Source organism: Netta rufina (assembly GCF_964035555.1).
Source record: "Netta rufina genome assembly, chromosome: 11".
Lineage (NCBI taxonomy): Eukaryota > Metazoa > Chordata > Aves > Anseriformes > Anatidae > Netta > Netta rufina.
The window spans coordinates 14,172,766-14,244,854 of NC_140134.1; the positions used below are offsets into that span (position 1 = coordinate 14,172,766).

Consider the following 72,089-nt stretch of genomic DNA (forward strand, 5'->3'; position numbering starts at 1 on the left):
CTGACTGCACCAAAACATGGGAGTAAAATGGTCTTCCCTAATCACAATCCAGATGATATATATTGTATAAATTACAAACAACAAACCTACAAAATGACAAAACAATCCTTTAGGACCAGGCTAAGCCACAAAATGCACCTCCCACAGATGTTTTGTTCCAACACACACAGCACAGGTTTTCTCTTCCTAGCCAGGGCGAGGTGCTTGGATGGAACTCGCAGCAATTCCCAGCTTCCCCAGCCCTGGATTCACAGCACGGGCGGTCTGGGCTTCTAAAATCCCCCTGTCTGCTAAAGGATCCTGGCTGCAGGGCAAAGGCAACTGCTGGCCAGACAGCAGGCGGTGGTGCCTGATATGAAGAACATGCCGCATGCTTCCAGGTTGCTCGGGTCTGGCCAGACAAGCTGTTTCCAGCCTGAAAGCTCAATTAGCAAAGCACTGAATGAGCTAAAACACCCTCCAGCCATCAGACAGGAAGATTTCCATGACAGGACTCTTCGTTGCCTGCTACACAGATGTATCAGATGAAATGAATGAATGGACCTCAAGACATTAATTTTAGAAGCAGCTGAATTTACCTTTTCTTTCCTGTCTTTAATGTTTCTCTATTACAATGGCAAGGCAAATAGCCTGTCTTACCATTTCTAACTCAATATCCAGACGCTTGCAAGCACCAAACACTGGAGGTTTATCTGTGGGCAGAAAGAAGAGTGGTTTATGAGCGGGAAGCAGACAGGGCAATGAAAGCATCATGCAGAAAAAAATGAAGCAGCTGATGCTGCCTGGCATGCAGACATAAGATGGATTTAGCTCTGGGCTTTCCTTTGCTCTCTGCCCTCACCCAGCCTGGGCATCCCAGACACTTGCTGCCTACTACTGGATGATGTGGGGGAAAAATAAAAGTTAAATAAGGAGTAAGAAGCCACATTTAAAGCCTGTCATGGACTCACCATTGTCGGGTTTCATTTGTCCCACAGGTCTCCGTATGGGTGTCCCAGACACCACGACAGAAGATGCCCGGCCATGATAACCCACGGGTAAGTGCAGCCTTGTGAAAGAACATCACAGAGCATGGGTTAGTTTGGGGAGCATCACCACCCTGAGCAGCTTCTCGGGGCAGAGGCATCTCGGGGTGTGAAGTTTGAGGCCTGAGCTCTGGTGGATGGGCACAAACATTTGCACCTTCCCTGCTCTGAGATAAAGATGGGAACAAAATACAGTCCTGCAGCCATGTAGCTGTGCTTCTCTTGTGCCACTGCTCCCCTAAGTTTCTTGGAGCTCAAACCCCAGTTTCTTGACATGTGGCAAAACCATTTCTTAGGTGAATCTGCCCTTGAACCAGAGGTGTGCATTGTTATTGGTGCACCAGCACAGGCTGGGGAAACAGGGCTTTTGGTTCTTGGGAAACGGGGCTTTTGGTTCTCTTCTTGAGTTCTTGACACACTCACAAAGTTCACAGTTTCTTGTCCACTGTGAAATCAGTATTTTGCTAAAATACCCAGACCTTTAAAAATGTACATATACTGACAGAAGATTGTGTAAAACAAGGTGCCCCAGGGAACCACCTGTATGACCCACCAGTTGGGCATCAGCGCGTTCTCCTTGCCCCGGAACATGATCCCAACGTTGGTGGCATGCTGTCGTGAAGAGTAGAAGTCAGTGTAATCTCCTGAATGGAAAAACAAACAAACAAACAAACAAACACAAATGTGGATCCCTGCAAATGATGGGCTTTCCCATCATTTGCAGGGGCTAAAGCGCACGATACGTGACGCGAAGAGCAGGAGGGGATGCAGAGAGTGAAGCGGAGCCATTCAGCATTTCACATGATTACTACGGGGCTGTGAGGAATAGCGTAAGGGTGGTGATTAATGTGGTTCGCCTGGAAAACGATGACAAAACCGGCTGTTTTTTTGGTTTCCAGCCCCCGGCGGCGAAGACAACCCAGGGGCTGGCGCGGGGCGGGCGGCTGCTGCCCTCTGCTGCCGCCGCTGCGAGCAGCTCGGCGGCCTGGCGCTCGTTTGCAGCCTCGCTGTGTTAATTTGCAGCCTCGTTGCATTATTTTGCAGCCTCGGTGTGTTATCTCGCAGCCCCAGCAGGGGATACAGGCAGTGCTCGCTCTCGGTACAAGCAGGACTGGAGCACAAGGACATAAACGCTGCGGGAAGCTAAATAACGCGCAGCTGCAAGGTGCTGGCAGGGGGATATTGCCAGGGTCGTGCTCTCACTAGCAGCATGCACGGGGTCTGCAATCCTTCACGGAGCTGTCTGCTGGGGAAGCATGGGCCTATTCATCCCCACACTTTTTGTAGAAGGTGTCACGGTTCCTGCAGGAGAGGGCAGGCTGTCCCATAGCCCTGCTGTGCCCCGCGGGAGCCAAAAGGCTAGTGAAGCAGTGCTTGGTAGGGGAATGGGCAAGTTCACGCAATCCTGGGCTGGTCACATCCCTCCAGTGATTTTGGTTGAGCTGGTTTTGATTCATATATAAATTTCTGTCAAAACCATGAAGATGCTTCTCACTCCAAAACAGTCCGCGGCCTGATGTGGGCTGGGATGCAGGGTAACGGCCTGGCGGCGGGGACTCACGCTTGTTTATGAGGCTGTGCCTGAGTAAAATTTTGTAAGATCTGGATTGTTTTCTGACGACAAATGGGGACAATGTTTGAAGTTGAACTTGTGTTTCCTGCCTGGCTCTAATCACAAAGGTCTTTGGTGATGCAAATCTGATGACAAGAGTTTGTGGCACCAGACAACCCTGATTTAGTGAAAATCCAGGAATTTTCTGGCTGCTGTTGAGCTTCCCTGGGCTTTTCTATTCCTGTGCTGCAGACAGCACCTACCATTCATTGCATACAATAATGTACTTCTGGCTCCTACAAAGCCCACTCCCTGTTGCAGCTAGGATCTGTCTGAGCAATCTGGACATAAAGCAGCTCCTCTGGGCAAGAGCAAAGGGCAGCACCGAGCAGCCGGCGGCTCCGGGAGGCTTACCGATGTGTGCTGGCAGGTGCATGGTAGCAGAAGCCTGAGGTACAAATGCTCTGAAATAAAAGACAAAGACTTCAGCTCTCGGCAAAGTTGAGGCTCTCACCCTGAAGTGGTTTACAAGCATGTAAGGGACTGAGCGTTTCTCTCGAGCAGCTCAATCTCTAATTTGCTTTGCCAAACCTTGCAGTGATTCCTTTCTAGTTCAGGGTATGCAGGAAAATTTAGACTTAGACTGCACAGGCTGCTGCTGCTGAGAGGGTTATGACCAGAAGCAGCACCCCTCACGGTGGGCAAAGGAGCTGAGAAATGGATGCAGGAGCAGGCTGTTTTGCAGAAACGTGCTCTGTCCTCTGCCCTCCTTGGTGAGGAAGGGGCGAGGCTGTGTTTTGTGGCTCTGGGGGTGTGCAGGGAAGGTCCCTGTGGCAAGCAGAGCTTCAGCAGCTTCCTGGCATGTGTGCCACCCAGCAGGACAGGGAGGAGTCCCCTGCCCTGCCCTCCCCTCCCGCACCAACGCACCACCACGTATCTTGAGCCACTTTGCCCCAACTGGCTGGGTTTTGGCAAAGTGAGATGGCTTCAGGGGGGCAGCTGGAGGGCAGAAGAGCCACAGCCTGGGCAGACAGAGCTCTGCTGGGCAGGTGGGAGGCACAGACCAGAGGCTTCGAGGCTACCTCCCGCGTGGAGGCCATGGTTGCCACGCTGTGTGTGGAGCCCCAGGTGTCCCCAGAGCTCAGCTCGTCCCTCTGTAGGGATGCAGCAGATCTGGGCACACCCCAGGGTGTAATCTCCATGTTCCCAAGCAGGGGTTGACGCCCCGGATCTGCGGGCGGTGAGAGGATTAACCAGCAACATAACGAGGAGTGGGCAGCTCTCGGCAGGCCCCAACGCTGGGTTAAATACCCCTCAGATGGCGTGTGGCCACCTCGGGCCCGGTGCTCGCTCACCGTTTCCTCAGACCCGCGTTGTCCCGCAGCGTTGGCTCGGTGGCCGACAGCAGCGTCTGCAGCAGGGCCCGGGCTTCCCTCCAGGCTGCGGGGCCCAGCCCCATGAAGGCGTTGAGGGTGGGCTGTGGGGTGACAGAGAGGAGGGGGAGGCAGATAGCAGACTGTGCCTCGCTTCATAAAAACACCCTTCAGGTCCCAAATCCCCTGCTGCCCTGGCTGCCTCCACAGCGATGGGTTCTCCCTCCGAGCAGAGCACAACTGATGGCACAAGCCCATGTTCCCTGTAAGGGAAAAGTTGCCCCAAATTTGGGCTCTGCCGCAGAGGCATGCCCCCCAGCACCAAACCCTGGGAAATCTGGATTCCCGTTTCTGCTTTAGACTCAAATCCAAAGTTTCAAACTGAAAGCTGCTAGTGCCGCTCTGTGCTGTGCTAACCAACCCGATGGAAAAGGCCTTAAGGTGGTCTGAAATATTTTGCTAATTTTGGATGTTTCTCTTTCACCCCTCCATGTCACCCAAAACTTGGGTGGCATTGCTTCATCGTGCTGCTCTTTGACAGTTACACCAAGCTAAAACTGGCCCAACAGAGCTTCAGTGCTGAGTAAAAGCCACCATGTCCAGTTCACAGCCTACATCTCATCGCTCATTGCTAACAACTCTCATTAATATATCTAAAACACATGCAAAAAGTCAAACAAGAGACTCTGATAAATACCTGCTCAAAGACATGCTGGTGTTTGGCAAGAGCTGGTCCATTGAACAGATGCTTAATGACACTGAGATCCAAAATCTGGTCTCCAATCGCTACCCCAATCCTGTGCCGAGGCTGCAAAACGGTGAGAGCAGGGGGAAGAGAAGAAGAATTTATGCTTGCACCCAAAAATCCTCCAAAGAGGGCATGGGGGAACGCAGCGGTCACAGGGAGCTGGATCCATCAGGGCCAGGAGCTCAATGTCACAGCCGTTTACTACTGACAGCTAGCAGAAAAGGCTGGCTGATTAAAAACATTAAGGCTTGGAGGCAGAGCATCCTCACAGACTCCTCCCAGACTTGCAGGGATGGAAGAGCACATTCCCCTCATCCCGGCCTTTTGGGGGAAGGAGAGGAAAATGAAGAGGTTTCTTTCCCTGCTCCAGAAGTATTTGCCCATTCCCCATTAATGACAAACATTTCAGAATGAGTTCACATATTTGAAATAGGTTGTGAGGTGGGAAGATGCTATTTCTCCTTCAGATGGGGACCTGCAGCATAGATGCACAATGGGCACAAAGGATTGATCTCATCCCTGTGTGTGTATTATTAGAAAGAAATTGGTGTTTCTACACTCCAGCTCCTCCTGAGCTGAGGAAAGGTGCTCTGTGCTCCACTGCTGTGCATCTTGCTCGGCCACGTTATCCCTGCATAAGGTCGAAGGAGGTTACTCTGCCTGGAGCAACCTCATAGCACGCCAGCAGTCCACCACCTGAAGGCAAACCCTGGTGTAGATCCTGGTGTAGGAAGAGCTTCCCGTGCATATGGGAGATTGCTGTGGATGCATTTGCCTGCCAGATGCACGCAGACAAACAAAGACCGCGTTCATTTGCTGCAGTCCTCGAAGGGCCCGCGCCAGGCGCGTGCTGAGCCTGCGGTGCCGGAGCAGTGCAGACATTCCCAATGCAGCTCTGCCACAGCTGGGTGGAAATTATAGAAACGCTGCTGCGCTCAAAGACAAAATTTCAATTTTTCATGCCTTTAAGCAAGTAGAGACTAACTGGTCACAGTCATTATGAAAAGTAGATTAACAAAATGGGAAAATCATCAATGAAAATCCATGCTATTAAACCCATTTTTTAGCCTTTAATTTCTAAGCAAGTTTCCAAGTGTGATAATAAGTATTTATTCAGCAAACATTCCTGCAGAAAACTCTAAAGGTCACATCAGGTTAATTTGTAACTGGGATAGACAGGAATTACATCGACTGCTTTAACTTGAAATCACTGGAACATTGTGCCACTTTTAAAACGTTATTTTCCCAAATAATTTCTGCCTTTTAATAAGATCTTGGCAAAGATGTTTTCTTCAGCAAACGGTCACTGGAGAGGGTGGAAAAATAATCCAAACTTGTTAGATAACAACACACGCATCTAGGAAGAGATTAAATGAACCATCTCATTTTATCTTGGGAAAATACCAGATCAGAAAACACAATCTTTGGGCTTAAATTCTTTTTTGAACCTGTATTGATAAGTGGAGACAGCAGCAAGCAGGAGATAATAACAAAGTTTCAGTTCACAATCCTCTAGTTTTTCCTTCCCAGAAATCACTCTCTTCTCCAGGACACATTTCAGTGGCTCTGGCAGGTTGGGTGTCTGCAGGTCTGAGGTCAGCAGTCAGCCTAACTGGGCTCAGCACGTAGGAACTGGGAGCTACCTTCTTTGGAAAAGGCTGAGCCACGTTTTCTTACGTGATGGATAAAATACAAGACCTGAAGCTGGCTCAAGATGTAGCCTTTGGGCATAGCAGTTAGGACTTTTGCACATTTAACACATTGCTGCAATGCTTATGCCCAATAAACCACAACTGGTCAGCTGCAGAGATGGAAATGACACAGTCTGTGCCCTGCTTAATGCTTCTGCACCCAGCTCTACCAAACTGATGAAGAGCAGGCTCTTAAAAGAAAACAGAACAAGGCACTCACTTGAAAATACAGCTATTTCAGGACAGAATTCATTTTCCCCCTATGCTAGTTCATATTGTGCAAACGGGACTGGATGCTACAGAGTTAATGGCAGACGAAATAGGTATTCAATGTGGCTTCTTGAGGGTGAAGGTGTAATTATACCCAGTCACAAAGAGAATGAGGAATTGAGTTCAAAAAAAAGTCAGTGCAAACAGTGATGTGAAAGGATCAGATTTAATGATTTTACAAAATCAAACAAAACACCGACAGTCAAAACCACATAAAAACTCTGGGATGTATTAGATAAAACACTCGTCGGGAATACTAACACTTTCCCTTTCTTTTCCATAGTTTCAAGGAAGCTGTCATAAAAATAACCACATTAAGCAAAAAGACAACGTGCCAGCTACTGCTCTCAAACCAGGAAGCCTGCACCGATGTCCCAGCCCGTGAAGTTTTTCCTTATCCCACGCTGCTGGGAATTTCTCCTCTTATTCATAGGCTCCGAACAATTACAACAGCCCCAGTGCAACGCATGTTGTTACTCACCTCCTCCTTCGTGGAGAAAACACCATAGGGGAGATTTTGGAGAGGAAAATCTGAGTCCTTGTCTACCTGGATGAAAGACATGCTGAGTGCCAGCAGTCCCTGCTTACGAACCTGCCAGGCTGCTGTGCTTCTACCTGGAAGGAAGAACCGCTCCAGATGTCGCAAAGGGGAGCACAGAAGCACCAAATCCCACCCTCTGTCCTCGGCCCCAAACCAATCGCAGCCCCGTCTCCATCCCACCCCTCTGCCTGCTCCTGCTGGCAGCCGCCGCAGTTAATTAGTGCCAGAGGTTTGCGTGAGTCAGCAGCTGGTAACTGTTCCTGGCGAGAAACAGGCTCTTCCTGCTTGATAAACCCTTCCGTGAAACCAGGGCCGCCTTTTACTGGCTGCATCCTTGCGGGTGGCCGAATCCCAGCAGACGGCTCCGGCCGGTGCGGTCGGAGCAGGGCCACACTGCTGGTTCACCTCCCGTGGGTTGCGTACCTGCCAGGGCGATGGCGAGATGATGATGCCCACGTCAGATGGAGCAGGTCTTCTCCCAGGAGCACTGCAACCCTGAGAAAATTGCACAACTTGCACCTGAAACTGCACTTCACGTGCGTAGCAGTTTTGCAATGCAGGACCCAAGCCCTATTTTCCCCAGATAGCCCCAATTGCTTAAAAACACGTACAAACAACAAAAAAAGAACAGGGAGATTTTGCCTTTTTCTGCTCCCAGCCCCAGCTTTTTCCTACCCACGGGACATCCATATTCAGGAAAAGTAGAAACCAATGAGGGAATATCTGTAGAATTAAAACTAAATAGCAAAGACCACCCCTTTTCAATAAAAAAGTTAGATGGCTTGCGACTGCCAAGCCAAAGAACTGAGTCGCTGCTCAACTTTTTAATTTTATTTTATTTTTTTTGGCAGAGAAGACTCATTAGAAGAAACGCAGCAAGCTGTAGAGCCAGATATTCAGTGTAAGATGACACAACACCACTGACAACCACCCATCTGTGACAGCTCTTCCCTCGTGGAGAAGAAAGCTCACATGGTGCTGTCTGGCATGGGGTCTTGTTTAAAACAATACAATTCCTAACACTGACTCCTGTAAAATTTCCTGTAAGCAAATTCAGTATCTTAGGTGCCACTCCATTCCAATGATTGTTTAAAATGTTTAACACAATGAAGAGGTTTTGTGCCAAGCTTATAGGAACTGTGCATATGGCCTTACTCCAAACAAGACCTTGGAAGTATGTATCAAACACTGCGTGCATCTTGAAAAAACAGATTTATTCAAGTGTTTTGTGGTGCTGTGAATACGCTGGTATTAATTAAAGTGTTCATCTGCTAACCTCAAGCTGATGACAAAATATAAAGCATTACTGGTTATCCAGATTGAGAGGCAGATCAACCACCATGATAACGTGGAGCTAATGCCAAAGCAAACAAAGATGACACAACTCTTATTGTTAGGGAAAGAAGGATTTCCAGTCCAAATGCAAGCTTATTGAAAGATATGGTCTTGATATATATATTCTTAACTCCTATCTGCATAAACCAGGCCACAAAGGTTTTTAGGTTGCTTTGAGAATGATGTGTAGAAACAGAATTGCCTAATACTGACCCAGGCCGAGTACTGCCACCACACTGCAAGTCAAGTTTCCTCTTGGCACAGTCACATTTCCTACCATACAATCAAGGGCCAGAAGAGTTGTTGCTTCACAGCAGGCAGTGGTAAAGAGATTATGTGAATTCCAAGGGCAGCCGCTTTCCTACCCTTCCTTCTTCCAGTCTCTCAGATAGCAGAACTTACAAAGCTCAATTCTTTTTCCTCCACTGTTAAACCTACAGCATCTTCTCTGCTTAGCCCAGAAGTGTCACTGTCAGATGAAAGGCAGACTAAGAGGGACACGTATGAAAAAGACACTTTTAGGAAGAGAGACCAGAAACAGTGAATAGAGAAGAAATCAAACTGAGAAGGAAAGCAGAGACAGCCATGAAAGAAGATGCTGCTGCTCTTCCCTTGTCTGTGCTAGGTCAGAGAAAATTTAGCAAATGCTGTGAGGAACTGTAAGATCTTTGACCCAAAGGAGCAGACCATTACTGAAACTTGCTGGAGTTATTTATACCCTCCTTTACTATTAAAAAAACCCACACACGTGTTCCATAAATTGTGATTAAACCATTTTTGCAAGCTCAAGATAGTTCATTATTATTGGGTCTTGCAAATCACTTTCCATAGCTATCTGATAGAGAAAGCTCCTTCTGCTGCGTAGTGTTTATATGCTGAATGTAGTGCTTTATCTACTAATTGCCAGCCATAGCTTTTAAAGAGCATTCAGAATTTTAAAGGATGCAGTCAGCTTTGATTAAAAATTTAACATTTTAAATAAAGCCATGCAATCTCATTTATTTCACAAATGCTCAAAAGCAGCAGGCAAGTCACCAAAGTGAAGTTTCAACTTGGGATCAGTACCATCTGGAGAGGAATTGGTTTTACTTTAGCGTACTGTTATGTTCTGTGATAAGCAACCCTGGCTGAATTTACTGTGCTACTACACAAACCACTCAGCCTTTGTCATATGGATGACCGGGATGGATGAATAGCTGAGGCACTGACTCTGATCTGAGAAAACAGGCAGACGTAACTAAAAGGAAATTAATGAATACCCCTGACAAGATCATAAAAAAATACCCTCTACTCCCACAGGAGGATTACTTACAAGCCTGTAGATCCACTAAGGAGTGTAGGGACGGTGATTGTGCAGTGTTCAGTGTTGAAACCTACAGATTTCAAACCTCAAAAGAACAGCTCACCAGAGAAACTGTCTCAGGAACCATTCATTCTCTCACCCATCTTCATCTTCAAGGAAGTTTGGACAGTGCTCCGTCAGACAGTGGATCACAAACCCCACAGCAATATCATTTAGGACCATAGTCACACATGCATGGATCCACAGCCTAATCACTGACTTAAAGCTGGAGACATTTGCTCTTGTAGGCACATCCCCAGCTAAAGTGCATTGTCAGACATGAGTGACACTGCACAGGAAGCGCAGAGAACTCCCTGTGCAGTATGGATCAATATACAAGGTAGAAGCAACTGCGTACATCTGAATAGCAGTGCATACCAAAGTATACAAGATAGAAAGCTTCTGGAAATCAGAGTCTTACCTGTAGTTATAAGTGAATAGGTAAAAAGTTCTCTCTCTATATATAAACCAGAACTTAGCTGGCATTGGATTAGGTACAGCCTACGGATCAATGCATTGTAAGTAAAGGAAACACCAGTGGAAGGTCCCATGAAAATAAACCAGGAAAAATCCAGATGACAGATGCTAGTGACAGCCACAGGGGCTCAATTTTTTTTTTTTTTTTAATTTTATTTAATCAAAGTTAAGACGTGGATAAACATAAATACAGCACAGGTACTTCAGATCATTCTTCATATTTGTGTACAGACAGACTGATGGATGTAATCCCAATGAAACCTGCAGTCAGTGATGTGCATACAGCCTTCCCCCCATACACACAAAAACAAAAACCAATTTAAAAAAAAACACACAGACAATCTCAGCACACGCTCTCATTACAAATGATTCATACATAAATAGGTAGAGGGTGCAAACAAGCTAATATGCGAACATGTATAACCTCTCGTTAATGGGGAAAAAAACAGAAGCAGCCATAATGATTAAAATACATTCAGTTACTGATAACTAGTTGTGCCATACAAGGCATTATCAAAAAAAGGAAATTGTGCTGCAGAGAAAAGCTATATACAACAAGAAAATAAACTGCAAAGTTAACGCATGCATGTTTTAACCTGGAAAAGCACAGCCCTCCAATATTTTCTCCATGTTTGTTATAAAAGCCCTCTGCACTCAACTAAAATTAAAATGATCTTAAAGGATAATACTTGTAAAGTTTTACTTAAGTCTTTAGCCACAGAAAACTGCAATGAAAATAAATGTTCAGTCATTTTCAAAAAAAAAAAAAAAAACAGAAACAAAAACAAAATCTATTCATCTGATGACATGCATGATTAAAAGGTCTAGGCAAGATACACTGCTCTACATTCCTGATGACTAAGGAAAAAAGCTCAAGTCAATTTAATCTGCAGATGGTCAAAGGATTTTGTATTCCAGCAGAAGCAGCAGTTCAGATCTTCTGGATCTTTTCCCCAACAACTACAGGATTCTCTTTTCTGATTTTCTCAGCAGCATCAGCTTTATAATTGTAAGAGCAACTGTGTACATCTGAATAGCGGTGCATACCACAGTAAACGTTTCCACACCGACACTCGAACCCTGTGGACACAAATATTAGTTTAGCCATTTCAACATTCTTAATTAGACTGGCTTGTTTTAAATCCTGAATGTGTTCACTCACTATCAATAAATCTCAGTCACCAGTGTCAATCAGCCAAAGAGCCTCTGCTGCAGAAAGCATAAGAATCACAAACAATATATTTAAGCAATTACAGTAAGATTTGACTTGACCATCCCCTCCTATCATGATATACTAGTACAAAACACTCTTGGAGACCTCCTGCTCATTTAATTTGCTAATCTTCACCCCAAAGAACTCAAGCTCCTCAGGCCCTTTCACTGAACCACTGCAAAAGGTGGTTAGCGAAGGGCAGCAAACATCAGCCAATTCCTCAGCTATGCAGACTTCAAAAGGGCAATATTTGGAATTATAAATTTCACTAGGAAAAAAAAAAGGAAGCTGAAAAACAAAATGCATACATGAAAGACTAAACCTAGTACAAGCCAGCTGAAAACACCTTTGCCCAATTTTTATTTCAAATTTACAGCATCAAGAGATGTCCAAGCCCCATTTCTGCCCTAAGAGAAGACCCTTTCAAAGGTCCAAAGCCTACATCTCCTTTTCAGAAAGAGAAGTAAAATTGGTATTTCTTACCAGTAAGTCCAACCTTCTTCCTGCACATGAAACAGCGATTCTTTTTCTGTTTTGGTTTGTCAAGTGACTTGTCTTGTTCTTCAGGTGTAGGCTCTGCGTTCTCTGACACTGAAGCTAATATTAAAAAGTTGATGAGAACAGTGGAAAAGCATCTCTCTGTCTCTCTCCCTACCCCCTCTTTAAGTCATATGATAAAACTAAATCCCACATTGTAAATTTAGGCTCTGGGGTTAGCAATTTTGCTGCAACTTTCATGTCTGAAGTATAACGTACTCACAGCTCTGGTACTAGAACTCCTTCCCTCCGAACCTTCAGCCTAATTCATGGAGAGAATTCACTGAACACTCATACAAAACCCACAGTACAACAATACCATAAAGGAAAAAAATTGATGTCCATCCCTTTATACATCAGAATAAATAAAAATTAGGTTTGAGATTCAGTGTTACCAAATTCTGGAAGAAAATGAACATCCAACACCAAGTGTTTCCTATGTGTGTTACTGGTCTGTTTCTTAAGATCTGCTTATAAAAAGTATAAGCAGCTTTGCATATTATTAGGATTGGTTCAGAAAAACATTCCCTTCCAAATGCTGAAGCAACGTTATTTTTTGCTGAAGGCTGCAATACTGAAGCCATACAACGTGCAGTGTTTCAGAACAGTCTCTACTACTGTGATGCTGCTGCTCATATACACCTGGAGAAAGCCCACACAGGGGCTCGCCACTAATTAGAGATAAGATACTAATAGCCAAAGATGCACAGAAATATAAGGGGAAGTACACTACCCTGAAACTCAGGAGGTAGGTAAACGCCTATCTCATTTTAAAGAGACTTGCTGGGACAACCTTCAGACTACCTTTATATTTTCCCATGTCTGAAAGGGACAGGTTACATGGAAGATTATAAACAAGTAATTGTAGTATTTGCCTTACCTAGGTAAAAATAGATATTGGCTGGTTTTCCTCAAGTATTTGCACATTCCTTACATTACAAAACAGAAATAGAAACCAGGAAAAAAAACAACACTTAATTCCAAGAAGCGCTAAGATCCGAGCTCTGCCAAGCAGCTATTGCTGTATGACAGCAGGACAAGTTTCTAGTAAGGTACACACAAGCTAGGAGTATTTGCAGCAAAAGAGGGAAAGAACAAAAGCAAGCTCCAGCTCAGAGGAGCATCAGTGGGAGCAGAACTAGAACCAGTGTGGTAAAGAATAAAATACAGCACCAAGCCCAGACATTTATCAGGAAATAGCTGCAGGCATCTCTGTGCAGCTGGACTTTTGTTAGGCACAGGCTGTCAGATGTATCAAGGACCTTGCTAGTTCTGTGCCAGTTGACAGTGACTCTGCTCCATAATCCAGGTGGTTTTTGCTCTCCCCTCTCCTCGTGCTACTATTCATTTTTTTTTGTGGGGTAGAGGGTGGTTAAGGAAGTAGCACTTTGTCTTTTTGTATTGTATCAAAACATGGTAGAGACAACAACAGCTAGAAAAATATCTGAACAGCAGAGACTTTGCAGAAGTGGGTAGTATATTTCAAATGTTAAGATGGCAAGGACAGGCTATTAAACCATTTTAAAATCACCATCTATGTCGCAAGCAGCAGCTTTTTCTTTTCCTGAAATTTATAAAATAATAGTTTGCAAGTGACTTTACATGGCTGTTAAAGGGCAAATATGTGAGTGGACAGACAACATTAAAAGGTTTGCAATATAAGTATAAATGCTTTAAGGATCAAAAGATGTGAGGTAAGTATCAGAAGTAAGAGTTACTGAAATGAACTCTTGCCATATTATATGGAACAGACATTCCTATGTTCATTAATTTGTTAAGAAAGCTTTATGCCATAAATTGGCATTTAGGAGCTAAAACTCTCAGGCTTGCATTTCCTCTTGCAGCAAGATCCAGTTATTTCAATATAAGTTTTACAGAAAGCCTTTAACTGTTAGCCAGATTTAGGAAAAACTGGCACTGTTCCCTGCATAACAAGGCTCTAATACATACATAGATCTTCTTTGTGCATATGAATCTCACACTAAAAAAGGTTTAAAAATATTTAAGGGCTGCTGCTTTCTGTGGAACCGAGTGGGAAGATTTTTCTACTGCTGCCACGAGTCATTTTGTACCTACTGTAGTAACCATAAATTTTAGATCCGTTTGCTTTTCCATGGAAGCCAGAGATTTAACTCAAAATCCTCTTTGATAATTATAGATGTCCTGACTACTAAACCACCTTTAGATAATAAGGCACCAGTGCTTAGTGCTCCGTCTATAAACTAAACACGATAAACACAATAGAAAAAAAAGCCAGGTAAAGTGCAATACCACCCTGCTTGGAGCTCGCAGGAAATATGTTGCAACCACTCCCAGCTGCTGTACTTTGTCTGGATTCCAGGATGCTGCTGCCTGTGTTGCTTGAACCGGTTCCCTCCCTTCCCCCAGCCCCAGCTCTGCCTTTAGCTAGAGAACAGAAGCACTGGCAGTACCAGTACAAGCTGCCAACTAACCGAAAAAGAATAAAGCATGAAGAAACACTCATTTTTCTGCAGGTGACAAGTTGGCCTGCCTGCTAGACGCTCCTTGTTTTACAGAACATGTTCCTAGCTGATCAAAACAACCAGAGCCTGGATTTCCTCCTAGAGGCAGAAGCTTTTGCTACTGCTTTGCTTGTGCCAAGCTTGCTTGAACTTCAACATACTCTGACTGACCATGAAAACAGCACCTAGGAGATGAAGCACGCTTCAGTCCTTGTATCCCTGCAGGCTCAACACAGAACCGAGCACGTTTGTTGCAAAGCTCCTGACATCTCTTCTGTTCTCTTCTCTCCCCCTGCTCTGGATGCTTTATGTTTGTTGCCTCTCTATTACCAGGCAGAGTTTCTGAAAGAAAAAGGTCATTCCCACAGGAAGGGGACTAACAGCTATATTTACCTTTTAAGTGCATTTCATCAAACCTAGTAAGAAGAACACAGTCTCCTCCAAATGAATGCAATACTTAAGGTTAACCCTAACCAGAAGATCACTACTAACATTTTGACAACAAACTGAAGTAATCAACCTAAAATACGCTGCACCTACAAAAAGGTAACAGTAGGATATTGGTGCATTCCAGTTTTGTGGTGGGTTTTTTGTTTGCATTTTTCCACCCACGTGAGCTAAACAGTGCAGAGGGATTGTTTCAGTCTCAGATTAAAGACAGGACAAAAGGAGAAATCAACTTTCTTACATCACTTGCACTTCACACTAAGTTTCTATGCAGTTTAGAAAGGCTTGCTTCCTAAATTTTATCCACTTGGATCAGACCAACATTTCACTAGCACAGACAAAATACTTCTTTGAAAGCTGTGTAAAAAATGCAAGCACATTCCCCTAGTTTTCCTCAGAAACCTTTCACCTACACTCTTTTGAACTACTTCACTCCCCCTTAAAATTTCCATTATTGCAGTTAAACTAAAACTAGCAGCTGAAAAAAGCATCCAGCATCCTCTAACTTCTCAAACTGTTACCAAACAACCTGTTATAATGTAGGGAAAAGAGTTTCCCCTCCTCATCCCATACTTTTCATCTTGAGCCTACAAGCGAAGACGAGAAAGATAAAGTCCAGCAGATACTATGGAAATGAAAAAAGACTGGATTAAAATTCAGTTCTTTCAGCCAAGGACTGATGGTAGCTCCAGCTTTTCCTTGAGGTGAGACTCTTCAGATGTCAAAGCATCTGAGAAACTATCAGAGAACCCAAGCTTCCTTTATCTGATTCCCAACTGCCTCTGAACTGCTGCAGATCTTACGCAAACTGGGAAAGCAAGCCTTACTTCCAAAACTGAAAGCTACATTTATATTCCATCATAAGGCTGGGGTTTCCCCTGATTATTTTTTTTTTTTTGATTTTTTTTAATGGAATAAAACTGTGTGTAAAATTTTATATTTAAAAGATGTGGGGTACACCAAGTTTTCACTGATACTCTACAGGAGAAACTCTCTAATAATAATAGAAAGTGAGGCTAAAAGTGATAAATGTTTTGTGACAAGAGGTAAAACACGAAAGATCAGTTACTCCCATAGAAACCTGGAGAGGAAGATAAAAATGAAAGACTGGTAAGAACAAAACTAGTATATGAAAAGAAAAAATATGCAAAGGAAAAAAATGTATTAAAGCTACAGTATTTATTTGCATTTTTTTTTTTTTTAATAAATCATTTACTAAAATCATGGACTACAAACATGAGCTATTTCTTACAAATGTGAACTAGAAAGCAAAGTTCGCCAGAAAAAAACACATCACTGAGCTACATGAGTAGCCTTAGCAGAAGAGCAGAAGTTAAAAAAATATATATATTTTACTATGTACATAAGAGAGCTTGTATGCAGTTTTAGTACGGAAGCACTAAGTAAAAGTTTACTTAAGATAACAGAACATTTAAATAAAAGCACACTTACCCACAGAACTTAGTTTAAACCTCTATCATAAACATTTCATCTCTCCCTGGATCATTCAGCTGGTATCCCAGGCTATCCTACATAATTTTCTGCATCAAAATTATACTCTACATCTAAATCCCTGGTACTGTCACAAAAACCTGAAGTATCCATCAATTCCTTTCCAGCACTGTTTACTTAAACAGCCCTGATAAGGCCCACTGCAGTAGATGCCGTTAGTTCACTAGAATTCACATTAAGTCCAAGTTATCTCTACATAAAATTCTGCAGCTACTCATTGGTTTTAATATTAAGCTTTTTTATTTAGTCAGCAATGATAATTACTACAATGTTTTAACTCTCAAAAACCTAGAGCAATGCCAAGCCAGGTGATTTCATTGAGAAGAACAAACATGCACCTTTTAGCTAGTTATTCAAGTTGGTTAAGCTTGATTTTTCAAAATACTAATAGTGCCACATTACATTATTGATTGAGTTTTGCAGTGCTAATATATGGACCTTCCTAATTCACAACGTGCTCAAAAAACAAATTGTTTCTCTTGGTATTCTGTAGTTTTCAGTCTCAGAGGCTGAGAGCTCACCCATTAATATAGCTTGTACTTCGATCCCAATGCTCTTGAGCTGCAAGATCTCCACTAAGTACATGTTAGAATAATCCTACTTCCCAGGACAAGTTTCATTTACCTTTAAAAGCATCCCTGAAATATAGAGTACACATCCTAACCTGGATGGTCTTAAGACTGTTAATCCTAGAGCAGTGAAATGCCTCTTTATTCGCTTGCAGGCTTGCCAGGAGGCAGCCCCATTAACCCACTGGCTAACAAATAAGGAATCCTGACCGGCTAATTATAACAGTGCTGTAATGAGTGAGAGGTACAGCATCTATGAGACATTTCTTCAACTGAACTCAAGAAATGCTCCAAATAGAAGAAAGCTGCTAGAGAAGCTCGATTGAACCTACTATAATGTGTTTCATTTTAGGTCACCTTTAATGATATGTTCATAAGAACATTACATTCAAAATAAAAATATCTATTAGCCACTATTTAGCACCTGGGCTTTTTGTGGTGTTCAGTACCTACGAGCATTATGGCAATCACTAAATGTAAAGACCAAATTTATTAATGTATTCTGTAATTTTCCTTTATTTCTTTTGAAACACAAATTCAACGAAGAGAAAAATCTCAACTGCTCTTTGGGATTTTAGCTTTGTGGTTTTAGTTTCTCTGCAAACAGCAAGGACTGTGTGCACACAGCTCAAGTCCATTTATGTCTGCTTTAAAATGATCTAGGAAACCAAGCATTCAGCTAATCTTTCATTGATTTTATATACTACTAAGTTCTAATAAATGTTAAGTAATGGGACTTCAACCAAACAACTGCAGTAGACTAACTTATTATAGCAGTACAAAACAATTTGCTTCAGACAAGTATTCTAATGAAGCAATATTTTTCAGAATAATAAATGCTGAACAAGTGATTGAATCAGACAATTTTATTTTTTGTTCCTCCCCCGCACCAACATGAGTAGAATTATAAGGTCTTCTGTCTGAGACCAATTCCCACAATACTGAGACTTTTTTTTTTTAAATATTACATAGCTAGACAATGCTAAATAATTGGTTCACACATTTCTGTTACATTCTTGTCAACAGCCTAAAATTCAAATTCTGAACGATGTGAGAAAAAAAAAAAAAGAGTCTTTAGGATGCAGAATTGTGACAATTCAATTAAGTCCACTTAGCATCCATTATAAGTTGCTTTCTTTCCAAACTTACACTTTTTAAAGTAGAATATTAAAACTGGAAACACTACATTTCCTATGATTTTCAGTTAAGGGACAGCACAGAAGCACTCTTCAGAAAATGGGGCTGACCCTGCCACCATGAGTTATAAATAGAGATTGTAATTTAGAACTGCAATTACGTGCTGATGTTCTTAGTTTAGAAATCATTAAGGTACAAAGAAAAGGACACAGCTGAAGTACTCTAAACACCAGACATTGGTTGACCCTTGAAATGCATACTGTAAAATAGGAATATACCCTTGAAATCAGAACTTCTAGCTATGAAACCATCTTCTCCTAAGGAGAATTAGAAGGAGCAAACATTTATCCAAATGGCTAAGAAGAGAGACATTCTTCTGGAAATTTGTTGGGGAAAGTCTTTTCACTGGCCCAAGTCACCACACAGTACCAGAACCAAAGATTATATTTTAAAATAAAGTACTCTTCCTTCTGCCTCCAAGTGAAAAAGCAGTACATGCTACTAACTCGGAGTTCTGATTTACAGCTAAGCCAAGCAAGCAAGATACATATGTAAACAGAGACATTAATTCAGGCACTGGATGGAAAACGAAGATCATGAGACTAACAGGTTGTGGAAACTTTTGAAGTAGTGAGGGAGAAAAAAACATGACGGTCAAAGGAAAAACAGCTTACAAAAATTGACATTATATTGCCTGATACATGTTATGTCAATACCAGAATAAACCTGTAGTAGCAAATTTGTGTATCTGCAGTGCTTGTTCTACTTCTGAGGTCCCCTGCAAGGGATATACCTGCATAGGAGCTAGGTTACAGTTGATACGCAGCGCATCCCAGTTTCTCTATAGTGCTAAGCTGAAAGTAAAACTATTTTTATTACTAAGCGGTGTATCAGCTGAAAGCACACCTTGCAAATCTACCTCCACTGGGCAAATATATATGACTTGAGAAGCATAAGCCTTTTCAGCCCTTGCTCTTCTGTCAAACCAGGTAGGGTCAGATGTCATTGATCTATGTATTAAGAGCATGCCTTGTGTGCATTGTGAAAGCTGAGGCAACAAAAGCTTTCAGCTCCAGAAAACAAAGTAACAACTATTAGAACATACATCCAGAATACATCTTCAAGACTAAACAAGCATTTGTTCAATAACTGACTTCTCAAAGGCTAGTACAAAATGGCATTAGCATTACAACCTTTTTTCTGAGTTTCACAGCTACTGTTTGTGTGACCAATGATGTGGCCTTTACTCAGCACCGAGGAGGTAACAGTCACAAACAATGACTTTACTATTTTGCTTTATAAAAAGGGAGAATTCATGTTCAGTATAATATCTGCAATACTGGAAGTTCAACAAAAATCATATTTATCAGCTTTAAGTGTAATTGTATGTTCTATTTATGGGAAAACCCAAACAACTATTTAAAGACAAGTCCATAGAAACAGAGCTCTACTCACTGAAGCTTTAGCTGTGTCAGCAAAAGAAAAAGCAGAATACTTACTGACTTACCTTAAAATAACTTTTTTAACGTCTGTAGATTACAGGCCTGAGCAGACTTGGTATACTGTTATTTTTGCATTTTGCTAATAAATGCTATCAAACACTATAGTTTTAAGCTCTGCAAGCCTGTACATAAGAATCAATGAGGAAAAAAACACTTTACATTGTAAGAACAATAAGGATTTTAGGCCTATATAGTTGAAGTGATCCACTCAGTTATTTTCCTTCAAGCAACCAGAGTGCATAGTTCTGTAATTTTATCTTTGGTAACATTAATTTCAGTGGTTTAAAATATTACACCAGAGCCAATAAAATTCTTAGGTGAAAGGCTCTTTTGTAGGCATTTCATGTTTATACTAGAGAATAACACTGTTCTTAGCTATGACATAGCACCCTCTTTAACAAATATGCTTAAACTTCTGTGATATTTGCCCTACTTGAAAATGACTATTTTGGGAAGTAATATATAGTCAGAGCTCTATCTGCATGCAGCAGCTGTGGCATAAAGACCTAACAATAGCTTTATTTATGATGTGCATTTCCAACCCCAATTAATAAACCTGCTGCAACAGATACTGAAATCCACAATTCAAGTTAGAAATTTCCAGTTTAAGGCTCATATATTAAAAAATGCTTATTTTGCCATCTGATTTCACAGAACATTTGGTTTTGAGAATGAGCCATCATTCCAACAGGAGTGTATTATGAACACAGATTTAAAAACATTATTCATAAGATCCATCTCTGAAAACTAGGCACCAACCTTGCAAGTCTTCTGTCTCAGGTACTGTTTTGTCCACAGCCGTACTATCCGGTTGGGATGATGCTACAGATTCTGTTAAAAGTGACTGACTTGACACAGGGCTAGAAGGGAAAAAAAAGTTATTTTTAAAGAAGACACATCCATACCCTAAGAGCATTCATTAAAGAAATACTTTAAAGTCTTGACAAGAGAGCATGCCAAAACTTTTCACTCTGAAGTTGCTTTAGTAACCACTAAAAAAAAAAGTGTTACGCTAAGAATACCAGACAAGCTGAGCTGATGAAAAATTGAACATTTTTGCATTCACTGCATTCATAGTGAATATAGTAAGTCAGTTCAACTACCAAAAAACGTTTGCCTCTTCTCCCCCCCCCCCCCTTTTTGTAGTTTGGCATGCTATCCTTCCACACAGAAGCAACAATGCAACATTCGCAAAGATTTCTAACATACGCCATCGAGATAATTGTAGAGGAGCTACTTCTGGTATTCCAGTGATTCCAGTGAACAAGAAAATTGCAGCATGTCAATGTTTCCAGCAATAAAGAATCCGCAGTTGTATGAAGAACCCCTTACATTTTTGCAGTGAAAAGCAGTGATGGCCAGATTTCTCAACCCTGTCAGCTAAAATCAGTGTGTCTGAAAACTCAGAGGTGAATACCCTGGACAGTTACGGGAGACAGATTTAATTCTAGCAGTTGCAGACAAACTGCTCAGCAGCACTTGTGCTGTGGGACAAGGCCCAAGTGAGGGGTAAAACGATCCACTTGTCCAATTTATTTCTCACCTTCCTCTCAGGGATTCACTCTGAATCCAAGAAATCAGATTACCCAGCGGTCTATGAACCAACAAAGCCCTACTAGTAGTCCATGACGCAACCAGGGCACCAGAGCTGTAATTTTAATTGCCAAGTGTTACATAGAGGTCTTGAACTGCAGACTAGGTCACCTACGAAAGTCCATTTTCAATTTAGCAGACATTTTCTCAGTGTATCATAACTCTGAAGCATGACCAGAGCCCCTACTTTTACTTTGGAAAAAAGAACAAGCAATACTGATTTTTTAAAATGCCAGTCTCAGAGCCGCCATCCATATTTTCTTCTGTAGCTGAGCTAGTGATCAAAAAAATACTTTTTAAAAAAAGTGAATACTGTAAAGGTTAGGTGGGAAAACAAACCCAAGGCACTGTAATTGGTTCACCTCTGTGCGTTGACCTAGATGATTTTATATATGTATATATACAATTATCTATGTATAAATATATATATAACAGGTGTTTCTTTTTAAATACAGATTAAGTGTTATAGCAGGGTAAGATATATACTTTCTACCTCAATTAGAAATCCCAGAATAGAAAGATCGAATATAGCATCAAGCATGGCACCTAGCACTCAGTTCATATGCAGGACCCAAGCATGAGATAACACCTCCTATAAAAAGCTAAGGAGCAGAAAACAGTCTGAACAGAATCAGTCAACAATAACAGATGAAATCAGATCCTGCTTACCCTTGGCCTGTCCCTTATTACATACTTTCATTTAGCTTCCATAGTGTAACTAATGTTTTTCACTGCAAAAATTTCCAAAGCACTTTAAAAAAAAGTTCCTGTTGGTTATGTCTTCCTAAACTGAAATGCAGCTACCAAATAAATATTTAGCTTTCACAAATGGAAAGCACTTTAAGTCTGAGGGATTTACAACAGGCTGTTACCTCTCCTTGAGTAATCAGGTTGGAAATTAGTTGTTTAATAAGACATCAGTTCAGCGGTACCACTTGTACTAAGAGTCAGACATCTTTTCCTCTGTATGTTCCACTTTTTGTGAAACAACTATTCCTTAACACATTATCATACGTTTATTTACGAGAGTACTAGTCAATAGCTTTCTGCCATTTTACAAAACCCTCAAATTTCTGGGATGGAAAGAGCTCTCCTTTGGTAAATATACAACCAACTGCACATTGCAGAGCCGGAAGACTAGCCAGACAAGTCTTTGTAGAACAGCATGAAGCTGGCAATACTCCTATTTGAGGCTAAATTCTAAAGGCAAATTTGCATTTGAATGCAAGATGTAGCTAACAGATCGGCCACTATTTACTGAGATCCCATGCTTTAAATTTCTCAGTCAAATCTTGCATGTTTTCCTAATTCAGGTCTTGGCATTTAATTATGCAGAGTCAGAGCATAGTTAATTTCATCATGCTGATTAAAACATTTTTATGTACAAAAAAATAACAGAAACCACTTACCTTGGCTGCATAGATGGAGTTGATGTAGAATCTAAAGTTGACTGAGTTTCTTGGGCACTGCCTTCTGTGCATTGAACTGGTAAGGACTCAGTTATACTACTGACAGAAGTTGCTGGAAGGAAGACACTAATGTAAAAATGTGGTACACTACTTCCTGGGATTACATAAATTACACAGTGCAATTATTCTTCGACCTCTGTGACATGAGCCAGGAAAGTAACTGAATCTCAGTCAATACCATAATGAAAAATAATTTTACAAGAAGTAATTTTGCTTGGCCATGTTTTGAACATGTTCCAAGCCCCAAGCCCCCACAAGTTCCACAACACAAAACCGTAGAGCTGGAGCTTTAAAATAGTTACTATTTTCTGCTACCTCAAGTGTCTACAAACAGCCTTCTCAGGATTAACTCAATTTTTCTGACATAAGTTTTATTAAATAAAACAAGATGGATCTGTGAGAAACAGTATTACTGAACCCTAACATCACCTTAGGATCCATTCTAAAGTTGTAGAACCTAGAACCCCAGATTTCAAGCAATGAAATATATTGCTTAAATATTAGAAGTTAATATTAAAAGTTAAGGAAGTCTTGAGGAACAGAACATGAGATTCTTGGTGTCAGTATCCAGCTGAGCCAGAAGAGACATGTCAGGTTCCAAAGGGAAGCACTTCCTCTCTCTTCTTCCTCAAGCAGAAACATCATAGTGAAGGTAAAATAGAGACAGGGTTCCTCTTTCTGAGAGAACTGCCATGAATTTTAAGGGGAAAAGAGATCTCCTAGCTTACTCCTGGGGAGCAGTATAGGAAGAGTTCCCCAACCCACAGAAATAAACACAATCTGCTTTGTACCAAAGTATATTGGGCCAAACAAGGATAACAAACTATGACATTAGGAGAAACTTTTCAAAAGAAGGGGAAGTTAATCTTTTAGCATCAGGCTACAAACCTAGATGCCTGTATTTTAAATGTTTTTCACAAACATTCCCCAAGCTAGATGTTCTCTCTATTGTCAGTAATTTCAGGAAATGTGTTGATGTACTGCTTTCCTGCATTTTTATCATGACATTGGAAACAACATAACATACATGTATTAAAACAAAGTATATTAGCAACTTCTAAGCAGATTAATCACAGCACAACTGCACTGTGAACATTTCACCCAAGTTTAATCTAGCAGGTAAAAAACTTGAATAGGATAGAGTGGTTTGCTCTAATTCTTTCAAGCATATTTAGTATCTGGACATGGTCAAGAATCAAGCTACAGCCTAACTTTCCATTTCAAATTTCAAACAGCACTACAATAGCATTACTTACCAGGAGGACTAATTCTACCATTACTGTTCTGCCTTTGAAGATGTTCTTTGTAGCACACTGAACACATGCCATTTGTACGAGGGTTCCCATAAAATCCGCAACCAGTGGAACAAAGCATAGGCACTTGGCTACGGTTGGTTTCTTGAGCCATTTTCCCTTCTTCTACACACCTGAAATTGAGAAATTTCATTTAGAGGCCTCAGGAAAAACTTTTACAGTTCGTGTTTGGAAATCTGGATTTCCCTAAGGTTCATCAAGATCTTCTAGAAGAGACATTTATGGATAACCTTAAACCTTCTTAACAGAATTACCACAAACACCCCTCTTCAATGGTATTTGAACCTCCTATTCTCTAATGGTCCAACTTGTAGATGAGTTATTGACATCTGTCACTCGCTGAGATTTATTTATTTTTTACCAGTTGTGAAAGAAAAAAGTTTCTCACTAAGGAACTAAGTATCTCAACATATTAATTATTCCATTCAAGATCAATTTAGGTCTACCATTTAACACTCCCAATTAAAAATTAGATTGAAGCATAGACGACTTTAATCCTTGCAAGTCAAAACAAAGATAAATTATCAGTATCACTGCTAATCAATGCTTCAAGTAATATCAGTATATATATATCAAAAGCAGAGATAAGAAAATCCAGAGGGAAAGAGGTTTCAAGATATTTGCATATTTTACCAGTTGCCAAGTTATAAAACTAAATTAAACCACAGTCAGAAGTACACCAGGGTAAAAACATTTCCTTTTACATAAGATGCATTTGAAGCCAAATGCTAACAAGTTTCCCATTATTTTGTTTTTAGACAAATATCCTCAGCTCCTCTCACACCCACAACCGTTGCATTTTGTTGTTATTTCCCAAAAGCATAGGAAATTGATACCTCAGAAGTAAATCTCTGGGTTGCAAAGCTAGGAGCAACACAGAACCTGGCCAGTAAGGTGCTCTGCTCTGAGAACCATAAACTACATATAAGACAACGGAGATGTACAGGCAGGAAGACAAAAAAATCTCGGTATTTTATTAACCTTAATTGCAGGTTGAAGCTTATTTCATCTGTTTGACTGCACTCTCCCACCCCAATATAAAAGCATTTGATTTTTGACACACAAAGCCCCCATTGACCTCAAATTGCAGCTAAATTTGATTTTGCTGAAGTATACTTGTGGCTAAAAGAGCACTTTCATGCCTGCCTTTCTCCAGATAACCCTTTTGAACAAAGCTGCAAGTAACGCATGTGGGAATTCAATTCTTATGCTGGCTGAGCCCAACATTACACTTCACTCAAATGGCTTAGCTGAAATTAACACGGGTTTTCTCTGCTTTGGTAACTCAAACCACTTTAAAGGTGAAACCTTACACAAGTCACTCCTGGCATAGTACATTTAAGACTGAACGACTAATTAAAAAACATTTTGGACAGAGTATTTCAACGGCTAATAGAGATTCGGTGTCACAAGGCAAGTATTACACCTTTTAATTTTAGACAGCAGCAGATTAAAAAACTCTACTATACTGACTTTCAAAATTTACCATGGTTCCTGCTCAACAGTTAGCTTCAAGCAGTGTGCAGGAACTCAGTAACAGCACCAGTTACTGCTTATTTTCTTATTCCCCAACACAACTCTTGCTGAAGGGACCAGGTGCTAAAGCAATCACACAATAACAATTTCTAACATGGACTTAGAGCCTGCCCCAATTCAATAAACAAATTGTGAAAGGTGCACAAGGATGCCCAGAAGAAGAACAAGAAAAGCTGGACTGAGTTCCAGCTCAGCCAGCTCCCGAGTTCATTAAGCAGTGGATCCAGCCACCAGGCAAAGCACAAACCAATGGCAGGAAGCTCCAGAACACTCAGATCTCCAAGGGAAGTGCCAGGGATTCTTCTGAAGAGTTCTAAGGAAAGCCACAGGAAACGGAAGATCCTGTATTGGTTGCTAATATTTTGGGGATAAAAATGGAGAAAAGAGTATTGAACTGATGCAATGTTAGGAAGTCGAATGAGAACGGGGTTGAACCTCTCCAATAGCTTGTGGCATTCAGAAGGGGGCCATCACATACACTGCCCCCACCAGCTCTGCTGCTCACCAGGACCTGCACTGACCCACCAACTAGATCCCCAAGCCAGGAAGAGAAGGAAAGCCATCACAAGTCTTCTGGCAGGGCAGTGAGCCCAATCAGTCCATGCACACAAACCAACATAAACAAGCACCACGCTCAGGGGAAACATTTGGGAAGGGATGTGAAGGATGGCATGCAAACAGGCGGGATGCCACACGGGGGACCACCCCTTTTAGCAGCCTGTGAGCTCCGGGGTGAGATGCTTGATCTGATCTACCTAAACCCTAAAGCCACAGAATGCCAAACCAGCACAATAAGCTCTTGTTGCTGAGCTTCTCACTCCCTCTCCCATGCTGTTCCCTCCCTTTCAGTGCAAACAGGCACTGAAACGGATCAAATTTATCAACCTTAGCAAACCAGCCACTTAAACGAGTTGTATCTGTTACGCTTGCTGGGCACAAGAGAAGGGTTAGGGTGGGAGACAGCAGCTGAAGGCACACGGGGAACCACTTGTTCCAGCAACTGAGCGGGCTGAAAGCCTTAGGAAAACCATCGGCCAAAAGCAGGCATTCAGAATACAAGGCAGTTGAGATCCAAGTGCCATGCCTCGGTGGTATTCCTGCCCCACAACTCGGGCAGGAGTCAGACAGCAGCAAGCACTGCAGGGTAGGCCTGCTGCCCTGCCTCTGGGAGCAGCCGCTGAACTGATCCCTGAACAGATGTTTGGGGGGAGCAAAGACCTCCCCCCTCCAGCTCCAGGCTCAACTTCAGAAGATGTGCTTCAAAATAACCCCAAGCAGAGCTACAGACTGGGAGAGGAATGGTTGGAGAGCTGCCAGGCAGAGAAGGACCTGGGAGTGATGGTGGATAGTCGGCTGAATATGAGCCAGCAGTGTGCTCAGGTGGCCAAGAAGGCCAACGGCATCCTGGCTTGTATCAGGAACAGCGTGACCAGCAGGGCGAGGGAGGTGATCATCCCCCTGTACTCAGCTCTGGTGAGGCCGCACCTCGAGTACTGTGTTCAGTTTTGGGCCCCTCGCTACAAGAAGGACATCGAGGTGCTTGAGCGGGTGCAGAGAAGGGCGACGAAGCTGGTGAGGGGCCTGGGGAACAAGTCCTACGAGGAGCGGCTGAGGGAGCTGGGCTTGTTCAGCCTGGAGAAGAGGAGGCTCAGGGGTGACCTTATCGCTCTTTTTAGGTACCTCAAGGGAGGCTGTAGCGAGGTGGGGGTTGGCCTGTTCTCCCATGTGCCTGGTGACAGGACGAGGGGGAATGGGCTTAAGTTGAGCCAGGGGAGTTTTAGGTTAGATGTTAGGAAGAACTTCTTCACTGAAAGGGTTGTGAGGCACTGGAACAGGCTGCCCAGGGAAGTGGTGGAGTCACCATCCCTGGAAGTCTTCAAAAGACGTTTAGATGTAGAGCTTAGGGATATGGTTTAGTGGAGGGCTGTTAGCGTTAGGTTGGAGGTTGGACTCGATGACCTTGAGGTCTCTTCCAACCTAGAAATTCTGTGATTCTGTGATTCTGTGATTCTGTGATTCTGTGATTCTGTGAAAACTGTCTCTAATTCCTCATGCAGGAAGACCCACGACGTCGCCGAGCCCAACCATCACGTGTAATGGGGGGCTGTCAGGGAAATTGCACCTTAGCAGGGCTGTGAAAGGGGTAATCCTGCCTGCACAACCCCGGCCCCCGCTGTGCCTTCCCACCCCTTCCTCTGCACTGGAGCCGGCAATCACGAGGTGAGTCAGAGCAGCTCGTTCATCCGATGGAAAAACAGCAATATTTATGCTGCTGGACTGGATAGCCTGCAGATCTGACAGATGACCAACTCGAGAACCAACACAGGGCACAAAGGAAGTGACAAGGTTAAAAACAGGACGGCCCCTTCGAGTGGCAGCAGGCCATTACTGGGGATTAAGCTGCTGTACAACACATGCCAAGCACATACCCTAGCTGTACTTTCAAGTCTGGTCTCCCAGCTTGGCTTGAGTACAAAACTGGAAGAAACTCCATAGCTGCAGTGACAGTAAGGTCTTGGGACCAATGTGGCTGCGTATATGTCCCCCTCGGAGGTGTCACAGAACAAGCGTGGAGCTTTTAACACTGCTGGAGGGGTTTCCAGGCTCTGCCTGTTCCCTGCAAGCTGTGCTAGCACAATGCTCATAGGGTCACCCTGATACTCTGAATGTAGAATTGATTCATCTTTAATAAAACAACACTTTTTACAATATTTTAAGCATGTTACCTGCTGTGCTTTATGGTATAGCTGTATAACCAGTCATACGAGCACTAATGCGAGGGAAGTGTACTAGAGGGAAGGCCAAGAGCCTTACACAATCTTCCCCCAACACAACCCCAGAACATCCACTTTGCTGAAGATTATGGAGGAGACGGCCTCTTTTTGCATTAGCTAGAAATTGCTAAACTTAAGCTGAGATTACCTCTGGTAATTTTTATTACTGCTCAATTCAAAAATACTCTTTGTTGCCAGTATAAGTCTGCAGCGCTGTGTGCTACCATGCTAAATCCCTCTTTTCCTACCAATTCAGAGTAAAATCTGCCCATTTCTGTTAGCCTTGCCATATACAGATACCTTCCTGTATCTGTGAGGCCTGACTCACTGAAATCTCACACTAGCCTGCTGACACAGGTCCCACCATTCCCTCCTCTCCAGCACACGTCCGCAGAGGGTCAATTACTCTGCATACCAAGCAGCAACCACGAGGAACCATATAAAGGACATTAGTGATTATAATCATAACACATATACAGAGCTGAGGCTGTGGAAACGTGAGAGCTGGTTAAATCTGCTGGACGTCAGGCTCGCTGTCAGGAGAGATGCCTCTTCCAATACTCCACAAAGCAAGTAGTAAAATACTTACGCACGTCCTTTCCCCATGGAGCAAGCACCATGATACTCGGCTTTTTCTTTTTTTTTATTAATTAAAATGTTTATATGATACGAGTTTCAAATAACCAATACTCTAGCTTTACAGGCTTGAATCATTAATCAGTAAGATCAGAGAGCAGCATTTAGTAGGATTAAACACATACGGTTTAGAAATAATCTTTTTTTTCCCCCCTTCCTCTCAACAAGAAGAGAAAAAATCCTACCTCTGCAGTCAGCTCTCTCTTTATCTGTCTTCCCCTAAGGAAAAGATCCCAAATTCAAGTTCTCCTTAAACTCCCTTTCCATTCTGGGATGTCCAATTGAATGGCATTTATTCTGTTTCCCTTCTAAACCTTTTCTAATTACCATTTTTGTTGTCCTGTTCAACACTGTCTACACTGAGGAAAATCTCCAGGAGGTGCACAGTGCAGGCAATTCCTACTCCACCACTGGCACTTTAAGTTGCGAGCTTGTGTTTGCCATCCCTGCCCCATCAACCACCCCTGAAGTACGCTCCTAAAATCCGTTACTGGTCTGAGAAGGATCCCTCCCAAATGCCAACGCTGAAGCTAAGGAGACCACCCAGCAGCACTCGGCTGCTTTGGCTGCGGTAGCAAACCCAAACGCAGCCTGAAGCGCTCCAATGCCAGCTTCAAAAATACTCCTCAAAGAGAAAGCAGAGCATTTAGTTCAGGCTCCTCTCCTCACTGTCAAGGACGATGGATCAGTGCACTGACAGATTTCAACTGACACTCATCTCAAATCACTTAAAGGATGAGTCCAATTCTTAAACAAGTGATTAGAATATTCCCTCCTCTATCATAATCACCTTTATAATGGAACGGTTCAACGCTGATTTAACAAGCACCAGTGCTAATGGTCATCTTCCCCTTGTGCTAACGAAGCAAGGATGTAACTATAAAAATGGAAATTGTGCTGCTTAAACGTACAAACCTTCATCCCAGGCCCAAACAAAAGCGAGATATGAAGTTGGGTAGACTAAAAGTGCATTTACTTCTATAGCACATGCTGGCATGCTTATCTAATGCCACCTGTATCACCATAGGAAAAAGGCATGTTAGTAAGAAAAGTAATAAATAGGAAATGCATTCCTCTACAGGAATATCAAAACAAATGGCAAATAAAGGCCTAAGCAAAGAGCTCTGTCAAATCTTGCTGCAGAAATTTCCAAAGGGCTGTTAGAGGATACCAGTCCCCTGCAGAACCCACAGAAACAGGGAATGGCTGCTCAGGTGTCACGCTGAAAGCAGGACGTTGCTCAGGGTATAAAGCCCTAGAAGAGTGAATCAATAGAGAGTTACAAAATAGTCCTGCTTTCTCTTTACTCTTCTGCTCTCTCCCAAAAGGCTCCAATTTACATTCACAGAGCAGATACTTGTAGCTGCTTTAAGGCATTGCCATGTCCCAGCAACTTGCTAGGGAGCCAAGAAGAACTGGCAGATTTGAATAGGGGCCTCAGTCATTAAGGCTCAGCCCAGCTTTCTGGTTGCAGTCAGACATGTCATTTCATCTACAGCTCACCCTGGCTAAAACACTCCAGCTGGTTCAGATTTGCCAGCGTAGCTGCACGCAGAGTTACACTCTGACCCAGTTTCATCAGAACGCTCTGGGTTAAAAAAAAGTGAATATGGTTAAGGACCAACTGTGCAAGCAGACCTGTAAGGGCAGTGACCTCTTTGTTCATGTAGCAGCAGAACACACAGCTGCTGCATTTTTCAAAACACAGGAGTTATCTAACTTCAACACCCAGAGAATCCCTGCGTTTTAAAGCTTTCAGTTGACTCCAGTAGGCCCTGAGTCCCCCTTCTGCTCAGAACTGAATGCAGCTTTAAATTGCAACTTGAGCTACTGAAGCAGATTTTATGTAATGGCTTAATATTGAAAACATAATATTCAAACTAGTGACCAAAGACTTGCGTAACGTGTTCTTGCAACTCACTTGACAAGTCATCTAATATCTACTTGTGTTCCAGTCTATTCCTGTTGAACAGCTTTTTATTTTTGTTTCATGCATAGACTTATTTTAGGATAAAAACAAGCACTTATATTAGACACTCCCTGCAGAAACTTTACCAAAAAAAATGGAAAGAGTTATAGGAGGTCTTTTCTCCAATTCTAATTCCAAGTAGCTAGCTAGTTCAGATCTTTCAATACAAAAATTATAATTAAAAGTGAAGTCTGGACCCTCGAGAAAGCTACGCTCACCCTACAGCATAAATCCCAGCTTTAAGACGGGAGCAAGACTGTTTACTCACACAGCTCAGAATCACACTGGTAGAGGAAGCCACAACAAAGTGCAGTCTCAGAGACAGAAGGTGGACAGAAAGCACAGAGCACAGGTCTTACAAAGGGAAGGAACATCAGCAACTTTCATAACTGCTCTGAGGCAGAGTATGGCACTGACAGCGTTACATCATTGCACAACCCAGGAACACTGGGTATAGACAAAGCCTCCAGTGTTAAGGAGTTTACATTGTTAACTTCAGCTGCCTGCTGTCATACTCAAGGTTACACGAGGAACAAGAAAACATTTCAGGACCACCTCTTTGCTCTTAGTAGGGAAGAATAAAGGTGCAGATTCAATACTGGTCTCAAGAAGATCGTTGATAAGGATTCAGCTTTCCATGCTTGTCTGCATACACTATTAATAGATGTTACTTTGTTTACCTGTGGCCACGTTCAACCCTTGCAAAGTACGGATTACGAGAACCAAAGATTAGCTTCTGTAAAACAAGATACTTTAGAAACTCATTCCCCTCACACAAACACATCAAGTTACTTCCAGTGACCACTAAGTACGTCTACAAGTGGACAACAGAAGCAAGTTGTTCTTGTTTCCAAACCTTTTACTACCTTCACCATACTAAATAAAGTGGCAATCCCATGATGTTCACAACTCTACTGAAAGCTCAATCCTAAAAACAATGAGAATGGTAAGAGGTGTGGTTTACTGACTAGTACAAGGAATCAGATGCCATTTACACAGGATTTCTAAGAGGTAGAGCACAGACAAAAGTTGTTTCATGAGTGTTGGAATTCCAGAAAGCTGCCACAGGGAGCTACAGGCCTTTGGTACCAGATGTTACCCCAGCAGCACCTTACAAGACTATACAGAGTATTGCATTTAAAAACTTCAAGAATCTTCCTATCTTGGATGTGTTTCACACAAAGACTAAAGCAGCAAAATACAACTCAAGATACCAAGGTTTATGTGTTTAGATGTACTAAAAATAATGTTTGGATTTCTTAGTTCATCAAGATTAACACCACAGCTTTATTAGCTTTAGGCCCTTGCGTATGGCATGATCCAAACTTTGTGAGATTCAAAGAGACACCAGTCTGGCAGAAAACCCAACAGCTGCTTCTTTAATTCTTCTCCCCTAGCAGCACAATACCCTTGAAGACATTCCCAGGTAACACAGGAAACTCCAGCGCAGAGAAGTACCTAGCAGCTTTCAGAAGCACCACCGCTAGCTCAAATCTTTGGTCTCTTCAGTGATGACTGTTAGAAAATCTAAGCTGACAAAGCTGCCTTTTCGGAGAGGTCAACCTACATTTAAAAATAAAAAATTAAAAAAAATGCAGAGAACAAAAATCACTTCTCCCATTCAAGAGAAAAAAATAGCAAGCAGCCCTTGGAGCAGGACACACTTGTTTACAGTAACACAGGACAGGGACCTTCAATAAAGATAACTAGTTAAACATTGAAAGCACCAAGAGCAACACAGTAACTACAGTTATTTTGTACAGAGCAAAAGACAACTTTTGAATGAATTACAGACCAAGAAAAGTAAGCAAGAGAAAAGAGCAGGTCATGTTTCTGGAAGCTGCTTTTGTACCGCTATCTCTGGGAGAAGTCCAAGAGGCATATCTGAGGAACGCAGGGAGGACACCGGCCAGCACCCCACTGGTCACGCTGTCCTACCCAAACCACCCTCAGTCAGCACACAAGCCAAGGAGACACAAAGGCTTCTTTCTCCCAAAACGTGAAGGTGCACTTGCTTAACTTAGCCTACCCAGTTCACCTATGATTTGAGACTAGAGGTAGCAGGTTCATTTTTGGAAGATGGCTGTCTCTGTGACCGGACTGCCACAGAAACCTTACGTGAAGTTATTTTGGTGATAGAATATATAAACATGAACAAAAGAGCACAAGTTTTAGGCAGTGCTGCTCAGGCGCCTGCTCAGGAGGAACAACGATTGAGAAGTTACACCCATTAGAAAACCAAACCATCTCAGTAATTGCTTTCCAGCAGCCCGCCACCTCAGCTCGCACAAACCAGTTTCCACCATGCGTAGCAGAACCGGTGTCAAGCTGCAGGAGCTGCAGGCACTGCTTGCTGAGCCCTCTTCTTCCCCTGCACAAACTCTAGAGAGTGCTATCTCATAGCCCTGCTTTGGCATTGAGGTGCCTGGAGCCAAAGAATCCTGCAGGAACCCTCAAGTTACTCTCCATATTTCTATCACAGCTCTATAAATTAAAAGAAGGCATGTCAGTAATCTGTCAGGTTTCAAATAAATTCTCAAAGTGCTCCAGAAATGACAAGACAGCTACTCTGAAACAGGCAAGACAAAGCCACATTTGGCTTGCCTTGGCACCACACAGCGCAGTCAGCCATTTCAGAAATCAGGGGTTGGGTAAAATTAGAAGATCCTAAAATTCCCTACATTCCTTTACGATACCAGACCCAAGTTTAAGGGCCATACATGGAGGGCAACTCCATAAACTCTCTTTCATGCCGTTTCAAAACAGGTTTGGATTTACAAACTGATAAAAATAATACGTAGGAAAGATTCAAACACTTACAAGATTACCCATATAATTACTAAAAGAATAGAAACAGATTCAGTAATCGCTTCTTTTGATATTCAGTGAATAAGTAATCTGCTCACAATACAGCATAAGTTTCACTTATTTTAAGCATATCAAACCCAGAAGAGATAAAAGCCGCTTTAACACGAGTTCCCAAAATAGACAGCTTCTTGCTAACAAAACACCTGTTGCTGAGAACTGACAGTAAGCACAAAACACGTTATAATTTGTTTTTGTAAACAGCACCATGTAGAATTTTAATTAGCTCATAATGCTACAGTTCTGCCTAGGCCTAATGCTCAGGGAGGTCCTGCTCTAATATTAGGGTTCCTAGATGTTAATAAATAAAAGGATCATCATCATCATCACTTCTGGTTAGGGCATCTTGAATTCAACTTAACTTCCAAGAACATTGTGATTATCATGGATGATGTGTTGTTCTATTTAGAATGATGCACCATGTCTAATTTAAGTGTTCAAAATTACACAATACCCTTACTGTGGTTTGATGGGGAATTTAACCTAAAGCTAAAGCCTGTCCAAACAAACAGGGTATTTAGGGACAAGTTTTCGGCAAAAGAGGTATAAGTATAATGTTCCCTGTGGCACAGCTGCATTCCTGGTCTTCTGCAATGCACTTAAATTTAGCCAAGGATTCAAAGGTGCTACTTTGTTTTAACCCCAGTGCGATTCCAGTTCTGTTGTTGTGTCTTTTCAATCAGGAGGGAAGCCAGCTTACATGATCCCAAAGAAGTTACTGAATTGTCTAAATAGTAAAACCAATCACCCTGCACCAAACATACAAAAATATTACACAGCTGAGCAGCAGCCACCGCATTGGGCAACTGATATTTATCCATCCCCTAACATTTACTGCCACGTTGCACCAAATATAGGGCTGTATCAGCTAACTGGTCACACTAACTATGAAGCTGTGTGCCTTTCCTTAGTTTCCTTTCAGCTCTCACTTACACTGCTTGAAACACTGCAACAAGCCAGCAACCAAGTGCAACCAACAAACGTGCATCCAATTTGTACTTCCACGTAACCAGTGCAGTGGTTTCATGGTACGGGTAACTTGGGCTTAATGTCAGCACACCAGGAACTGATTTACCTCGAGGACTTTGTTCTTCCAGAGCCTAGAGTGGTTCCTGCATCTGGTTCGTGGTGCAGCTCTACAGTTCTGTGCTAGCAGAGTCAAGGTGGCATTGCTCTGCCGCAGATAGGTGGAAGTATTGAAGTAGTACTGGAACTCAACTCTAGCCACAGCTCCAGTCATAGTGGAAGTCAAGAAAAGATGAAAGCTGCATATGGCACAAAGAGGCCAGGGTGAAAATTACATACGAGATGCCTTATTGCAGCCTTTACTATCTGAGGTAGTATCAGATTAATAGATGAGTTAAATAATCCAAAATTCACCAAGTATAAGGCAATTTCCTTTCTGAAGGTTTCTAAAACTATACCACTTGCTCAGATGGAGGGGTTGTCACAGCATTTAGGAAAAGCTTAAGAACTATTGGAAGAAACTTAACTGAGGACAACTGGCGTTTTTCCCATTGCCATCACAGAACAGACAATCAGTTTTTTTCTCCTTCTTTTCTTAGCCCATACAGAACAGACCGCATAGATTTCAGTTACTCAACCTGAGCAGGACAAAAGCCAGAGCTAACTGCCAGCTTTCGAGTAAAAGTCTACGTTGCAGGCATTGTGCTTTAATCACACTTTTTACTTAGTAATAGTCACTTCAGGTACAACTCTGACCTGCTTTTCTGACAGCCAAGTTTGCTATTCGTTCTGTTTTCAGACTAGATTCAACTCCATGAGCAGGCATTTCTAGTACGAGGTCTCCCCCGCTCACTGTCCAGAACACTCAGATCAGCAAGTTAAGAGCACAATAGCCTAAAAATAGCATGGCTGGATGCCACTGTCTCCCATTTAATATGATGGTACCTTTGTACAGAGTTCTTTTTACAATTCTACAAAGAAAAATACAGCCATAAATAGCTTTAAGGGAGGGACTTGTATCCAAAGGACTGAGCTGTTAAACAGTGCTTTGGGATTCCCCCTTTTTCATCCACCCATATGAGAAGAAATTTGCATTTTGAACAATAATTCTTTAAATACATCTAACTTCTTCTCTTGCCATAGTGATTGTATTCTGCCAGAGAACAGATCGACACATGACAGAGTAACAACACCTTCAGAGAAAGGAAAATTCACGATCTAAAGGAGAAGTACAAAATCACAGAAAACAAAAGCCAGATCTCACTTCAATTACTTTGCCTGGCATACTAAGACCTCTTCATCTATTCTAATGTGTGATACAGAACCTGCTCAGAAGACATCAAACCTCATTTTGTGCAACTGCATGGCTTTCTATCACAGCACTCATTCCCTTTCATTCATAAATACTGGCCAACAGGACTTCTATCAGGAAGCACTGGAAAACAGGACACAATATACCCCATTTATTAAGGCATAAGCTCAGAAATACATGGGAGATCAGCAAGACCAGAGCCCTTCAGTAAGCCCTACAGACACATTCACATGCATCACAGCTTCAGCTGCTACATTACATTAGGCTAATTCCGTGAGTACCATTTGTTTTTCAAGCTGTGGCAATGCACTGGCATTGTCTCCCAGAAACATGTCTCACACTCCTTTTCTGATGGGAACACACACACACACACAAATTACCACTGCTGAAGAATATTTGTATCCCTTGCATAAAAATCACTAATTTCACTCATAACCCTGGATTTTAAGAGAAGACTTCCTCCTATTTTAATAAATAGCACTGATGCTGCCTAAGAAAACCCAGCAATACCACAACATGCCTTTTACTTTGTATGTGCCACCCTGCACAAGTTCACCAGATAGAGCTATCAGCTCATACAAAGAAGTTTCAGCAAACTCTTCATCTCAGGCCTTGACAGTTTGAGAAATTAAGGTGTCATAGCTGCATCAAGGACAGAAATATTCCTCAACAGAACAGACTGATATTTCAAGCATTTTGGCTGTGCAAGGGGGGATCTGTGGTAAAAGACAGAAGGATAAGTAGGTAACAACTAATCAGGGATTTATTTAGATACAGAATGACTAGGTATAAACTTAAGACCATGGGTCACATTGTGACTTTGAAGAACAACAAGCTAACTCTTGCAATAGGATCAAAAAACAGCCAAAAGTTTCACAGACACTAGGTTAGAGAAAAGCAAATGCAGGACGGCAACAATCAACTAAGTGACTGAAGTGTGAAATTAGACTTAAGTTTTGGGCTTGTTTGTTTGTTTTTCTTGTGTTTGTTTGTTGACCCTCCTCCTGCCTCCAAAAAAAAAAAAAAAAAAAAAAAGTTTAAAAGCTAGTCAGTTACTCCATTGCTATGCTCAAGAATTTTCAATTGAAATCAAAGCCCTACGCCAAGTTTGACTAGACTTATTAGGAAGGCAAAATATTCATGCACTGCTGCTGGGCCAGTCCACAACAAATCAAATACTCCTTGATCTGAGTATCGGTCTCAGCCTCAGCACAGTTTGTCACACTCAGCTGACAGTGTTTATTATGTAACTAATGACACACTTACCTTGACCTATCGTTACTAATGCCTCCTTCCTGCTCTTCCAGGATACTTTAAACAAAGCCCATGAAAACATACTGATATTCAAAACAACCCAGTTGAGCAATTCTAAAGTCTCTTCCCTAAAAAATTTTCTAGGTAAGTCCGCCCATGTTGACACTGTTTTTTCAGGTATGAAATCAAATGGTTTTGATATCATAAGCCCTAAAATAATTATTTTTCTGGTTACTTTTTCCCAAGATAATAACATTTGGTTGATAGCTAATTCTAATTAGTTCCTACAAAATCACTTATTCAAGGACTGAACACCAATACCCAACAGTACACCATACTAACATGATATTTGGATGGTGGAGGCCCAGCCCCAGAAGTCTTGTAGATTTCACTTAGGAAACTAACTAGGCAGGAAGAACAACCTGCAAGTGTTTCAGTTTCTAGACACAACACAGGCACTTCCTTTGCCCCTGCCTTGATAAGGCTCTAATACAAGACGATTCTGTTGCACAGAAAATGTTCTACTACATGGTAAAGTTACATTGCACTAAAGACGCTGATTCCCTATTATTAAAAAAAAAAAAAAAAAAAAAAAAAGCTTAAATTCACACAGGAGATAAGACAATTTCATCCTTCTTTGCAGCCTCATCTGCCCTGCCCTCAAGAAACAGCATGATCAACAACTGGTTAAATGTTTTCTTCTGACACTCTAACCCAAAGATAAGACTTGTGTATAAAAAGGCATGAAACTGCCCAATTTACTTACAGAAGCTCTGTAGTTTTGCCTGTAAAAGCAGTGATGCTCTTTTGCCTCTCACCTCCCAAAATTTAAAGCCTTCAGTGTCAGCAGCTAAAGCAACTGTCTTCCCCGTGCAGTATTTCCATCAGCCTGATTTTGTACATATATCCAGTGGCATACGCTGTTTAGCCTTCTGCCTTGTCCAAGCTAATGGTGAGAAGTCAAGTCATTGTTTGAAAAAAACAAAACACGCCCAACGCAAAACATTTAAACAGGCCAAGAGCACCTCACTTCTGTTCTCAAAAATCCTGCTATTAAGCTTCCACATTAATTTGATAATGAAGTTTATATTTGTTTCCCTAATCCTTCACATGGACAAAAATGCATTAGCCCTGTGAATCACAGGACGCACCAGCGCGGTGTTGTCTTAAACCCTGGGCTAGTTAAACGTTCAGGTGGTTGTCAGGGCCTGCCAAGTCAGCCGCACTGTTTATAGTTTCGTTCTACAGATACAGGATTATTACATTTCAGACTGACAAATACCATACCCTGAAGGTTAGAGTGCTGTGACACAAATATATCCTGACAGGGCAGAACGGCTGAGCAGGGGTGGTCTTCAGCTTGGAGACCGGAGTTTTGGCTTCTGTAAGATTGCTGAAGCATTAAGTTAAAGGAAGAGCCATACATTTAATGAAACTGTTGCTTAAAAAGGAACTATTTTTAGGAAATACTCAAATGCAAGAGTTCATTTGTTTAAGTAATACTCAAAACATTTTCTTAAGTTGATCTAAATGGAACAGAAGATGGATGAAGTTAGGATTTAACTTGGTTTATCTCTATGTATAATTTAATAGCTAGAAAAGTTACTTTTCTGATGCACAAAACCTGAGTTTCTGTCAACAACCGCAGAATGCACAAGCAAATACAACTTGATTGAGGAGAAACAATTTTTACACTGTCAAGGCTTTGTTTTTGCTAATCTCTATTTAACTCAAAAGCCCTATAAACACAGTTGGAAGGGATCTGTTAAAAATATATCACCCCACCCCTTCAATTAAGGGCTGAGAAGCTTATGACACATCTGAGACATCCAACAAGAATAGGGAAGAAAGACTTAATGTTCCTGATATTTCTAAAGGTAAAAAAAAAAAAGGCAGGTTTAAAAAAACTTAAACCTTTCATGCCTCTGTTAAATGGATTTTAAAGCAAGGACAGTCCCTTACCTTAGCTGTTTTTATTCCTTTGTTGGTGATGTGTAATTAACTGCTTATTTTCACAAAACCTTACTACAACGTAAACATCACTGGCCTGATCATCTGCCCCACCCAGACCAGGCTCCACACCAGAGGACAGCAGCCATCTCCCCGAGGAGCCTTGTATCTGTCCACCAGGGCCACACCTCCAGTACCAACCTTCTCTGCACCAGCACGGCTGCAACGATCGCCAGCTACTCACCCCTATACCGCGTCTCTCCTAGGAACTGCAATGAAACCTGTTAGCAGGCATAACCCACGTCTAAAACCATGGACAGATGTCCCTTTTTGGTACGGCTGAAGGTCTGTGAGATGACATTATTCACCCACTTCCCTCCCTTCTGCCTTGGGCATGAAGCAATTAGCAGAAATGATCCCTGAAGCACTTGGGGAACACGGGGAGGAAGAGTAAGGGAAAAGAGCCAGTTGGGTTGGCTCGAGCCACTAATTTAAAACAATTTAAGCGAGCCTAGTTGGCTTCGCCCCCAGCGCCCACAGGACCCACTGCGCTGGGAGAGCAGCAGGAGGCACCACACAGAGCAAAAGGCACTCGGCAACAAGCAGGGCCCTGGAGCCCACCTGGCTCTTTGCAGGGTGGACAGCTGCCCTCCCTAAGGCAACCGGCATGTTCTACAACGACTGCCCCAGGGGAGGTGCACAGCCTTCTCCAGGAAGCATTAAATGGAAACAGAGTGTGGGGTGACCATCCCAGCAAGCAGAAAGCCACCCATGTCACAGCATCAGGAAGAGGTGCCAGCAGAGGAGAGAGCACAGGTCCTCTCCGCCTCACCAACAGGGGAGACAAGGTCCGGCCCTGCACTCTGTACCCAGGCTGACAATTCCTGTACAAATCTCTTATTCACATCAGAGATGTATATCCCATCCTGGCGCAAGAAGCAGACATGTAAATCCCACAGCACACAACACATTCACAGCATTTAAGGCTCGCAGATGTAGCATGTGCAGGAGGTTTTTCTGAACAAGGAGTGCTGGAACAACCAATTGGCGCGCGGGGACAACACGCGTCCTGCCAGTGACGGCTCTCAATGCAGGCAAGAAACATTTGCTGTAGCCTGAATACAGAAGTTGTACAGCTGTGCCAGCAAAGTGGTATGTTTATCCTTTAGGGCAGATTTGCTTTCTACAAACAGCCTGCGTTAGAATTGTATACATGTGGTGAGAGAGTTGAGCACTTCACTTCTGCATTGAACACATCAGTAAAATTGGCCCCAGATAAGCTCTTTCCTAACTAAGTTGGGGGGCAGAGGGGACCAGGGTAGAACTGCTACTCATACACCAAGCAGTACAATTCAAGTTGCCTGATGCATGCAGCTTTTCTTCTGTTTTAAGCAAAACCAGCTTTTGACCAAACACAGTATTCAACAGCACACAAATACCTAAGTTTGCTCCAGTTTGTTTGAGCAAGTCTAATGCACGTACTCATACCACGCATTTAGAGGAATGAAAGCAAACTATTCTATTCTTCTTGCCCTCACCCGAGACATGAAACCTAGACACTCAGTCTCGGCCTAGCATCAGTTGTAAAGTTAAGAAATGAATCAAACCCTGGGGATTTAAACGTATATATCCCCTTACGCAAGAGATCTGGCTCACCTCTCGCCTAAAGGACTGTGCACAGTCACTGCTCATTCTACAGAAGCATATCCAAGGTTTAAATATAATCTACAACAAAAAGAAATGCTGTAAACAGAAAGCAAAAGCAAATTAGTAATTCAGACCTATGAGCCACTGAAGTATGGCAAGATGCCAGCGTGTCAAGGTGCTTTGACATATTTTTTAAGAAGTAATCTGTAGCCAGCATTTCTGGAGTAAGCAAAATGGCTCAGTACAAAACTGAAAGCATGGGGTATACTTTAATAGCCACACTTTTGTTTATGTTCGCTACAGGTTTAAACAATAGCTTTCCTTTGCCACTTGGAAGACTGCTGCTCAGTTTTCACAGCCATTCTTCTGTCATCTCGACTAATCATACAAATCCCGTCAAACTCCTGACTTAGTCTCAACAAGTATTAGGGCCACGAGTATTTCTTTCCAGTTCCCAGGAGCAGCCGTGTAGAGACACAATGTTTGTTCTATTATTATTTTTTTTTTAAATAAACAACAGGAAATATTTAGGGAAGCAAGAAAATATAATCATTGCTCTGAAAGCATTGTTCTGTATGTGGCCTCGTCTAACATACTTGTCAAAGATACCAAAAGGATGACGATTAAAACAAAAAAGTCTTCATTCTCATTAAAAGCCCCGACTTCCTGACTCGCCACTTCCTGCTCTCCTCCCTCTCGCCCTCATCCCATGCCACCCGTGGCAAATCACACTTGTCCTCTTCCCAAAGGTCTTTCAGAGGCACCAAGGATCGCTAAAAATAGTGCTGGGAAGGCCTTAGATGACACACCTGGCGCAGAAACTAAAAATAATCTCCCCTCGGAGCAGACACCCGCTACGGTCGGACAACAGAGGATTCCCGAGAGCCAAACCCGCTCCCCCCCAGCTGGCTGGAGGGGCAGCAGCTGCCCTGGGGGCACCACCACAATTCCCCTGCCCGTGTCCGTGAGCACAGCCCCGAAGCCGAGGAGAAAGGAGGCGGCGAGCCGCGCTCCGTGCTCGCAGTTCGCAGCGATCTTTGTTCTGCACGCCGAGGACCTGCCAGGCGTTCCTGCGAGCGAGAGGGAGCAAAGCCCGAGACAACAACGGCGGAGCGGGGCTCGGCGGCACAACAATGGGCCATTTGAGACAACACCGCCCGCAGCAAACGCTGCCGCGGGCCGGCCCCGCAGCGGCTGTCACGGCGAGCTGCCCCGCAGCCGGGCACGACCCCAGGGGCCGGAGCTGGAGCCGCTGCGGCTCCCCCCGGGGCTCCCGGCCGTGCCCGAGGCCCCCCCCCCCCCCCCTCCGCCTCCCCGCTCCCGCCGAGCCCCCCGGCAGCCGGGCTGCTGCCCGCCGAGCCCCTTTTGTTCTGCTTGCCGGCCGGCGGGGGGGCGCTAGGACCCGGCCGCGAGGGGAAGGTGCCTACCGCCGCCCGGCTCCCCGCTCCGACCCCGGCTCAACTTCACTTCTTGCTCCCGCGGGGAGGGGGGGGGGGGGAGGGGGGGGAGAGCTCTCCTGGCGCAACCCAGCCTGCGCGCGCCGCCTCCACCGCGATTGGTGGAATGAGAGGAAGGCACCGCCCCGCCGGCCCGGCTCCGCGCTGCGATTGGCGGAGCGGCGCGTCTGTTAGTTAAAGAACTTTTTCCTCGCTAGCAGGTTCGGTTGAGGCAGCGCTTCGAGCACCCCCCCCCCCCCCCCCCGGTGCTGTGTGTGTGTGGGGGGGGTGGCTCTTAAAGGGGCCGCACCCCTCCACCGCCCTCCACGGGAGGCAGCGCCGGGAGCCGCGTCCCCCCCAATTCCGGGGGTCCCTCCCCGGGGAGCAGCGGCACCTCCGCGGCCCCTCCGCCGCCCCCGGCCGGGGAAGGGCCGGCCCGGCTAAAAATAGGCTCGGCGGCCGCTGGCAGGAGGCTCCCGGCGCTGCGAAGCGTGAGTCAGCACGGCCAGAGGCGGGCGGCGCCTCGGGGGCAGCGGCTGCGGGCGCTGCTGGAAACTTGGGGGGGGTCGCTGAGGCCCGATGGAGAGGGTCAGGCAGGGGAAGCTCAGGCGCTGGTCTGCAGGGACGTGCTGGGTTTGTGCTGAGCGAGGGGGAGAGGAGAAGTCCTTCACAGGACAGTTCTTGCCTCCAGGGACACGCTGGAGATGGCTGTGCTGCCATACAGCCCCTCACTTTCCCAATGCAGGTTAGTCAAGCTCAAACAGCTTAGCACGCGGTGGTTCCCACCGAAAAGAACAAAAAACACCGTCAAGAAGGACATCTGATTCCTCTAGAGCAGTCACGTAACCTGTCCCGTGCTGCCTTCTCTTGTAGAGCGATGTATCGCCCCGCAGAGCCAAACTGAACTGGAAAGCAGCAGTTCGTACAGCTGTTAGGTTAATGAGCACAAAGCATTGCAAGACTGGAGTTAACTTTAACAAGATTTACATAACTTCCCCCGCAGAACCTAAAACGAGCTGTAAGAACCAGACGTTAACCCTTACACTTGAATCCTGCCCTGTACGTGAGCCAGGACTTCAACAGTGCTTTAGGAAGTCAGCTGGCCCCCTGAGGATAGCTGTGGGGCCGCTTGCAGGACACTGCTGACCAAACGCTATCAAAGCAATCAAATCCAAGCACACAGTTCATGCAAATAAAACGCACCAGGAAAGCGTCCTCCAAGAATCTCAGTGACCAATCCTGGAAAGCTTCAGTGCAGAGCACATTAACTTTAGGCCCATAAAAACAACGTCAGAAGTCACCAATCTTATCACCCGAGCTGCCCAGTAATGGCAGAGGACATGACAACCCTAAAGCCACTCTTGTTGTTTGGGTACTTTCAAAAGGAAAAAAAAAAACAACTATGTATTAACCTGCAACTGTCTGGCTCTGTGTGTTATTACAGAAGTCTAACCACCTGGCAGCTGCAACAGTGATGAAAAATAACTTTTATCATTGAACAACGCAACTCATACTTCTGTTAAACAGGCAGCTAGCAGCTCCTTATCGCTACAAGGGAGAAGTTTCATTCCTCTTTCTCCCCATCTTTCCCCTCCCAGCCATGCAGCCTGGCCTACTGCCTTACTACAGCTCTGGTGCTCATCAGCCCCTTCCATGCCCCTCTGACTCACTGATCTGGCAGGAGCTTGGCCAGCTTCTGATAAGCAAGAGCATGGCTCACCCAGAGCATCCAGGAAATGGCAAAGCAGATTCTCCTCTGTTCAAGACTGACCTCCTAGATTTGTTAGTCCCTCTTCAAAAAACAAAAAACAAACAAACAAAAACAAACAAACAAACAAAAAAACCACCACTGTCTTACTAAGAATGCTCCAGGAGTAATTTGCTACCCTCGCAAAAGTAATAGAACCCAAAAATCTGTGAAATAGGGGATCAAAACTAGGTTCACAGTTAGCCCTGCCTCACTGAACCAGAATTCATGGGTACACACATCTACTTTTACATGTTGGAAATCCAAACATATATAGAAAATGCTGCTCAAGTTGTTATCCCATGCTGAAGATGAACTAGTAGAACTGAACACTAAAAAACTCAATTTATAAGCTCAGTTTCTGCAAACAAGTAACCTATTTTCCCTGAAAACACAGGCACATTTGGGAGGAAGTGCAGAGGCATTTTTAGGTCTGGGCTCAAGTTAGGCCAATATCTTACAATATCTTTAGTAACACACAAAAACATGAAACAGCAGATTGCATCTGCGAGTACACTAAACAGGGAAGCTTTGACAGCAGCATAAAAAAGATTCGGTTTGCTGCCACTGAACTTTGCTCTGAGGACAACAACAAGAGAGAGCACCTGACTCTCATTTGACTATTGTAATCATGGAGCAGCTAAAAGCCCATTTGTTCTGCAATCTTACATATACAGAAGACAGCAAGTTTGGAGGACTTGACAGCTCAAGAGATCAAGAACAGAGCCTTTCATCTTTAAGTCACCAGTTCAAACAGAGACCAGAATAGTAGCGATCAAAAGCTACATGTGATGGCTGTTCAGGGATTAGATAAAGAGATGGCTACTGGCTCTCCAGTTCCCAAAAGATCACTGTGAAGCACACCAGCTTTCCTCACAATTTGCACCTGTTTTCCACCGTCTTGAATACAACAGAACTTCTGGATTTTGTACACGTTAATAAGTAGCACAGTAACAGAACTGGTGCTTTCACACACTGAACTTGTATTGTAGAAAAGGACTTTACCCTCTCCTTGTCAATTGTGTCAGCATTACAGTATGTGCTGATTTTTTTAAAACAATTACAGCTCTGTCTTTTAGATTATTTATTATTATTAGAAATAGCTTTAAGTTGAATATTTAGTTGAATATTGTTTTTGTATCCTCAGATGTTGCAATACTTGTTTACAAACTCCAGTTCCCATAAACTTGCTGTATAAGATTTTTTGCAAGTATAGAAATTTAGAAGCACATAAGCATAGGAATTTCAGAACTTTGCCATTTAAGAAACAGCTCTGAGAAGTTGGCATTTTTTATCTTTTTTTTAATCAAACCTAAACAAACTGCCTACATACAGAAGGAAAATCCCTGCATGATAAAAGAAACATTCCCTTTTTGTATTCTTACACATTCTTCAATATATCAGTGTGCAGTTTCTTGAAAGTCACTTAGTGGTAGCCTCTTTCCAGCCTGCTTTTACTTTAAAGAGTCTGCAACAAGTACCTGGAATTTCAAGGCAGGACAGGCAAGATGAAAACAAGGTCTCAGTATGTGTTGACTGAAGGTTCTGAAGTACAGGTTTGTTGCCCTGGTACAAATACCACTACCAAAAGCAATCTTCTACACTACCCCAGCAAAACAAAGCTCCATACTTGCGGTAGCATATTACTTCGTGAGAATAAAGTTGCTGGTAGCAAGCCAAAGTCCTAGAAACTTCAGTATCCTTAGCAGCAACTAAGGAGGCCCTTGCATACAAAGAATTCAGCTTGCTACTCCAAGAGTCTAGAGAGTGCAACATACCAGACTGATGAGATTTCAGTAAGCTTGAAGAACTTCCTGAGATTTCTCTTGCTGCTTTGAATCCAAGATGTATTACCGCACTGTGATAATCAAATCTGGAAATAACAGAAAAAGGTACATGTGGTAAATATCAGGTCTTCATCAGAGAGAGCTGGTTAGTTGCCTGGATAACCGTATTTACGCACCCAACATTCCCCTGGAAGTTCAGGCAGCTATCTCAAATCACCCAAAGGTTAGCATGTTAAATTCCAACTGCTTCCTTCTGCACAGGGAGTAAGCCATTAAGAAAACAGCTTTCATTTCCTCCCCCCCCCCGCTTTTTTGTTCCACTCTTATCTCCTGGCTTATAAAGCTGCAAAGCCGTAATGAGTCTTAATCACTCAGCAGTCACCATATTGCTATTATGACTTTTTTTTTTTTTTAATATATGTATTTTTAAGATCAGAATAGGGAATGACATCTTGTTCAGCTACACAGCTGAGGACTCCAGTGCCAGATGCCACGCATCACTCTCTTCAGAGTACTTGAGAAGGGATCCAGACATTTTGAAAGACTTTTCCTTGTCATCAGGTATCTCTTGGGTAGAAAAAAATGCTGATTTCCATTGAATTTAGCATGCTCCAAGAACATTCTATATATAATCTGTAATACTCTTTGTAGTTTAAATCAAGTATCTTGAACACAAGTCAAAGTCTATTCAGTACTTAATTAAAAGAAAAAGGTAGATGTACAACTACTAACTGCCAAGAAAACAGAGCTGGAAGTTTGTGCACTTACAATTCTCTCAGAAATCAAACTAATTTATACAGCTATTACAGAAGGACACACCTTTGCAGAAACAAGGATTACCTTTATCTGTAACCACAGCAGCTTTTCACTAGTTTGTGTCAATGCTACTCCCCTCCTGATAACTTGCCACTATCTCTTTCAAGCTATTTGTACAAGGTTTTGTATGTGCCATCTGACATCATAAAGTAACAAAAACCTGAAAGGTAAACTTACATTCTTACACTCTCAAAAGTGGTCTGTAACATGCAAGTTTTTCGTCTTTGTCAACAACTCATGATTAGTCAAGAGGTAAGTTTATTTTAATCTGTTGTTATTTTAATATGATTCATACTTTTCTAAGACAAAAGTTATTTTAAGAGGATCCTCAGAAATACATACATAGAGGAAGTTCTTCGCTACTGAAGACACTATCTGGAAAGCAGTACAATCAAGGAATTATGCCACTGACGTGTCAAGGATTTGATACTCACTATCATGAGGAACAAAAATTCCCCCAGAACACACTGTTATTTTGGCCAGAACAAATACATACGAGGCAAGAGCCAGTCCCCTTGTTCTAGGCCAAGGGATAATTAATACGAAGAACAGGTGTAGGCACCCCAGCACTAACTAAACAAATCAGGCCAAATTCAAAGAGCAATGCTAGAAAAGTTAAAGGAGACACAGGAAAGAGATTAAGGAATTGACATATTTGCTTCCTCAGCCGCTGAGTTACCATCATCCACGATTCAGAAGAGGATTAGCGCTCTGCGAAAGGAATTATTTACGATGACATCAGACAAAACCATTTGCTTAGAAGCAGGAGGAAGAGAGGAGCTGCTTTATTATTTTTTTTTTTTTCCCCTGGAGTTCATAGGGCAGCTCGCAAAGCTGCACCCTTCCCTCTGCGGCGCACACAGCCAGCCTGGCCCGGCGAAGAGGAGGGCACGGACCCTTCGGAGAAGGAAAGAAAGCCAGCACGCTGCCTGCAACTCTTATGCAATGACACCCATTATAGGGCAAGCCTGAACAAACATCCAGGGAATGGACTTCAGAGCACAACTGTGAGCTCCACGTCGGTCCGCGGAGGGGGCGAAGGAGCTGCCCTTGGTTTTGCTGAACGCCTCCACCTTACGTCAGCACATTTGGTGGAGGCTCCGCCGGTAGCAGCAAGGAGACAAATATTGGTTTTTTATTTCACAAGACACCCCCCCCACACACACACCCCCCACACACAGTCCTTCGGGGGCCGTGGATGCCCGCAGCCCTTATCTCTCGCTCCAGCCTTTTTATTTATTGTTGTTTTTTTTTGTTTTTTTTTCAGAGCCCAGAGCGAGTTCAGCTCGGTTAAACCCAGCCGGGCTCCTCGCCGAGCGCCACAGGGACGCCGAAAACGAACTTTTTCCCCTCTTAAAAACACCAAAAACGCTGACGAGACGGCCCCTGCCTCTAACGGCGAGGACTCCCCGAGGGGCTGGCAGCGCCCTGCCCCGCGGGGAAGGCCCTGGCGGCCGGGGGCAGCCCTCACCCCACCGGGGGGGCTCCCAAACGCCTCACGACCCCCCCAATCCCCCCGACCACCGCCCCCCCCAGCACCCCCCCAGCACCGGCCCTCAGGCAGCCGGGCGGGCCCGCAGCCCCCTCACAAGGACACCTCTGCCCCGGGAGGGCTCCTGCGCACGCAGCCCGGCGGCCCCGAGAGAGAAAAAAAGATAAAAATAAGGAAAAAAAACGGTCCCGAAGGAGCCCCCCCCCCCGCCCCGCCGCGCTCCCCTCACCTGCCCGCGGCCCCGCTCTCTCCTCACCAAACTTTCTTTTTTTTTTCTTTTTTTTTTTTTTCCTCTCCGCCTGCCCTCGCCCTCGGAGTGACGCGGGCGGGCGCGGATTGGCGGCGCCGCGGAAGGGAGGCGGTGGTAGAGGAAGGGAGGGGGGGGGTGGGCGGTGCCTCGGCGGGTTGTGTACGGCGAGGAGGCGGCGGCGACGTGAAACGCAGGATGGGATTTAAAGGGGCAGCGGCCCGGCACCCCGGTGTTCATCCCCCCCCCCTTGCGTCACGGCACCGGTCCCCGTTACCCCCTCCTCCCCCCTCCCACCCCGGGGCCCTGAGGCGAGCTCGGGGCTGGGGGGGGGGGGAGGACACGGCCGGAGCCCTCACACCTCCGGGCTGCTCCCTTCAGGCCGGGCCGAGGCCTGGCTGAGAGGAGCCTGAGAGGCCGCCCCCCTCATAAATAAAATAAAATAAAATAAATAAAATAAAATGTTGTGTCCCGTGTTCTACATTCGCGAAGGATCAGCGCTCGCTGGAATCAAACCCGCCTGAGGGGACTGGCCTCCCGGGGGGCCTGTGCCTCCTACGGCCCTGTCAGCGCTTCCCCGGGGGAGTCAGCTGTGGGTTCCAGCTCTCCTCCTGGTCCCCAAAATGTTAAAATGTCACCTGGCCCGGCCTTCTTTGTGCTCCTTTTATTAAAATTAAGGGTTCTGAGATGTGTGCCACAGCTTATTTTTGCACTGAATGTTTTTATGTCGCACCCACAGCACGGTCTGGCGTAATTTCCCCGTCAGGGAAGGGTGTGAGGTGAAATTTAAGGATGATGGGGGCTCCTAGCAGATAGGGGGGAGGACGGGACTCCAGAGAGATGAAACAAAGCAAATGAGAGCGGAATTTATCTGTGGATAGCGCAGGGTAGGGGGCCATGATTGCAAGAGGACACGTAAGGATTTCAGCAAAGATCAAGTCCAAGTGGAGATGGCCTGTTGGGAAGAGCTCACCGATGCCAATGTTGTGAACCCAGCAGACAAATCCATAAACCTGGCAAAAGGGCTTAATAGCAAGAAGTCCCCCATTATTTTTGTTAAGAATATCTCAGCTTGGATCAACACCAGAAAATGCTGGTGCAACCAGCGTGGAAATGCTAACATAGTTTCACGGCTATTTTGGTAGAGGTTATTCACACTTGGCTGTCTTTGCTGATGCAATAAGTCCTCCAAATGCCAGGTTGCACGAACAGAAGATGACCTGCATTGCATGTGGGTATCACAGCATTCCCCACAACATTATTTGGAGTGCTTTCATGGTCTTGGCAGTAATCACAAGGAGCTGTGGGGAGTGATGATCACATTCCTCCAAGCCTGTCTATGGTCATCTCTTCTATATGTTTTCTTTTAAAAAATACTTAAATCCTTTTGTTTCATCTTAGACTACTTTCTTTGCGCCAGGTTTCATCTCATCATTTCATTCTGTGATCATTAGAAATATAGATGCTTAGTAGAAGGGTAGAACATTCACAGTGTCTCTTTAGAAAAAGGCCAGCTGATTCTTTTGCAGTTGTGAGCAACCAACACAACAGCCGGCAGGACAGCAGTGGGAATAAAAAGGGAAATTCAGACAGTGAACAAGATGGACACCTCCTGCCAGGAGTTATTGAGCAGCAACACATGGTGGAACAAATGTTAACTTATGGCATCAAATGTCAAGGGGGGGACAGCAGCACATTCAGATGTAATCTTCCTTGATTGTGTTTGAAGCTCATCAATTTTCTGATATGCCAAAATGAGAAAGCTTAGTTACAGTGATTGGAGTAAGTGGATTTCTTGAAGCATTCAAAATCAGCATGTTTGGAATGGTCAAAAGCCTCCACAACTCAAGACCCAAACAGATGGGAAATGGGGAATGCAAAGCTGCATGTCATCTGTAGAAGAAGAGCCTGTAGTCAAACTGTCTCTGAGGGAGAAAAAAATCATGAAAAAGATGACCATGTTTATTTTTGATGTAGAACGAAGTGTGGAGGTTAAAAAATGAATGTACACCTTCAACAACTGTGAATGGAAGATAAAGAAATAGCATTTAGTTTTCTCAATTGAGGACCTTAAGATCAACAGTCTAAAAAACCTTGCTTAATTCACATAGGGTATGGGGATAGGGAAGTGTCTAATGAGAGAAATGACTGTTAGCACCCAAAGAAGGGCCTCCTTGACTCAGAAAGGGCCAGAAATCAGCCAAAGAGGATAGGAATAGTTTTGATTTTTAAGAATACACAAGTGTTGAGCAGGACATAGTATGACTAGAAGCATGTACAGCTTGATAGGCAATGCATGGAGATGAACATCCCAACTTAATTCTACCAGGCATGATTTTTCTTTGACAAGAGTAGTCAAAAAGAAGCTCCGGACTTTTAAGAAGATGACCCTTGGTACAAGCTGAAACACCCCAGAGAGGGGTGAAAGATTTCACAGGTATGCTGGTGATTTGATGACATATGGCAAGATGGAACAACCCATGAACATTACTACTTCACAACTTATAATGTCACAATTGAAAGTGTTTAATCTCCTTGACCTGCATTATTTAGATGTTTGTCGTACTTTAGTTTCCCATCACCTTGATATCTCAGCACAATTTATTTTCATATTCTTAAGGGCCATCTGCCTCTTTAGAAAACACTGGCAAAAAAATCTGAAATAAGTTTCCTCTTCTATTTTTTACCCCCTTCTCCCAAAGCTATTTAACCAATGTTCCTGCACAGAGGACTTTTTTCTTTGGTTCCTTTTATGTTTCCTTCAGCTATAGAAGGTTGTTATTTCTTCTTTTGCTAAAGCTTTAGAAATCACCTGAGGAATCTTAGTAATGTATTCATTTTGAGGTAGATTTATCTTCAGAGGCAATAAATAGAAAGTCTCTTCTTCACTTCAGTGGGCTTTGGATCAGGTGTTTAGTGCTAACATCATTTCAGTTCTTATAACCTAGTTGTTTGGGGCCCAGCATGCACCTCCTGAGACTGCTGAGAATTTCACCATAGGCTTTAATGAGAGAGGAATTGGCCCCTACTTCCTGAGAGACAGCCTGTATAAATCCAAAAGAAATAAGCACAAGATTTTCTTGAACAGCTGAGGCTTCAATGAGATTGATTTCATTCTGAACCTCTCTGGATTTTTTTTCCAGGGTCACTCTGACCTCTGTTCCACACCTTACAATGACAAGATGAGTTGGAGTTTCAGTGATCCAGACCTACTGGAAATTTGGCCTAGCAGTCCTTTGGCAGTTCCCTTTAATGAGCAGCAATGCCAGCTCTCTCTTTCAATGCCCACATTCAGAAAATTGTAGAATTAGAATCCAAATCCTGCTTGTATTTGCAAGCCCAGAATGCCACTGACTTCAAGGGGGTTGTAGGATTTTAGCCAAGAGCAGAAATTGGCACAAGATCTTTTCAGATTCCCTCATGCTTCTGTTTATACGATGTTATCATCAAGAACTAACAGCAAGCTTCACACTGCATTTTACTTTTAAATTATATAAAGGGTATCTACTGTGCTGATGTTACATAGTTTGCAAGAAAGATGCACACATGGAAATGAAAAAACACTGATTACCATTAGGATTTCCAGCTTTCAGCATTCGTTTTCCAAAACAACCCAGAGACTCTTTCTCACCAGAAAAATGCAGAAATGAAAAATCCCATTTCTTGGCATTGATTTATGAAATTCTGGAGTCTTGCTCATTAAGTCTGTTTTTAAATAGTTATAATAATAATAATAAATATTTATTAACACACAAAAAGGTTGATATTTAGCTTTTCGTCTCTATGCACATGTGTCCCAGTCAGAGTCCCTCCCTGAAAAAACACTTCATCTCTTTCTGCCTCTCAAGGGGTGGGAGCAGAGAAGGAGCTCTAGGGAAAGCTGAATGATCACAAGGGCCAACAGGAAAAAACAAAGTAGAGATTGACTGCAAAAACAGGTAGGTGGGATGGCAGGCAAAGCACGTCTGATGGTGCTTGCTGCTGCCTGAGAGCATCCAGGCAGGCAGTAGAGCCAGGTCTGTGCTGCCCTGCCCAGAGTCACAGCACCAGCCTCAGAGCCACAGCTCCCTGATACCGCTGGAGCTGGGGAAGGGACCTTGGAGCAATCTAGCTGCTGAGCATCTTTCTTGAGTAGGAAGGAGTGGATGATGGAGGTCCTCCATGCAGCAGAGCCCCGTCTGCTCAGCATTGTCCAAAATGAAGCAGATTGTTTGGCTATACAATTACAAATCTGGGAGCCTCCTTCTAGACAGGCCTCGTTTAGAAATCCAGGCTGGGGCATTTTAAAACCTTAACAACTCCCTACTTAAGCTTTTAATATCCACGTTAAATAGATCATTGAGTATGGCCTGGTATTCAGGAGAACAGTGTGCCATTCTTGGCCAATGAGTAACTTCAGGCGCAGAAATTATTTGGTACCTTTGTGCTTTTTTTTTTTTTTTCCCCTCCTGCATCTGCTTTGTCTATGTAGATAGTGGAGGCTTTGAGGAAGGGAGAGGCTCATGCTCTGCATGTTTAGTCATTAATACAGTGAATGCCAGCCTCACTGAGAGCCTCTGTGCTCCTCAGTCCTACCCTCAACAGCAGCATCTTAACACGAGGGCCTCTGTGTATGCTTGACAATCACCCTGCAGCTGAAACAGGGGTTTATTATTAATCACTGTTTAAACCCCAAATCTGGAGCCCTATATTCTGCAACATTAAAATATCCCTGTACCGTGCTTGTGTAAACCCTTGCACAAATAGGTCACTGTACAGAAAGCCCGTAGGCTACCAACTGCTAGGCTGTGAGCACAAAGGGACCAGGGATGCTCCAACAGGACACCAGAATTCCTTCAGCCACCAGGAACCAAAAGCCTCTGTGTACACCATCTGGCCCTACGTGGCTCTGTTCTGGTCCTCGCAAGTCGAGGGAAGCAAAGGTGCAGCACTGTGGGGTGATCCCTTCCCAGCAGAGCTCCTGTGGAGGCATTGCAAGCCAGCAGGATTGAGCACATCCCTGAGGCCATTTTTTTGCTTTTGCAATTTTTGGTTGCCTCCGTTACACGTAGCGGAGCTCCTAGTTAATCTTGTGTCACTGGACTTTGGGATTTAGAGACAAAGAAAGGTCTGGCCTGCTCTGTGTAAATAATCTTGGTGCCTGGCCACACATCCCGGCGTCTAGAAAGCAAACAGCACACTTGACGTGGCTGTCAAGGATCTAGATACAAACAGTACAAATGACAAAAATGTCTGTTCATCCATCTACCTGCCTGCTTAGGAATGCCAAGAGCATCAGCCTACGACGGGTTTGACACTCTTGTTTGTTCTGTTACTGTCCATCTGACCTTGCTATTTCAGACAGGCTATTTGTCAATGCCAGAGGAATCTGCTGCAACAACAGAGGGAATATCCAGTGTCGGTGTTCTCCAGCTTCTCGACACAACCACTTCATTAGAGAAACTGAAACTTTGCTTTGATTGCTCAGAACGAAATTGGTTGTTTTGCAAAGATCTCTGAGCAGTTACTCACTTCTTGTAAAATTATAATGTCTCGAGTCTTTTTTCTAAAGCAGACTTGGATAGCTGGAATGACTTGAAATTTGCAACCAATAAAAAGTTTTACAGCAGAGCAGATCTGATCAGTGTTTCCCTAAGTGAGACAATTAATCTTCTCTGTCAAATTGTCATCAGATTTTGCCAGATTTGAAAACAATAACATGTTTTACTAGAGAGAGTAATAAAACAGGACATTTCCATAGACTCACAGATGTTTAGAATGCATTTGAGATTTGTCTATTTTCCTTAGGAAATTTGGAGCTGAAAGTCTTAATACACCTAGAACACACATTTTGTCCCATAATAGCCGAGTAATTTGTCATGATCAGCTTTGAGCCTTCTCAGGCTTTGGTGGGGGACATGAAAGCTGGAACGGGATGGCTGGTATTCTACTTTAGGAAAGAAGCCAACAAACTTAGAAAATTGCCTGTGTGAGGACCACAGTGACAGAGAACCCAGGAACACCAGAGGCCTGTCCATCCTCGTTCCCATCCTGTCCCTGCTACGTTTTATAAAACTAGATCTGGTCCAGCTCATGTGAAGTTTAATTTACTTTGATCTGAAGAAAGTCTTGGTGCCCTTTACTACATTTTAATATCTTCTGCACTGTACAGAATGTATTAAAAACACACACGAGCAACTTACCAGTTACACAGAAAATGCCCCGACGGGCTTCCTGGGCAGAAGTGCACACAGAGCAAGGTTGAGGATTTGGATCACTGATGAGTCTAAAGTTGAAGAGAGGCTTTGTCTTAACGTCACACTTGGAGGAAAATTCACGTTGCCTATAAACTGCTTAGCAAATGTTTCTTTATGTGCATCAGTCAACGGGGAACTTCAGCCGCCTGTGATTCCTGCTTCCTTCCCCATCATCTTTCCCCCTCTTCATCTTTCTCCCTCTCTGCTGCTCACTTTCTGCTCTCCTGCTGCCCTACAAAGTGTTCCTGCTGAGCAGTGGGATTATGACATATCTGATAATCCGGAAGATTATGACATCAGAGCACTCCATCCCACCCCTTCCAGCTTTCTTCTCTCTGCTTCTTTCTGCCTTTTCTGCTTCTCCTCTCCTAAAAGAAAGAGGAAAATCGGGCCATTAGAAAGAATGGCATTACCATTCTGGCATTATCTTCTCTTCTGGCATTACCTCTGCCTTGTTTGCATTCTCTCCTTGGCATCCAGTGGATGTGTTGGTCAAAATACACGTCACACACTGACAAAATGCATCTCTGCATGTTGGTGTGAACTGTGCAGGCAGTCACTTGGTTTGCTCACATCAGCTTCGCACACACAGATTTGCGTGATATAATGCTTCTTGCATTGGTCATGGGGATAAGAATTTTTTCTTGGCTGCTCGTCCGTATCTATTAATTTTCTCTTTAAAAATACAGGATGTGTGTGTTATTTTATCCCTTTAAGCATCTCTAAAACTTGTGACATTTTTGTGTCATATATTTGTGCTTCCTCAGCCCTTCACTCTTCAAAATGAATGCATGTTAGCATTTTATTTTCGCAGTAGTGGTCAATTGACAATATTCTGACATTTTACAGGCTTGCAAAATTTTTCCCTCCTTTGGGAAACTGTTAATTATCAAAGTTGCCACAATAAACAACAGGTTCTGCAGAAAAAGGGCAAGGCACCTCAGTACAAAGCTCCAACATGAGAGAATTGGAATGTGCGAGTAATTCAAATTTTTCGGAAATATTGCTTTATAAAATCTATTTCAAGTTGTGCTTTGCTCTCTTATGTAATGTTTTCTGGAATCTGCTTGGGACTATTCGTGTTACCTATTTTCTTGTCGTTACTAGTACAAAATAATATTTATAGACACCACACCAAGCTCACCAGGTCTTGCTAAGAATTGTGCTTAATACACTGCTGTTAATTTGCTGACATACCTAATTATGCAGTTGAATATGTCAAGCATTAAGTTATGTCTACCTGACAGTCATTGATGTGGCTGTTAAGTAACACAGATTTACCCAAACTACCTTTAAATGAAGCTCGGGTACTACTACCAGCTTAGCCATTGCTGAGCCACATGGCCTGTAAAACCAACCAGAATAACTCCATAAATATTACAGTCCTGTAATAATTAGCCAGCTTAAAGTGCTGGTGGGGATGAGCTGGTGCTAAGATGCTGGACTATGAACTGCGGTATTAGACACACAGCCTCTTGTGCTGCTTTTATGCCGGTGTCAATAAAGTCCAGCAGAAAATACTGGGAGCAGCATGGCTGGTTGCAAACACCACTGCTAAATATGCTGGAGCTGATCTGCCAGGGCCCTTGCTCTTGGAAGAAAGGAATTGTGAGAATTACAGACCATGAAACAGAAGGCTGTCTGCTAACAAAACATCCCAGTGAAGTCCAAAATCAATACTGAGACATAAGTAAATCAGAGAAAGCAAAGCAATAAGCAAAATAGAGAAAGTCATAAATATCGAAGACTGATGTATTAGTCCACATCTAACAAAAAGTTGCCTCTTTCCAGACAGTGTATGAATAAACGGTCCCACAGGACACAAGAGGTGTAAGCTCCCTGCAGTGTGTATCAGACCCTTTCCATTGGAATAAGGAAAATAACTTCTTACACTTAGCCAGAATCTAAACATACTGGATTATTTTTTTTTTTCTCCAGTGCTTCAAGAGATTTTCCACATGATCTTGGGCAAGATGCATAATTTCTCTCTGCTGTGGAGTTAGGTAATGCTTCCCTACCCTGTAGCTTGTGTTGTGAGCTGCTGAATTTCAAAGAATACTTTTTAGCTAGGATTGTATCAAATCCTGTAAAAGGTGGATAGAAATGGGATGACTTCAGGTGTCCCCCAAGTCAGTGGGAGCTGAGGTCTTGGCAGATGCTCAGCAGTTTTCAGACTCAGCTTCGTGATAAGGAAACCTTTCCCTAACCAGCACGCTGGGAGCTGGTTTAGCTTAGGGGTAAGTAGTTGTGCTCTTAATACTCAGTGGGCAAATCGATTGTTTGCTAAAAGAAAGATTGATTTCTCATTGGCACCACATGTAGGAAGTATTTCAGTGGGGTCAGGATCGATTCTGCTCCCGAGGAATGAGTTCCTGCTAACGTCTGGGGAAATATTGGAGTGAAATTTCTAAGGGGTCAGGTCCCGTGAAAGAGGGGAGGACAAGGAACAAGAGTACACAAGCCAACTTGTTTGGCAAAGCAGAGCAGTTATCAGACGTGCAGGGGCTGTGCAAGGACAGGGGATCTCGGTGTGAAGGTCTGGACACATAGCTACAAAGATAGAAGGCAGGGAGCGTTAGCAGGTGGCTGGGCACATTGCTCCTTACAGCACTGCGTTTATTAGATTCAATAAGGCCTGGTGGGAAGACACCAGTACTTTGAATTCATTTATTGGCTAAATCAAGTGATTTTTCTTATGAATGGGTTTTACACACTTAGAAATGATTTCCGCCCATTAGCAGGGTAATAACTACAGACAGATCCAAACAAACAGACACTGACCTTTGCTGTGCACAGGAGAGAACCTTTCACCTGCAGTTGATCCCTTGCCCGGCTGCTACTTTTACAGCCTTATGTATACAGAGGATCAACACTTCAGCTTTGCAGCACTCTTTGTCATGTCCAGGTAATTAAAAGGATGCCACTGCACCTGGCAGAACTATAAAAATGTCCTTATAAAAGCCTCGGCAGTATTTAATATTTTATTCATTGCAATGTTGTTGTGTTTTGCCTGCAGTAAAGCAGCCTCATGGAAGCAAGATGCTACAGCAAAGGGCTAGCAAACATTTTCTCATCGATGTGTTACTTGAGCTCAGAGGCTTTTTTGCCTTTCCTATTCTGAATCCTTTTTTTTTTTTTTAATCAATCTTCCTGCTTTCACAACAGAAAGAAAGAAAGAAAATTATTTTTCTACAAACAAGGAAGCAGAACAGGCAGTGTTTAAGCTTCCACCCCCTTTAAATAAATGGAAAAGACTAAAAACTTTACTTCCCAGGGACATATATTCCATCTTTTAGTCTTGAAATGCCTGAATTATTGCCTTACATATAACATTATCTCTCCTGTTAGTGACTCGGGAACTAGAAGGAAAAATAAAACAAAGTTTAATATATACAAAAGAACATTGATAGCTTTATTGCAGAAGGTGTTGTAAGCCAAACTGCACAAGCATAGACATAGCTATTAAAGGAAAATTACAGAGTTGCCAACACAAACTGTTCAGAAATAAACTGTCAGCCTCCCCCCCCCCTCCCCAAAGCCACACAATTGCCTTATAGAGTGTTGGTTTCCAAAATACAGGTTCAGTTTGTTCTTATTTGTCTTCACTTGATATGCTGGAAAATCACATGAAACCAGCTTCATTTTATAAACGGGGAGGCTGTAAACTACTTTTTGACAAGGATTCTTGAGTAATAACATGACTCTGGAATAGAGAGATTTGAGAGAACCACAACCAGGCCCTGTGTCCTGCAGTAAAATTGTGAGTTTTGGCAAAATTCGTCTGTTCAATTCCAGCAGACTAACTGGCACACCAGGTTTTTCCACCCAGCAAACTCGTGTCAGAGAAAGAGGACTCTCTGCCTAGGATTTACAGACACAGAGGGAAATAAAAAAGCATGTTGGTATATCAAGAAGTCCCCACTATGTTCTGCATATGCTCAAATCACCCAGAAGTACATATGCAGGATGCCTGACTCATCCCCAAATCCTGGATGTAAGTATAGGCGCCCCGGGTGGAGAGTGTGCCAGCAGTGCAATAAGCAACGTGACTAACATCCATCATATGTAGTTTGTTTTCTCAGCCTTTTTTTTTTTTTTTTCTTTTCTTTTTGAGGGAAGGACAGCGTCTCTTGGCAGTTTCTGTCGCATTCCTGGATACAAGGAGAGCGCTAAGCTCGAGGAACTGCTGCTAGCACAGGAAGCAGGAGGTGGTGATGTTTGTGACAGCAGTGAGCCCCCCAAAAATGCAGGGCTTACTCACGGATGGAGCTATCCCCAGCCTGGACAGGCTGCACAGTCATTTTGCAGCATCCCACTTATCTGAGGGGCATGACTACCAGCGAGGTGCTTAGTCTGAGCGACTGGATATGCCAAGCACAGCCTTGCCAGCATCTTGCTTTAAGGCTTGAAATTTATTTAGAGAAGAGGAAAAATGAGAGAAAGCTTGGAAGATTCGGCTTAACCACACCAAGCCACGTGAAGGCAACAGGAAGAAATGAATATGCCAAGCCCAAGTCAAACCAGTGGCGCACTCAATCATAAGTTGAAGGTGCAGTCTTGGGACAATCAGCCCCATTGTGACCGTCATCTAACACCAATCCATTGACACAATTTAAAAAAAAAAAAATCTCAGCAAAAGCTATCTGTATTTTCCTACAGTAGTTTTATATATCCAAACCCTAAGTCATTGTGTTGTTGTGAAAATCAGACCCCTCATTTTAGATGGAAAAGGAAAATCCCTCATTTGGTTTCACTGAGTACATTCAGTGGTAGCACCGGTGTTGCTAATTCTGGTCATTTTACTGCAGGTCTTACATTATTCACTGAGTTTTCTTTATAAAAAAACGGGGGGGTGGGGGGAGGAGGAAAGAAAAAAGATATCGTGTGTAGCTCATGAAAAATGGGTGCCCCAAGTTTCTAGCCTTTATGGTTGCAAAGACAAGCTTGCAGACCTGGAACGGGTGTGCCTTAACTTCAGAAAACCCAAAGGCAAGTAGAAAATATGCAATTTATTGTTTTTGATCATCCTTGTGATTTTAAGTCATGCATGACTTTTCGAGGAGGCCTGACTCACAGCATTTTAATAAGTTCGCATTGGGCTGCAGCATCCCACAAAGAATGAAAAGCAACGGGAAGAGCTGTAGGGGGATGCCTACCCAGGTGAGAGGCTAGGGGCAGCCCAGCAAGTATGAAACATCCTGCCCATGCCAGCAATCTCTGCTTCACGTTCACACTGGCCAGTTGGCAGCCAGGAGGAGCCTTACACTGCTGGTGCTTTACAGGAGCAGGGAAAGTTAATGAAGAGCAAGAAGAGGCGAGGAAGAATTCCTTCCCGACTCGAAAATGGGTGAAAGTTGATCCTGAGAAAAATAGACCAAATCTCTAAGTGCTACCGCTGTGTTAATGAAAGGTTGGGGAAACGGAGAGGGAAGGCATGTGTTTATATCGCAGAGCTGGTAATGAGGGATTCTTGTTCTTGTCCTGATTCTGCCAGTGACTCATCTGGCAGGGTTAGGCTTCTTCAGTTCTCACTTCAGAGTAGTTTAGACTTAACTATAGACTCAGATGCTGTCACATTTACTTGTGTTGAGTAACACTTTCTTCCCTGGTGACACTCTTTGTGAAGCAAGAAACTGCACAGATGCCAGAACATGAATGACTGAGGCCCACTGTGGATGTGAGGAGATTATACGATGTACCAGCAGCACAAGAGATGCTCTGAGGCTTCACTAGTTAGGCCCGTGGTTAATGCATCTCTTAATTAGCTCAGCCACATGGAGATACAGAGATCAGTTATTCTTCTTCTTCTCTACAGGCCTTTGGGTGGGAGCAAAGGAACAGGAGCAGGGTGGGGTTTGGAGTTGAGGTTTGCTCAGTTTGAGAGCCCACTGCAGCTGCGGGAGGGTGACAGGATCACGGAGCTCCTCTTCTGTACTTAACCCTGAAGCAGCAGAGAAGGTGAAGAGCCCACAATATCTTCCTGGAGATCCTTCTGAAAATCCTTATACTTGAGTCTAAGACACAAGCTGAGCTTGAGGCCTAGCATAAAGCCCCTGGTTGTGGAAGCTCTGCTGTGAGTGCACACAGCTCACAAACCCCCAGACGTGGTGGCAGTTACTGACAGTACGAGAGCACTACTCAGTGAGCCCTTCCAGGGAGTTTTTTCGTGTTCAGCCAAGTGCTTGATTCAAAACACAGTTTTAAAATTCAACCAGTTGCACAGACCACTGAAAATCAGTTGTTCAGGAAGTTTGGTGAGTACTGATGAGTGTTATCAACATCAATATGCATTGTTTAGGGATGGCAATTAGTACAATATACATGATTTTGTCAGCAACGGCACTGTGCCATGCCTCCGTTCCACCTTGGAGCCATCCTGTGTGGAGTGGTCGCAGACCTGTTAATAAGGACTGCACATAGAAAGTAAGTTTCATAGAAACTAAGCTCTATTGTAACTGTGGGATTGTGGCTATGTTGTTCAAATACCAGAAGTGAACTCTTGATACCTCCTCAGATTTCAAATAAACTACATGTGGAATGAATTCGGGCCAGTGTCTCATTAGTGCTCTTATGGAGGCCCTTACTTTTTTATTTCTGATTGGAAACATTTCACATTGTTTTCCTTTCTTCAGTGATCTCAGAGAAAACATTGCCTTGCTAGACTTCTTAATTCCTAAATTACCTAGTTCACATTTATTGTCATTACTCCAGTACACAAAACTCAGGCTGGGCAGCTAAATATCACTCTGTATTAAATGCACACTTCAGAACTTATGGCCGCAATAAAACCCTCACCTTTATGCTCACTGGCTCAGGAACTTCATGTCCCCCTTTTATTACATATCCATGACTTACAGCGACATAAAAACACATTGTTTTTCCTGATAATTTTGCCATCCTGCTATTTTATGAGCCAATCGGTTCATCTGCGAGCGCACGCACCAGGTAGTGTATCTCGACAAAAGAACTGGATTATGGCCAAATAAAACACTCAGACTAATATTATGGCTAATGTGCCAGAAGTGTTCACAATGGGTTTTTAAATAATCCTCCACATTTATATTACGCCATTCATCCTGAAGAGAACCAAGGTGCTGTGGAGGCTGATAGTGTTGCTTGTTTGTTTGCTTTTCTCTTTGCTGGAAAGTAATCGCTGCTGAGCTGGAGAGGAGGTGACCATCCTGCACAGCGTTACGACTACAGGAGGTAACGAAGCAATAGATATTACCATTTGGAATTACAAGCTAATTACTTCAGTTGGAATTTGATGAGGACATGAGAGCTGATATGCCGCTGGTGGTGGAAATATGCCCTGAAGTGTTGGTGGGCCAGGTTTCATCACCTGAGAGTGATGGCTGCTCCACCAGCATCAGGTTCTCCATCATCACAATTTACACACCATTTCCAGGAGAACTCAGGGACACGACTGTGCCTTCAGAAGTGAAAACTTCATTCCTAACAGCACTCAAGTCTCTCTAGAAAGCTTCCTAAGTAGCCCAGCGACTTGTGAAGCTCCCCTTGCTTTAGGAGAATTTTTGCACAAAGAGCTTTACTCACCGCAGTCCAGACACGCGCCGAGGTGTGGGAAGGTGCGTGACAGGCAGCCTTCAGCCAGGGACGTGTAGGCGCCTTGCTGATGTCTGAGCTGTAATGCAGATAATGCCGTGCTGTTTAATTCACAGTGAATCTTCCCTAAAGGTGGTAGGAGGATATATAGCTTTCTACTGGACTTAGAGCTGCATCATTAATGCATCCCCACGGCCTGCTCTAACTTCTGCGTCGGGGCTGGCTCTGACACTTACTTGAAGGATGGGAAGATCAGAGTTGAATACAGAGAGAGTGAGAAATTCCTCTGTTTTGTTATTTTCTGCATTCACTCTGTAGCTATATGTAGTTATGGAAAGATTTGTCTGAAATAGCAGATAGTTCTTGACAGACTGTCCATATCATGTTGCCTGTATAACCCACCACTGTCTGAATGGAGCTGTAGTGCAAGGGAAGAGCACTGAGCAGACCATCATTTAGGAAAAAAATGTTACCAGAGGCAGATAGGAAGCATCAAAGCAGTATACACCAACACCGAGGTCTAAGTAATGGGAAGTCACAGGAAAAAATCACTATATGAAGAGAGCTTTCTGTCCAAACCAGATCTAGACCAAATTAATTTGCAAACTAGAAGACCTGCCCCAAGCACTATTGCTGAGCAAGGAACCTAGCTTGAGACTTCCCCTTGGTAAAGGCCTGGGCCCGGAGACCTGAGGTAAGAAAGGCACATCCCTAAAAGCAGGTTAAAGGGAAGATTCATGCTATAGGCTCAGGATTTATCAGAGAGGTCACTAATGTCCTGGGACATCACTATCTCCAGGCCAGTCTCCCCCTCTCACTCCCAATACTGAGAACAAGGCATCCACACTGCAGTGCTGTCTTTTCTCTCTGGCTCCCACACATCAGGCATAGTACATCAAACGCTGTTTCAGATGGTGCTTGTTTTCTGTGCTTAACCAAAATCATTAGGCAAATTATGTAGCAGGGTGCACAGGGATTTAGCAGTGGGATTCCCATTAATACAGCCAGACATCCATGGCTAAATCTCTGCACAGAATTGCTTTCATCTTTTCAACTTCTAAATAGTTTGCTTTGTCTATACAGAGATGCTGTAGACAAATTGAAGGTAAAACTTCACAGATTTTTTAATCAGTCAAGAGTCAATACTCTCTTCAGGTTCCTCAGATGAGAAGAAACCCTGTGATGTTGTATGACAGAAGAGGATTGCACCAAATTAAAAGCACTGTAATAGCTGAGACTGATTGGTATCGATCGGTCCTTTGTAAGCTGATAACTCAACTGCTCTCCTTGAAATAAATTTCTACACATTCCTTAAGAGTCAGTGACCAATGCAGTCATTCACCCACGATAACAAGGGTGAGCCTGTGCTGACTCAGTATTCTTCCTAACCTAAATGTCAGCAGGTACCCAAATCCCAAACTTCAGTAAGGGGCGGAGATGGCAGTGATATCAGCACTGCTAGAGTAAGAGACTACAGTTATCTTGTCACCATATCCTGACTCATACAGGTACAGAGACGTTGCCAGAAAGACAACACCAGTGAAGTTACTTGGCTTTGGCAGAGAACTCCTCACCTATCATTTTGATTGTTTAACCACTGAACCTGCTGCAAAATATACCCTGGTATCAGTGGTAGAGGACAAGCTTTCACTGAAAGCCAAACAGGTACCTCGGGGTGGAAAGATGCCTTACAATGTTCCTGCCTTGAGTCCTATTGCAGCATCACTCCGACAGCTAAAAAGAAAAGCACACAAGTCGTCTATACCTGGGGTATTGCAGAGGATTTAAAATGTTGCTTGTCCTCCTCGATCCATTGAGGTCAGTTCAGATTCTGCTTCATGAGCTGCCCTTGCAGTAGGGGCAGGACAGAAGAAGGGAGGGAATGATTTCTGGGAGAAGGAGCCACAGCGGCTGTTTCAAGGCCAGTCATCAGCAAGGGTGACTGAGAGCCCCCATTCTGAATTGTTGATCTCTGCAAAACCATTACAAGAAATGAAATAAAGCTGTGGGGGTTTCATCCAGCTAGCAGAGCCTGACTTAGCTGGGAGTTATGAGCTATACATAAGGATGCCCTAATAGAAATGATAAGGATTGTGTTAATAAATATGGCACACTAGATGATCTGATTCAAATAAGCACTTCTCTTTATTTAAATATTTATCAGAAGGAACCTATTTTGATCTTACTCACACCCAGGTGCGACCCAGGTAACAGACATAGAGACAAAACACTACCAAGCCATGACTGTACCACTGCCTGGGGAAGATGACTACACATGGTATAGGGCAGCAGAGCTGGAGCATAACCCCTTTTTATGGCTGTTTGCTAAAGGGGAGGAAAAAAAAAAAAAAAAAAAAAAGTGTTTTTGCTTATAAAGTGAGCACATTTGGTCTCACTGAGAGCCAGTAATCCTGCAGCTTGCAAGTGGCATTTTTACTGAGTCACTTTTCACAGCAGAACACCACTTGCAGTGTATTATTGGGGCTGTAAACATTTGTCTCTGCACTCCTATCTCGTTAACATTGCCACGAGTCAGGGAAGAGGTTTGCTAATGCTGAGCTCTATGCCACAGGGCAAGCTTCTAGATCACACTTTGTCATCCAGCTCCGTTCCCTTGGAAGGTGACAGAAGTGCTCACAACTCCTTAGGGTGGAGGAAGCCCCTTTACAGGCCTGGTCCTGCATTTACAGGCCAGGTCCTGCAGCGGGGTGCTGCCTTTTTCCACTCAGGAGGATTCACTGACAGTGAAACACATACATGGGGCCACAAGACCAGGTCTTGAATCTGCAGGAAGGAAGAAATGTGATTGTGTGGATGTTTTTGGAAGAAAACAATGTCTCAGAGAGACATAATAGCCAGCGAACCCTAATGTACCCAAAACTCCTACTGATTTCACCAGAGGCCGTGGTTAACGTAGAGCCTTATTTGGCAAGGCATTAATACAATAAAATCCCAGTCTTTTCTTTGTTGAGCATCCAGCTGGATACCACTAACAGAAAACCTGACTACATCATGCAAGTGTGTTGTGTTTTACCTTCTAAGAGAGATTAGTTTCTATTAGATTACAAGTTAATTAACTATAAAGGTAGTTTATTGCTGTTACAATTACATCCAATTTTCCATCTGCAAAACATTACATACTGACAGAACTATTTCTTCATTTACAAAAAGATTTTAGCCTTTTATAAAATCTACCATTTTAAACTCCTTTGGAGAACTACACAAGTTAATTTAGTATACTAAACGCTGCAAAGAATCTGGCCACAACAGAAGAAGAATCCACTCACAAGCTGGCTCTCCAGAAGTCATTAGCAAACGACAGAGGACAAACTAAAGAAGTTCTATACCAATTTCCAAATTATATGAAGAGTAGCCTCTATATAACGGTTAAAAAGGAAGAATATTTTCAGAAGAAAGCCCCTTGGAGCAAAGATCGATGCACGGGAAAATGAATCACCTCAAAGTGCAGTAACACAGTTTAATAGAATAATTTTACAGCCAGCAAGGCTTACTGTGAAAAAGAAGTGATTTGAAGAGACAGACTTGATAGAACAGTCTTTCAGATTGCCTCACAAGTACTCAGTCTTTGGGGACTTCACCAAAACACATGTCTGAAGTCCTACAGCTTTGCCATCTCTAGGGCAGATCTCTTTCTGATCCACAAGGCTGTATAGGAGAAAAACAGGACCCAATAAACAAACGCACACAAGTGCCCAAACCAATATCTCACCCTATAGCTGCATTAGGCTACCCTATTAAAAATAGCACATAGGCCTGGCAGAGATCAAGGCCCCAGTGCAGGACAAACAAACAGCACCACTGACTTCTGACCAAAAAAAAAAAAAAAAAAAAAGAAGAAAACAAATACTAGAGCTCTGACTCACGTGCAGCTGGCAAATGGCTGAAGTGATGTTCATCTGAGTCAGCTCTTACCTGCTCCAGCTCTGCTGGGCATGTGGCCGTGGACTCATTGCCACCAACAGCCCAGGCCTTGGCATCCTAGTGTGCCCCAAACCAGCTGAGTGGCACCATGAGTGGCACCATAAGTGGCACTTCTCCTGGCAAGCCTCCTTGGGAAGGCAAAAGACAGACACCTGACTGTAATGCTCTAATTTCCTCTATTTTAGAAGTGGGGAAGTGAGTCACAGAGAGGCCAGAAGCTCTGTCAAGGTCATGCAGGAAAGCTGTGGCATGAGAGGCAAATGTTTGCTGAATCAACAAATCTTTTGGAGAAGCCCTTCCCGCAGACGGGGAAACTGAAACTTGGAGACCCGAAGGTTTCTGCCAGACCATGTGAATGCTGACTTTTATACAGGGTATAAAGACTTTAGATTTTGTGGCTTGCCACCTTTTGTAGAGAGCCCTGGTCCCTGCCAAGACATTCAGCTGCCGATGGAGTTGTGCTGCCCGGAGACAGCAACTCCCCCAGTCCCCGTAGGCAGCCAGAGAAACGAACTCCTTTTGGAGCTGCACTGGCCATTTATTAGCTCGAGAATATAAAGGCTGGATGTAAAGCAAACTAATTACTTCTGAAGGGGGCTTTTTGGAGCTGAGTCGTAAGTTGCAAAATAGATTGGGAATGGCTGCTTATTGTAAAGCCTCCAGAAGGAGATTAAGGGCAAAGGAGAGCAAAGGATGTTGCTATTACTTACGTTGCTTGAGCACTGGTCACTGGATATGCATTTCTCATTAGGTGATTAACAGTTATCTAGCACACAGAGCAAATAAAAACCTTGTCTAACTCAGTCAGCCTATTCTCTCTTTAGTTTTGCTGCACTAAATCATGTGAAACTGGCTATTTACTGTCACTCCTTAGTATCATTTATCTGCTGTGATGTCATATTTCAAAATCAGGAATCATTAAGAAAACATAAGAGGTCTTTTAACTAAAGTTCTTTTCCCTTGGAAATCAATAACTTTGGGCTTCATTTAGCTCCCTGTAGATAAATTCATGTCCCCGCACAGATGAAGTTACCAAAATCAATAGAGCTTTGCTGAGGCAGGGGGGTCAGCCTGTGCAGAGCTCCTCTGACTTCATGAGCAAAGCACTCACTGCTGGGTCCAAGCTTCCATCTGCATTTGGGTTTAAAAAGGTTTCTCGGTGCTAGAATAAACTATGAAAGCCTTTGATTAAGTCATTATGATGCATAATTCCCTGGCACGCCAAGAATCTAGTCCCAAATTGATACAAAGGCAAGTCTGCGAAGGATGAATGGGCGCTCTGGGGTTTTGTTGTGAAAACTCAAAATGATGTATGCTGAACTGCTGGTGCGGAGTTTAGTTGTTGTTGCTACTGATAGCCATTAAAGTGCCTTGCCAACGAAATGCAGTCATAATGAAGTACTATCATGGTCCTGCTCCCACTGCTTCATGAAGTCAGCGGGTTTTGGGCAGGCTCAGCACTTCTCCCCACGCTCATGAACAGGGACAGGAGACTCCTTGTGGGTTTAACAGGTGAAAGAGCCAGCAGCAGGCAATCCATGTCCTGTCTGGGGCATCCAGGAGTTGCTTTACTGTCTATAACAATCAGCACAAAGTATTGATTATTTGAAAGGGTGTAGAAGAGCTCAGCTTTCTGAAAGGCAGAGCATTTTGGGGTCTGAGCAATCATCAGTGTTAGCATCATTACTGACATGCTTCTAGTTTCTGTGCAGGCTTAATTCTGTGCAGGCTTTGGGTGAACCAAAGGCTTTATACACAGACATTACAATGAAGTGATGCACAAATGTGGTTCAAAGTACTGAATGCTGTGAAGATATATGATTAAAAAATGAGCTCAAAAGCAAAATTCCTTCTGCTGTGGTCAAAGGATGGCAGCAGCTCTGGATAACTAGTCATGGTAGCATCAGCTTCCTTCACAGTTATTTAATAGGTCGTCATTTCACTTAAAAAGATTGAGGGGCTAGTAATACATGCTCAGACAGCACGGTAATGAATGTGGTATAAATACCTGGAGAGACAGATTAACTAGCTATTTCTGCTCACAGCCTTCTCCTAGGAGCACAAAAATGCCATCTCAGCAGGCCTTTTTTGGAGGATCACAAAATCATAACAAACACGGGGATAAAAATATACCATGGGAGCTACAGCTAATTTCTTGCTACAATTTGCAGCAATTTACACGTAATCATTGTGGGTTTGAAAATACTGCACAATGCCAACAGCAGAGTGTGTGCTGACATGGTGCAGATCAGCATGAGAAAGACACTTTGGATTAAAAGCCCCCCTAGAATAGTTGTATGGGACGTTAGGTTTGTGAGTTCTCCCCAGCACTTGGCTTATGCAGGACATTTTTATTCTACTATATACAGTCCAACTTCTTACGCTATAGGTGGATGGAATGAATTTCACACCAAATGCTTTCACACTCCAGAAAAGTCCTACCAGATTGCAATGTAGTCTGTCTTCCCGGTACGTTAGGTGAAAGGCTTTTTAAAAAAAAAATAAAGCTGAAAACAGCAGGCACTAGCACCACAATGTTTTCATGCAAATACATATTTGAAGAAGTAATAAAATTGTGGTAGAAATACTGAATTAGGGTTCAGAAACATATTTTAATATAAATATTTATTTTGAGCATATGAGGCTTGCTAAAATCACATTACACATTCATGTCATTAAACATAATTTCGTTCAAAGCAGATCTGGATTGATTATAAAAGAGGAAAATATCTGCATACTGTAAAGATGTATTTCAGTTCATTTTTATAACTTGAAATAATTCAAGGCAATTTGCAAAGGGAATAAAAATAAATGCACTCCCTGACTGGACCCTGTATATAAAACAAAATAAGGACGAGTTACAAATCTCCATGAAGAATGATTTATAGCTGAAATATTAGTGTTGCTACAGCCTTCTTTTATAGGGTCATGAACAGAGGGGATATCATAAAAGGTGGACTAAAATGATTTATTAGAAGGGTACATTATCTTCTACAGGAGAGATATTTAACCTACGAATCACTAATACTTGACCCAGTGCAAAGATTTCTGGTATTAACAGGAGCAGATTCAGCCTTGATTTGAAGGAGGGAGAAGTAGGGAAGCAAACGTGCTCCTGGGAGAGCTGATGCAGAGGACTGCAAGGGTCTGAGACATCCAGGTAGCTTGCACCTGGTGAAGTGAACTTGAATTTTAAAGCAATTTATTTTAAAAACATGAGATACATAAACTTCTTTTGTAAAACCACATAGAAAATAATTCAAAAGCACTCTTGACTCCTTTAATCTGTTAATCACCTTTTTGAGCAGCTACATTTTTTTTGGAAGGCACCTAAAGGAACCAGGCACATATACCCTCTACGCTCAGCAGCAACTTTTTACTTCAATCTTGTTTGTGTTTTGAAAACCGCAATGACTGGGGCTCTCTGTATGCTAAGTAAGGCTCAGCTATGTGACTGAAGTGCTGTGCAACCACATTTTAAATGTCACCACGATTTAAAGTATCTTTAAAGCATCGACACGGCTGATGTTGAATGCCTGTCTCCCCTCATCCCACTACGTCCCAAGACACAGGTCTAAACAAAAGCTGCGGATCAATACACAAATGGACTTTGCACATGCTCACGTTGCACCTGCTATAACAGTGAACCAAAAGCCAAGAGCACTCTTGCCTTGTGGGAGTGTGGAACACATAACGTTTTGGTTATCCTATTGAGGCATGAACCTTTGACTTATTATTTCATGAATATTCCCAAGCAGCCCTTTTATTTAGCTTCTGGGAGCAAGTATTTTCAGCAATGAAGTTGGCTTCAGCCTGATATGTTACTGCTGGGATCTGCAAGATCTTGCTAAGTTTCTACCTAGAGTTGTTCGTGCTCCATTGTCCCGGAGGCTTAGGGAGCCTGACTTTTCCATGGCTCACTGCTGACAAGCTCCGATGACTTGTTCAAATTATCCTAATCCTGGATAAACATTTGGAAAGGCATGTGAGAACAAAACATGTGTCCACACACATGCACATGATGACAAATGGCACATGCATCGTGGAGCAACGTGCTCGGCTGCCCCCTTGACTCATGGTGTTGAGAGAGGTTGGATCAAGGCAAGTTGTGAGCTGTTACCAGAGGAAGTGGTGAGGCAGTGGCTGGCCCCGAATAGCACAGCCATCCTGCCCCTCGCTGTACTCCCCTCACATCACTCCAGGGGTCAGGACGGCCTCTCAGAGAATTCTTCTCATGCTTAGTCAATGGAGAGCCACAGTGTGCATCTTCACCTGAAGGATCCTCCCAAATATACTGCATGGTACTTTGAGAGCAGGAGAGAGCCTGCGACATATTTCTCAGCCCTCTGCCATTCAGGACTGCACTACAGCTCAACAGAAAGCAGTTGGAGCTACTTGTTTTAGCTTTCCAACTGGTTCTGAATCTCTCAGTTGGCCCAGAGGATGCAAAAATAGCTGCGCCCTCCAATCCTTCCTGGAGCTTGTCTTCTGTGCTACATCAGCACCTCCTGAGGCACACGGGATGTAAGCTGGCTCTAAATCTCTCTTTCAGTTGCCACAGAATTTGAGAGCCAGGATCCTGCTACAGATATTCCCTATCACATTTCTATCCCAGAAACATTAGGAGATGGGAAGGAGTTTTATACGATGAACTGCTCCCCAAACTTCTTACGGAGATAAGCTTCCCAAGCTCTGGGCTAAAGATCTTGGCTGATAACGAGTCAGGCGACCTAGCATCATTGATTAATTTAGATCATTACCCGTGATGAGTCCCAGTGCTGCAGTATTTCAGCTCTTTGCTGCACACAGGATCCAAAGCGAGCTGGTGTTGGAGACACCCGAGTGCCCGGGCCCTGTGCCTGCAGCCAAGCCGGCTGCGACTAGGTGGCAGCACTCCACTGGGCAAAGCAGCCCAGGGATTATCCCAACACGGCTCCGCAGCTCACAGAAAGCCGGCTTGCATATTCCAAACTGTAGGGGAATGGAGGGTAAATAAAAGTCATCAAAGCCTCCCGAAGTCTTGTATCAGGGCTGTGCGGGACGGCTGGAAAGTTGCAAGTGAACCGAGCGATGAAATCCAATGCTGCATGAAAATTGTCCAGGTTTGGACATTAAAAACTGAGGAAAAACAGGAAAAGTCTGCAAGGACTTTCTCAAACTGTTCCTCCAGACAAAGCCTGTCTGCCTTAGCAGAGTTCGCTGTTCCCAAATTTACCTGGGACTTGAACAACTCTGGCAAGGCAGATGCAGCACAAACAGCTCAGTGAAGCTGAGCTATTGCCATTTTGCCATTTTGGCTTAATTTGGTCTGAAATAAGATGAGACAACATTATCTCATGCGAGTCCATTTTATGAAAATCTGTCAACTCAGTTCCCATCTGTTCTAGAAAATAAGCCTTTTCAGGTTAGGGGAGGATGTGGAGCTAGCTCTGCAGAGCACAGATTTAAATTAAAGTATTTGAAGCCCCTTTCTATGCCAGGTAGCAAGGAGAGGGTTTGCATTTGAGCTTCCATGTCAGGTTGGTTTCTATTTCAAACCTATTATCGAAAATTATCCTATATAAAAGAGAGAGTACATACAGATAAGAGGAAAAGAAGAAAGAAGTAGTGCGCTGTATGAGAGCTCACTGCAGGCAGCACTGTGGAGAAACAGCAGGTAGGAAGAAGAGCAGAGATTCATTAAGTTTGAGGTATTCACTTATAACTACAAAATGTGAATAAAATCTGGCAGGAGAAAGGAAGGCACAGCCTCATGTAGAAAATGAGAATCGGAGCATTACAG

At 43.4% G+C, this 72,089-nt stretch overlaps 2 protein-coding genes across 3 annotated transcripts in view; both read right to left on the minus strand.

Annotated features, from left to right (window-relative positions):
• FAH (fumarylacetoacetate hydrolase) overlaps positions 1-7,236 on the minus strand; it is a gene marked incomplete at its 3' end in the record, with an annotated part of 16,295 nt that extends 9,059 nt beyond the window's left edge. The window contains exons 1-7 of the mRNA XM_084293714.1: positions 7,141-7,236; positions 4,648-4,758; positions 3,933-4,054; positions 2,992-3,041; positions 1,579-1,669; positions 951-1,048; positions 640-692 (exon numbers count right to left, since the gene is read on the minus strand). Of these exons, the coding sequence (XP_084149840.1) occupies positions 640-692; positions 951-1,048; positions 1,579-1,669; positions 2,992-3,041; positions 3,933-4,054; positions 4,648-4,758; positions 7,141-7,221 (606 nt within the window). The 5' untranslated portion in view covers positions 7,222-7,236. The remainder of the gene's footprint in view (positions 1-639; positions 693-950; positions 1,049-1,578; positions 1,670-2,991; positions 3,042-3,932; positions 4,055-4,647; positions 4,759-7,140) is intronic.
• Positions 7,237-10,428: 3,192 nt separating this feature from the next.
• ZFAND6 (zinc finger AN1-type containing 6) lies at positions 10,429-48,674 on the minus strand. Of its 2 annotated transcripts, XM_084293340.1 has the most exons (7): positions 48,546-48,674; positions 46,000-46,094; positions 24,073-24,242; positions 22,757-22,868; positions 20,514-20,614; positions 12,051-12,164; positions 10,430-11,434 (listed from the first exon to the last, which is right to left on the minus strand). In XM_084293340.1, exons 3-7 carry the CDS (start codon positions 24,221-24,223, stop codon positions 11,286-11,288), a joined length of 627 nt encoding a protein of 208 aa, XP_084149466.1. In that variant the 5' UTR covers positions 24,224-24,242; positions 46,000-46,094; positions 48,546-48,674; the 3' UTR covers positions 10,430-11,285. The 2 variants fall into 2 exon arrangements, with proteins under 2 accessions (XP_084149467.1, XP_084149466.1); XM_084293341.1 differs by lacking the exon at positions 48,546-48,674 and having other exon boundaries at positions 10,429-11,434; positions 46,000-46,088.
• Between the last annotated feature and the right edge of the window lie 23,415 nt (positions 48,675-72,089).

Coding starts and splice junctions, on each gene's coding strand:
- ZFAND6 (XM_084293341.1), bottom strand. CDS start 24,223: ATGGCTCAAGAAACCAACCGTAGCCAAGTGCCTATGCTTTGTTCCACT. Junction 22,869..24,072: donor TGGTAGAATTAGTCCTCCTG/GTAAGTAATGCT, acceptor TCTTCCTTCCAG/CAACTTCTGTCAGTAGTATA. Junction 12,165..20,513: donor TGAGACAGAAGACTTGCAAG/GTTGGTGCCTAG, acceptor TTTTAATATTAG/CTTCAGTGTCAGAGAACGCA.